Source organism: Notolepis coatsorum, assembly GCF_963971535.1.
Source record: "Notolepis coatsorum genome assembly, chromosome: 11".
Lineage (NCBI taxonomy): Eukaryota > Metazoa > Chordata > Actinopteri > Aulopiformes > Paralepididae > Notolepis > Notolepis coatsorum.
The window spans coordinates 42676153-42748241 of NC_140175.1; the positions used below are offsets into that span (position 1 = coordinate 42676153).

The 72089-nt window shown below is 42.6% G+C and overlaps 1 long non-coding RNA gene across 1 annotated transcript; it reads left to right on the forward strand.

Annotated features, from left to right (window-relative positions):
• Positions 1–27291: 27291 nt before the first annotated feature.
• Positions 27292–50450, forward strand: LOC311236857. The gene is made up of 3 exons (XR_014620255.1): positions 27292–30684; positions 47223–47272; positions 48385–50450. It is a non-coding gene; the product is annotated as an uncharacterized lncRNA (long non-coding RNA).
• Positions 50451–72089: the final 21639 nt, after the last annotated feature.

The following is a 72089-nucleotide window of genomic DNA, read 5'->3' on the forward strand; positions in this document are numbered from 1 at the left end:
TTCCTACGCTTACCGTTTGGACTCGCCTCTGCTCAGGATGAATTCCAACGGAAAATCGACGAGACATACAAGGGTTTAAACGGAGTAGCAGCTATAGTAGACGACATCCTCGTCTATGGCACGACCAGAGAGGAGCACGACAAGAATCTCCATGCAATGCTAGAGAGATCACGGGAGAGAGGCGTCCGGCTCAATGCAGACAAATGCACCATCGGAGCCACGGAAGTGAGCTACTTCGGGCACGTTCTTTCAGCTGACGGCATGAAGCCGGACCCAGGCAAGATAGCTGCCATCAAGGAGATGGAGGCGCCAAAGAGCCGTGCAGAGCTGGAGACCGTGCTAGGTATGGTCAACTACCTGGCAAAGTTCGCCCCAAGCCTCTCCGAGATCAACGCACCCATGAGACAGCTGCTGAAACAATCAAATGAGTTCCTGTGGGACGCACAGCACGACGCTGCATTCCAGAAAATGAAAGACATACTCACCAGTGAACCGGGGCCAGTTCTCATTTATTTCGACCCGGAAAAGGAGCTCAGCTTGCAGGTAGACGCATCGAAGTATGGGCTGGGTGCTGTGCTGATGCAGGAAGGAAGGCCCATTAGCTACGCATCCAGATCACTCACAGACAGCGAGGTCAACTACGCACAAATCGAAAAGGAGATGTACGCAGTCCTATATGGATTCAAACGTTTCCATCAATATGCATACGGTCGCCATGTTATGGTGCAATCTGACCACAAGCCCCTTGAGTTGATCATGAAGAAGCCTATCGCCACAGCCCCACCAAGGCTACAGAGGATGATACTACAGCTACACAAGTACAACTTCACGATCGTGCATCGCCCTGGGAAGGATATCCCAGTTGCCGACACGCTATCCAGGAAATCACTCGCCTCTCACGACGACGGACTCAGTGAAGGGATGGACCTTCAGGTACACATGGTGTACAACAGCCTACCTGTACACGACGACAGACTACAAGAGATCAGAGAAACAACAGACAATGACACACAGCTCAAGCTGCTTAGCCAGGCTATCATGGAGGGATGGCCTGAGGAAAGAAAACAATGCCCCCAGAACATCACTGAATACTGGAACCACCGAGATAAACTATCCAAAACGAATGGAATCATCTTCAAAGGGGAGAAAATAGTCATCCCTACCATCCTCAGAGGAGAGATGCTGATCAAGATCCATGCAGGCCACATGGGCATGGAAAAATGCAAACTGAGAGCACGAGACATCATGTTCTGGCCTGGAATGGGTAAGCATATAGAGCAAATCGTGGAAAAGTGCTCAATATGTCAAGAGTGCCGCCCATCAAACACCAAGGAGCCCATGATGCCTCATCGTATCCCAGACTGTCCCTGGCAGGTTGTAGGGACAGACCTCTTCAACTGGAACAACCAGGACTACATTGTGACCGTCGACTACTACAGCAGGTTCTTCGAACTAGACAGACTCCACAGCACCACATCAGCAGCTGTAGTCCACAAGCTAAAGGCAGCCTGTGCCAGGCATGGTGTCCCAGAGACCATTGTCTCAGACAATGGACCACAATATAAGTCTAAGGAGTTCGAGGCATTCGCCAAGTCGTGGGAGTTTACACACGTCACGTCAAGCCCACATTATCCGCAGAGCAACGGACTAGCGGAGAGAACCGTAAAGACAGCAAAATCACTCATGGACAAGGCTAAAGCAGATGGAAGAGACCCCTACCTAAGTCTCCTTGAATATCATAACACCCCAGTCGACAACTTCAAATCGCCGGCACAGCTGTTGATGAGCCGCAGGCTGCGCTCAACCCTCCCAAGCACCAACCAACAGCTGCAGCCAGGGGTAGTCAGCCCCAAAGATGGACATGACAAGCGAGTGCAGAGACAACAGCACCTAAAGAAATACTATGACAAGTCAGCTAGACCACTGCCCCCACTACACAGTGGAGAGTCTGTCAGACTCCAAGAGTATGGACGCTGGAGGCCAGCGGTAGTGATCCAGCCAGCCGACACTGCGCGGTCATACCACGTTCGCACCCAAGATGGACGCGAGTACCGCCGTAACCGCAGGCACCTAAGGGACACAAAAGAAGAACACTTCCCGGAAAGCGACGGTCTGCCAAGCACAGAAGGCGATCAACCACCTGATACCAACACCCCTGAACTGTCAGATGACTCAGAAGCGAACTCAGCTTCATACTACACCAGGTCAGGCCGAGCAGTAAAGCCTCGGGACATACTAGACCTGTGAATGTACAGGGTGTAGGCGGATCGCTGCCCTATTGAAAAATAAAAATAAAAAAAATAAAAAGAGAAATGTAACTTTAATACTAATGTTTACCCCATTGAAAAAAAAGAAGAAAAAAAAGGGAAATGTAACTTGAATATTAATGTCTACTGAAATGGATGACTTACTAATGTTTACTGAAATGGCTGACTTACTTACCCTGTTTACCTTGTCGAATATGTTCCAATATTTAACAGGTTGTTCTGTGAATAAGAGTTGCATACGGTAAGAACTGTGAGACAGAGTATACTTTAAGCTTTGATTACATACCTTATTCACTGTTGAATTGTTCAAATATTCAAGCAGGCTGTTCCATAATAAGAGTGCACACGGTACGAACTGTATATATACCTTTGATACAAGAATATATTTTTTTTATGTCTAACATATTAACACTTTGAGAGCCAGTCCGTGTTTTCCTTTTTACCCCCTTGAATGCCCAAATCCACTCCAATGTTAACGTTAATATCGCCTAATCTATGTTTTAAATTGTGTCTAATCTGCCCGTCGCTTATCAAAGACTCATTTTCCAGTCAACATTGGACGCTCGTGGACGCTCGTGCTGCGCGCTGATAATCGCTGCTCTTATTTCCTGATGGCTTTTACAGTCAAAACAGCTATATCACATATAGGGGAAACGCTTATATATCCGTGAAAACTAGTCTGATTATCCTAAGACTGATAACATAGATTCCTTACCTGAGATCAGATGGTATCCAAATGGATTATTCCAATTCCTGATCACCATTCGAAAAAATCGATCATTGTATTGATCAACCGTGTATACACAGTGGCGGCTCTGCCACTAGGGGCGCACGGGCGCCGACCCACCTGCTGTTAAATCAGAGAAGAAGAAAATAAAACTTTTTAGTTTTTTGTTTTATAGCCCTATAAATAATATAAACATGTTTAAAATGAATAATATTTACTCATTTTAAGTATGTTTGTATTTCCAATGCACAATATAACGTTATTATCTCAAATAAAAAACACTAGTTTTCCTGAGCAGGAAGTGACATCACGTTTTTTTTATTTTTTTTATTTTTTCGTATTTCTCGGCCCGGGCTAGACGCGATAGCGCTCTTGATTGCGCGTCACAGTTTGATCGCTGTATCCGTCACAGCCAATCAGTGCATAACGCGTTGTGCGTTGAAATATGACTATTATGTTGGAATCCGGGCGCGATTTGAAGCGGTCTAGCCAGTAGCGTCAAGAATTTCTGTAGCCGCATTTCGCGGAGACGCTCTCTGATTGGCCGACGCCAGTATTTTTTTCCGTAGCAGAATTTCACAGAGACGATCTCTGATTGGCCGAATCCAATTTCTAATGTTCCAATTCTAGGTTATTCCTAGGTTGGTCCGTTGGTGGAGATAGTTGTGTTGTTGTGAGAATGATACAGGCAGCTGTTTGTCTTAGAGCGTGCCGTGACTGCAAGTTCTTTAGACTGTTAAGCTTAGGCACTCTTTCAAAGTTGGTTAAGGTTAGAGTTTGTCTTAGAGCATGGCGATAGAACGCCAGGTAGTTTGCAGTCTGTTCGAGCGGAAATGGACAAAGGAATGTACTTGTGTTGTGCTAACAAGCTAACACTTGGCTAACAAGCTATATGGCGGATGCAGTCTGGAGACAGTGGACAGTGGTCTGGAATACATCAACAGTGGATTATACACGTTTATCAAGCTCTCCTGCCCTGGACGTTTCAACTAAACAGTGAGTCTCTCTCTCTCTCTCTCTCTCTCTCTCTCGCTCTCTCTCTCGCTATACACAGCTGTCTCCGCGAAATGCGGCTACGGAAAAAAGTATTGACTGTGCTTGCTGAGACGATAATTAATAGGCTAGCGATTCAAAACGCGCTGCTGTGTTGTGAACTATAACATTAATTTAGCTGCTGCTGATGCATAATGAATGAATGGTGAGTTGTTTAAAATGACAACATACATGTGTTAATTATTTGATTTGATTGATCCGAGAGACAGAGAGAGATTGCTCCAGAGCATCTCACAGCATTACATTTTCAACTCGACCTATTAACGTGAACTGCGACCCACAAGGCACCAGCGGCAGCGGCCGCCACTGTGTATACAGTAGAACACATAATCCTTTCTCCCATTCACTTTCATTGAGTCCAATCCAAAAGGGTGATTTACCATCTGGGAGACGATAGGGGGCGCTTTTTTCACATCTGAGCGCCGGGGGTGCCTGGAACTCCAACGGTAGGCTCGCTTGATGCAATATGATTTCAGATTGCTAATAAATTAAAAAAAACGAATAAAACTAATATTCTCGTGATGGGCCTTCAACCCGGGGGGTAATAACCCGAGAAAAGCTGTGAGTGGCATTCAAACTGTTAATGCTTACCTGTTTACATTGCCTGGCCCTGACACATAGTGTTAACACACATGGTTAATGTTTACAAAGAATGTCTTACAGAGTAATGCATAATCTTTCTTTACTTTCAGTCTCTGTTTATAGCTCATAAAGTTTTCTTTAAAAGAAGGAGGATGTAATATTCATGCCTTGAATATGTCATTTACGACAGGCGCGCTAGGTGCACCTTTCTGTTATGAGTACCTGCACACGGGGTCCCCTGATGACCAGTTGGCTGCTAGCCTAGGATAGAGTCACACTCATGTTGCTCACGTTGCAATAAATAAGTTCACGTAATCTCCTTGTCCCGAATGATTATTCTCTAAAGCAGGGGTGGCCAACCAGTCAGAGACTAAGAGCCACAAAAATTACTGTGGTACCACAAAGAGCCACACCATATACCAGCGTTTCTCAACCTTTTTTTTCAGTCACGGCGCCCTTCATGTGTTTATAGGTCTCACCCTCTGGCCTCTGAAGTTGCTAATGTCTTTTTTATTTGGGCCTCACAGGGTTAAAAGTACCCTGTGAGACCCATGGTTGCACAATTACAAAATCACTTTTAGCCATTTAAAAAAAGAATGTTTATTTAAAAAATGTTAAAGGGGAACTATTTTACTATTTCTTTCACTATTTGGGCACTTTTACACAATTCCTGTGAGTCTATGGAACACCTAGGTTTTTTTCAAAAAAATAAAATGCATTGTTTTGTATTTCTAATCAAGTACTCAAAAACGGCATTTTTCTACCTCAAGATCTTAAGCCGTTTTGAGGCTGGGCTCCAACCACTGTGTGGCCTGGTGCCAACTGCCACATCAACTGCCACATTATTATGCAGCTGAGACATTTCTGACATCACAGATATGCACATTTTCAGATGACTCAGTTCAGTGAGGGTGAATATTGTGAGAGGAGAATTGGAAGAATGCGCCAATATGAGAATTAGAGACATAGATCGCGGCGAGATGATTTTCAAAAAAAAAAAAAAATCAATTTTCTTTTTTCAGGCCACTGAACTTAGAAGCAGGCCAGGACAGTGTTTCTAGTTGTATTCTAAAATTCTATTCTATTGTATTCTAAAATGTGACTATATGGTTTTATATTAACTTAATAAATAAACAAAAACGAAAAATCTACTTATTTCAACGAACATTTCAAACTAAATAACAGATTATGCACATAAAATGCTGAAAACAACCGAAGCAACAATAGTATTTTAATGAGGCTATTATTATTATCATTATTATTTTGCAACAAGTTAGCCCTCTCATAAATAGCACATATAAATGAATAACTAACTTGAATTAACTTAATAGGATTGAAGTGATATTTGGCTTAAAAAATCGGTCGCCTGGCAAAAAAAATTTAAATAAAACCTGACGATGTGCATTGGGCCGCGGCTCTCTGACGCCTTATTTTCTGGGTCCCGGCCTGAAAAGTTTGGGAACCCCTGGTCTAAAGTACCGAAAAAAAGGTACCGTTGGGTACCGGTATCGATTCACAGGTACCGGTATCGGTTCAAATGTGAAAGGTACCCAACCCTAATACATATCTATTGCCCTCTGTATTTATATTGATTGAAATATGTATATATGTCTTCTTTATACTATTTGTGTATGAATATGCATGTGTGTTGGGTGGTCACCTCAGATGGGGGCCACTCGTGTGACGTCCTGGGGGGTTGTTCTCAGTAGAGGCATGGGAATAACCAGGGTTGGGGGTGGGTCTGAATAGGGTTCAGAATGGGCTACATCTTAACTCATGATAGTTGGTAAAACATTTTCAAGGATGGCGTTTATCAGTTTTTGCAAATTAACTCTTTTGTCCCAAGAGTAAATTAAAACAGAATTCAAAGAATCCGTCTACTTTTCATTGCGTAAAGCACTCTCACTAAAACAGCCCTCTCTGAAGTCTCTGACTGTTAAACGTTCAGTTATTTGGAGGTGTGATCATGCCTCTGGGGACTTCCTGATTTGAGGCCAAGCCATTTCCTCCTTAGAAATCCTTTGCAAGTGTCCCTCATACTCCAGGCACCAGTGCTACGACAACACGTGTACACGAGAGAGCAGCTCTGCAAGTTATTGACAATGACTCCAAGCATGGTAAGAGCTTCTTCGCTGTCATGTCCTGTTCACTTGGAACAGTTCTGTGATCAATCAACAGATTATACAGGATCTGGAGGAGTGTGTTTACAGCTTTGACCTGTTGACGGGTGGCCACTGGAACATGAAAATACAGGGCAGCATCTGGAGGTGGTGCAGTTTCTTCACGCCAGTCAATATTTAGCTGTGAAACCTGTGACAACAGCCTAGTGTTCATGACTGTGCAGGATACAGAAAGATTAATGACAGTGCATACCAAAAAAAACTAGTCAAACTTGTACAGCCGCACAATTAAACTGAATCTTGTTTTTCTTGTTGAACACAGACAAAAGTAAGTATGTAATGTTATTCCTACTCACGTGCCAGCCTCTTTGTTTGTGTTTTGTTCATCATATATCGTTTTTTCAATAGATTATCACTAGGTGGAAAGTAGTTTTTTGAGGTTTTGTGTAATAACTGCTACATTGCTCTCAATGCTAGACTCTTGTTTGGTATTATTGTCTGGTAGTTTGTGTGTTAGCGTCAGAACCTGCTGACACAGGTTGATTCATGCATGCTGTCCAAACTCTTATCAACATGCGCTACATACAGTAAATGCAGAGATACTTTGCTGTTACTGTGATGCCTAGCCTATTTGTTATCCATACATATGTCTATATTTGGTTGTTTATGTTGTGTTATATACAGGCTGTATCTATCGCTGTAATCTCTTGAAAAGCTTACAAAAGGACTTTAGACTCTATATAATATGCTCTTTATATGGTCATGTGGTCACATGGTTTAAAAAAAGATAATGAAGACTCTGAGCCTTATCAAGAGTATAAAGACCAAAGGTAGAGGAAGACAACACGGCAGACCTGCTCAGGAACTGACGGAAGCCATACAGTTGACAGGTTTGGTGAGATATATTTAGAATACATACCAAGGGAGAGGAAGGGGCTGCTGGAGGTGTTTGCGGTGGGGTAGGGGGAGTTGTCTGCGAACCGAACCAAGGTTGATGATTATACAATGTCAGTCGGGTTCAACATTTACAAAATGAGGTCCTTATTTTTTATTGTCCTGTGAAGTCAATGGGCTCTATTGTGTTCACACAGGTATGAATATGACAGCAGTGTAATAACAACTATTTATTTTTTGTGTCTGTGTTGAGTGTTATGTTAGTGTAAAGGGGAAGTAAGAACCACGCCTCTCTGAACAGAGGGGAGAAATGGGAGATTTCTCTGTTATCCTGCTTGAGAATGCAAATATCTCTAGACGGGAGTCGCGTTACTGGCGGCCAATCGCAGCATGGCATGTTTTAACAGGAAATGAAAAATGGAACATCGATATCAGCAGAGCTTTCTGAGAGTCTGTCAGATATCAATGCCAGCCTAACCTGTTGCCTTCCACCAGGACCATGCTCTGAATTAAGAAGAGTCACCATGGAGCCGCTTGGTTGTAAGAGAGGGATCTCGTCACCCGGCTCCTCACAGCCACCAAGAGCCCCGGTTCTGAAGAACTTCACTATTCCCAGAAAGACGCGTGGAGATGGAAAAGGTAGGACATAATTTGATAGAAAAGTCATTATTTCTAATAGAATTAGGGATGTGCATGACTGACCAAAATCATTTTCGAATATTCGAAAATTCGACACCCACCCCCAAAAATAATTACAATAAAAAAAATAATAATACAAAAAATAAAAATAATCTTTATTATATTCAAAATATATTATTTTCTGTTTCAGTTTAAATTCAGTTCAAATGTTCAGTGTCAGTTCAATTCAGTTATTCTTTTCAATAGAATGGATAATTAAAATCAGGGTATTGCACATAAATAGGCACTTCAGAATCTGAAGTTCAGATAATCCTTTGGAACGTTGATCGGCTCAGCTGACCGACAATAAATCGAAATGACACCATCGTAGCCTATAATTACAGCATTGCATTGGCCTATCAACCGGTTTTAATAAACAAACAAACAGTAGCATGTGCATCTTTTAAATCAATTAGGCTTTGAAAATTAGGCTGCCTCTAAATATAAAATTTTATTAAATAAGAATGGTTTGGAGCGGCTAGGTGGCACAGTGGGCAAGGTGCTCGCCACCAACGCAGGAGATGCTGGGTTCGAGCCCAGCTCTCGGCGTTGCTACCAGCTTGGCTGGTCGTTCATACTAATACAATTGGCAGTATTAGGGGGTGGGAAGCTGGTGGGTGGGGATCAGACGTTTTGGACAGCGACTCCTACAGGTCGGTTGGTGCGCCTGCGCAGTAGAATCAGGAAGCGACGAGGGCGGCGTGTCCCTCCCACGCAGACCCTCGCCGCTGAGAGATCGCGCTGTGCAGGTGAAAAGATGCGATGGCTGTCTCCTCGAGTACCGGAGGGGACACATGATGCAAGGCTTCGTCCACATTGCAGCCGGCTTGTGGGAGGCATGGCCAACAGCGCTCGAGACAGGGGAGGGTAGAATTGGACAATACGAAATTGGGGAAGGGAGAAAAATAGAAAAAATGGGAGAAAAAGTAGATAAAAAAAAGAATGGTTTGTTTCACACAAAAAAAGTATTTTATAATAAAAAATTTAAAAAAGATTTACATTGTAATTATATTTAAAAAGATCGACTCTGACATGAAAATTACAATGTGGAGACTGGCACGACTATTAGAAAATTAGAAAATTAGAACTAATCCCTAAATAGAATACAAGCTATGTTGAATAATATGCCGTTTCATCCATACCGTTTGTCATGACATGACATTAAGAATATGATGGACAGTATGGATGAAATCAATTACATGACATTAACATACCTGCCAACACTTTTAAACATTTGGTGACTCAAACAACACTATACGTATTAACATTATTATTTGCCACATAGGTTATTGGTGCTACATTGACTGACTACAAATGTATTGTAGTTCAGTGGTATCTCTCTCTATCTCTATCAGTATCTACCTGTTCCATTTTCATTTATTTTATATTGTACTATAAAATGCTACTACTAATAAACTACAGTTGTTATTACTATTTCACACTTACTGCTTTGGCAACATTGTAATGAATGCAGTCATGCCAATAAAGCATTATTGAATTGAATTGAACTGAACTGAACAAGAGAGAGAGGGAGCATGTGCATAAAATTTTGCACAAGTTTGTCTGTGTAAAATGTGTTGTAAAGTGTTTTTCTCAACTATTGTTTATATAAAATAATAATAATAATAAACTTTATTTGTATAGCACCTTTCATACAAACATTGCAGCTCAAATAGCTTCACAGCAGTAAAGAATTAGCACAAAATTGGCAGATCAATGCATAAAGTGCAGACATAAAACAAGCATAATAAAAATGGTAGCAAAATGGACAAGGTAAGGCAAATCACATCGTTTTTCACATTAGGATCTAACATCCCAATAGGCCTTTTTGTTTACGGTTTGATTCTATGGAAGATTTAACACTTTCAGTGCCAACGACGGGAAGCTCGTTAGTTCATGCCAACCGCTGAGTGCCAACGACGAGAAATCTCGTCGTTTAATCGTAATTTTTTTTATTAGCGATTTCCATTCACATTTCATCAATCTAGCCTCACGTTACCAGTGGGGATTTGTCTGAGCTCGAACAGGGAAAATACCGCCCCCTATTGTCTCTCCGGATGGTACTGCACCCCATTGGATTGGATTGAATGAAACGCATGGGGAAAAAAGATTCCGGAATCCACATTTTACTTGTCAGACAAGTAACCGGAGACGATCCCAGTCATTGCCCACCACCAAAACAGCGTGGAATATGTCTTTTGACCACCCAGCGTTGGATCAATAAACGCGATCAATATTTGGAATGGCGATCAGGAATTGGAATAATCTTTTTGGAGAACATCTGATCTGAGGTAAGGAATCTATTTGACCAGTATTGGGATAATCAGAGCTGTTTTCACCTATATATATATATGTAATTACCCCCTCCCTGACAGACAGCCCATTGTCCCCCAATATCCAAGTTCTGTCTAAACCTGTCTAACCTTCAACCCCCCCCCCGGAGCAGAACAAACCACACAACTCAACTCACCATTCCAGACAAACCACCTCAACATGTCACCCCCCCCCCCCCCCCCCCCCGGACCCGAAACCCCCCCACAGAACATACTGTACCAACCACTCAACTTTCCAGTCCAACCACTAACTACCCCAAGACAATAGACACACCTCTCACTTCTCCTGTATATAATATAAACAATATCATCGATCTAGAGCTCAGTTTGGATACACCCGGCCAGTGTCCACTCTGAGTCATCCAGCCGTAACTCTTTGATTTACCTGAACCTATTTTGGTGTATGACCATGCTCTGAATTAAGAAGAGTCACCATGGAGCCGCTTGGTTGTAAGAGAGGGATCTCGTCACCCGGCTCCTCGCAGCCACCAAGAGCCCCGGCTCTGAAGAACTTCACTATTCCCAGAAAGACGTGTGGAGATGGAAAAGGTAGGACATAATTTGATAGAAAAGTCATTATTTCTAATAGAATTAGGGATGTGCATGACTGACTAAAATCTTTTTCGAATCGTCTACTGTTCTTAAGACCGAATATTCGAAAATTCAACCCCCCCCCCCCCAAAAGAATTACAATTAATAATAATATATATGTCTTTATTATATAAAAAATATATTGTTATTTTCTGTTTCAGTTTAAATTCAGTTAAAATGTTCAGTTTAAGTTATTCTTTTCAATAGAACGGATAATTAAAATCAAAGGGTATTGCACATAAATAGGCACTTCAGAATCTGAAGTTCAGATAATCCTTTGGAACGTTGATCGGCTCAGCTGACTGACAATAAATCAAAATGACACCATTGTAGCCTATAATAACAGCATTGCATTGGCCTATCAACCGGTTTTAATAAACAAACAAACAGTAGCATGTGCATCTTTTAAATCAATTAGGCTTTGAAAATTAGGCTGCCTCTAAATATAAAAATGTATTAAATAAGAATGGTTTGTTTCACAAAAAAAAGATAAAAATTATAATAATAAAAAATTAAGATTTACATTGTAATTATATAAAAAAATCGACTCTGACATGAAAATCGAATGTGGAGACTGGCACGACTATTAGAAAATTCGAAAATTCGAACTCATCCCTAATAGCTATGTTGAATAATATGCCGTTTCATCCATACCGTTTGTCATGACATGACATTAAGAATATGACGGACAGTATGGATGAAATCAATTACATGACATTAACATACCTGCCAACACTTTTAAACATTTGGTGACTCAAACAACACTATACATATTAACATTATTATTTGCCACATAGGTTATTGGTGCTACATTGACTGACTACAAATGTATTGTAGTTCAGTGGTATCTCTCTCTATCTCTATCAGTATCTACCTGTTCCATTTTCATTTATTTTATATTGTACTATAAAATGCTACTACTAATAAACTACAGTTGTTATTACTATTTTACAGTTACTGCTTTGGCAACATTGTAATGAATGCAGTCATGCCAATAAAGCATTATTGAATTGAATTGAACTGAACTGAACAAGAGAGAGAGGGAGCATGTGCATATAATTTTGCACAAGTTTGTCTGTGTAAAATGTGTTGTAAAGCGTTTTTCTCAACTATTCTTGTTTATATAAAATAATAATAAACGTTATTTGTATAGCACCTTTCATACAAACATTGCAGCTCAAATTGCTTCACAGCAGTACAAAATTAGCACAAAATTGGCAGATAAATGCATAAAGTGCAGACATAAAACAAGCATAATAAAAATGGTAGCAAAATGGACAAGGTAAGGCAAATCACATCGTTTTTCACATTAGGATCTAACATCCCAATAGGCCTCTTTGTTTACGGTTTGATTCTATGGAACTTTTAAGATAGACAGTAATAAAAAGAGTAAAATGATGCAGTAGTGCAGTGCGATAAAATAGTTCAATAAAATAGCATTATTTACAATAATCACAGTGTTGATATAATGAGTCTAGGCGGCACGACAGAGCAGCACAACATCTCTTAACTCTTTCACGGCCATACCCGAGTATAGTCGGGTTATCTCGCCAACGGTTGAGCGCCAGAAACCCGAGTATACCTCAGGTTTTGATCCTTTGATATTTTCCTTTGATACGCGTTCTATACGGTCACCCGGAGCCCTCTGTGGTATAACTGTATTTCCCCCCGCCACCCCAAGTTGTAATTACCCCCTCCCTGACAGACAGCCCATTGTCCCCCAATATCCAGGTTCTGTCTAAACCTGTCTAACCTTCAACCCCCCCCCCCTTCACCACCCGAAGCCCCCCCCCCCCCCCCCACGGAGCAGAACAAACCACACAACTCACCATTCCAGACAAACCACCTCAAAACACGTCACCCCCCCCCTTCATGGACCCGAAACCCCCCCACAGAACAGACCAACCACTCACCTTTCCAGTCCAACCACTAACTACCCCAAGACAATAGACACACCTCTCACTTCTCCTGTATATAATATAACCAATATCATCGATCCATTTCATTCATTGCCTCTCCTGTACTTGCTGAAGCTTCTCTCTGTATAATTATTTTTTTTAGTTTAAATAATAACATTATCTGGCCATCCTCAGTAAATATCAAACTTTCCAAAGACCAGAGTTGGGACGGGCACGCGCGCGCACACACACACAGAAAGGGAGAATGGCTTATATGAGCTATCCAGTTCATATATCAACTTATATCAACTATCCAGTTAGTTTTTATAGTGTAACGTTACTTGAAGGAGAGAGAGAGAGAGAGAGAGAGAGAGAGAGAGAGAGAGAGAGAGAGAGACTGAGACTTGTTACGCGCGACGCTAGTCAGTCTCGGAATGGATTTGGTAGGTTTTTTCTGTGTCTCCGTAGCCCGTGCCGCACCACCGTTTTAAAGTCTTAGTGAAGATTGATTTATATGAAAACCGATGTATGTATAGTTTAGCTAGCTCGCCAACGTTACTGTGATTAAAGTAAACTTAAAAAATATATATATAATAAAAAAAAAATATATATATTTTATATAATTCTTTTTTTATTATAATTCTTTCAGGGGGGGCGGGGGGTCCCGTTAGGGGGGCGGGCAAGGCAATGGTAGGGGAAACACTGATAGGGATACAGGTCACAATACAGTCATGGACACAAGGACAGAGCACATCATGACATATTAAAAGACCCAGACATAGACAAATTCTAGTTCTACTTTCTTTTTTTTAAAGATTTATTTTAGCATTTTTACAGCTTTATTCTGGTCAGACATGACCGACAGAGAGCAGAGGAGAGGAAGAACGGGAGAAGATATGGGGGGAGGACATGCGGCAAGTCCGTCCGGGATCGGCAGACGAACCCGGGTCGACCGTGTAGGTCTGCAGCGCAGTAACGTGGTGCGCCACTTGGGCACCCCTAGTTCTACTTTCTTGTTGCTGTGTTTTTTTCAACATCCCATGGGGTAACTACTACCGCAGCCTAAATGCCCCAACTCCATTCAAATGAATGGGATAACTGTGTTATTCCCGCATTGTGTGAATTGATTTATGAGCCCTAACTAAATCGATGGTGGATATACATGTTGCCAGATCAAGGAATAACTATGCAATCCACACACAAATAAATAATAATAATAATTTAAGTAATTATTAAACAAACATTTCTTAAAGATCCCCTCCACTCTGTTTTTTATGGTTAACCTCTTAAACCTATTTTCTGAAAATTCGCCTAAAAATACATACCTAAGTAAATGGAAGATTACTCTACTTCTACAAGGTCCATTTGCATGTTATTGGTATCTAGGGACATCTATGGATCTCAGGGAATGTATTCCCAGTGTCAGAAATATTGTGTCTGTTACTAAACTTGAGTAAATTGTAATGAACCAAAGAATATACCTTTTTTCTTCTTTTTTTCCATCTTTGACGGTGAATAACACCATGCTAAAATTTACCAGACATGAAAAATGGCCACTGAGCTCATTCAGCACCTTCCTTAGATCATGTGTACAAAATATCTAAGCAAATGAATAAAGGGCAGATGATTAAACAGAAGGTTTTGTAGATACTGTACAGTACTGAATTCTGCCATCCGGACACATGCAATTTGAAATATGATTATAGAATATAGAATAATATCAAGCCTATAAATGACCGTATTATGGCCAAGTCGCACATCTATGGATCGGGCCAAATCTCCCCTTTCCAATGGCAGAGTTCAATCTGGATTTGGTATCACCAGGCATGCAGCAAAAACCGTGAATGAAATCTACTGTAAGTACAGTTACTTTTTTATAATGTCATGCCATCTTTCATCGGATTACAACGCAGTTTTTTGCTAGATGTTCACAGAAAGGTAGAGAAATAACTGCGTTCTAATTTATGGCAATAACGTTCAGGTTTGTTCCACCCGTGAGATATGATCCCGAAAATAAAGAGAAAAAAAACTGAAAAAGAAGTCAGATGATTGACGGGGCTGTTTTTTGTGTCGTTTTTTTTTTATTCCAAAGCCCATCGAAAGCCCTGGGTCTCTTCTCTCAAAAGACTACACTCAAGTTAGGTTGCGCCAAATGCCCGCAGTCAATACTTGCCTTTTTCTGACTCGATGCCCTGAGATTTCTATAAACTAATATTTCACTAATAACTAGGGATGCTCGATATTGGCTTTTTTACCGATACCGATATACCGATATTGTCCAACTCTTAATTTCCGATACCGATATCAACCGATACCGATATATGCAGGGTATCCCCCCCCAAAAAATGGAATAATTTCAGGTAATTAACATTACATATCTCTTGTTGTGGAATTAACACAACATTATGCATACTTTTGACAATAAATAAAATCAGAATTTGTTCTTACTTGCTTGCCTGGGTAAATAAAGTTTATAGAAATGTTAAAAAATTAAAATTAAAAATAATATATATATTTTTTTTAAACCGATACCGATATTTTCCGATATCGGTAGGCCGATAATATCGGACATCCCTACTAATAACACTTAAAATCATTGGTAAACAAACATAATGCTGGAAATATACACTTTGACTGCTGTTTTGACAGGGTTGGGGTCTTTACTCTTGGCTACATTTGAAAGAAAAAAAACGCAACATTAATTCATACATTCTGTAGCGATGGATTTATGGCGTGATGTCATTCTCGTACCGGGCCGCTCGGGTTTAAGAGGTAACTCTTCTTGGAGGCATGAATAAATATACAGATTGTTGTTTGTGCAGAACTTGTCACCAGAGCGCCATTTTCACATTCTTACTCTGGAGAGGGAGAGCTTCTATGTACTTGAAATATGAGCTGCATGTGTGATGTCACTAATAGATTGAACCTCCCATGGTCCAATATGTGGTAACTTGACACGTTTACCTTCAGCTACACAGAAAGCTGAGTAGGTTCTGACATGTCTTGAAATAATTTAAGCTGCTGACTCAGGCTGTGGTTGTACTGTGCAGTGCGTACTGGTTAACAGTGTCAGACTGTGGTTGTACTGGGCAGCTCCCAGGTGAGATTGTACTGTATGTAACTGTGTGAATGTGAAGCAGGGCGTTGCTGAAAAACAGCATCTGTGCTCAGCAAACCTACACTGGTGGTGAGAGCAGGCAACTGCACCTCCTCATCCATCACCCTCAACATAGGGGCCCCCCAGGGCTGTGTTCTGAGTCCCCTCCTCTACTCCCTGTAGTGTACACACATGACTGTGTGGCTCAGCGGAATAACAACACAATCATCAAATTTGCTGACGACACAGTAGTGGTGGGCCTGATCTCTGCAAACGACGAGAGGGCCTACCTGGAAGAGGTCAAGGTCCTGGCGGGATGGTGCCAGGAGAACAGCCTCTCCCTGAACGTCAGCAAAACAAAGGAGATGATTGTGGACTTTAGGAGGTCGGGGGTCAGAGACTACAGCCCCCTCAGCATCGACGGGGCACCAGTTGAGAGAGTGAACAGTTTTAAGTACCTCGGAGCCCACATATCCGAGGACTTGACATGGACCACACACGTTGTTGTGAAGAAGGCACAACAACGACTCTACTTCCTCAGGCGCCTAAGGAAGTTCCAAGTCAGTCAGAAGATCCTTAAGAACTTCTACTCATGTACAATAAAGAGCATCCGACTGGCAATATCACCTCCTGGTTTGGGAATAGCACTGCACAAGACCGAAGCAGACTACAGAGAGTGACACGTTCAGCCAAACGCACAATTGGAGGGGGGCTTCCCACCCTCCAGAACATTTACAACAAGCGGTGCAGGGGTAAGGCTAAGAGAATCATTAAGGACTCCAGCCACCCAAACAACTGCCTCTTTGAACTGCTGCGGTCAGGCAAGCGATACCGGAGTCTCATGGCAAGCACAGAAAGACTCAGAAGAAGCTTCTATCCCCAGGCCATCAGGCTGCTCAACGAACAATAAACACTATGCAACAACCATCAAATGCACACAGCACACACATCCACACGCACACACTCACTTTAAACAAACAACACACTGCAGCACCCACTCTCCACACTTTAAAACACCTAAACACACTTTGTATTTATTGGTAAAGGATTTGCACTACAACCCGTACACCTTACTGTAAATTGTACCTAAATTGTACCTCATCGCATTTCTGCTTTGCACTATATAGTATTGTATATTAGTACATTGCATAGTATATTGTATGGTAACTCAGTTACTTCTATTCTGCATCGAACATTGTACATATGTATATACTGAACACTGTGACTTCTATTTTTACTTCTATTTTTACATTTATTTCACACTTATCTTGTCTAGCACAGTCTCTGGAGCGTAACAGTAAGAAGCATTTTGTATAAAAGTATTCTGTACTTCTGTATGACAACTATTAAAGAAACTTGAAACTTGAACTGGATAAATAAAGGTTTAAAAATATAATAATAGAATAGAATAGAATAGAATAGAATAGAATAGAAATACCTTTATTATCCCGTGGGAAATTTGACACTGCAAATCGCTCAACATTTAAACATTTAGACAGGACAGGTCACGAATTAGAATAATAACACAAATCAAATAAAGTTGCCTAGGATAAGAGTAGAGTAAAATAGAATAAAAATGGAATAAAATATACAGTAAATAAATACAGTAAAAATATACTGAGCATGGGGGAAGGGGGGGGTACAGGTAGTAAAAACAACACAAGCGGTGTAAACAAATTGGTCAATATAATTAACTATCTAACTAACTGAAATATATTCACAGTATTCACAGTGTCACATAAGGTGCAGTATGCATCAGGTAGTGTTATTGTCCTCCTTGGGTTCCTATTAGTCCTAGGGTCAATGTCTGGCAGCAGTCGCTGCCCCCTGTTGTGGAGCCTGGAGGCCGCTAGTCGCCTGCCACTATGGAGCTGCCGCTCTGTGCTCAGTGATGCAGTGAGGCACAGTGATGCATTGTATAGTCTGATGGCTGTTAGAATGAAGGACTTCCTGTGCCGTTCAGTGCTGCATTTGGGTAGTGTGAGCCTAGCACTGAACACTGAATAATTTAAATAAAGAAAGTCTTGTGCTGATCAAAACCAAAAACATATTTGTGAATATTATTGTGACATCACAGATGTGCTTATCAATTATCCAGTAATCATTAATGACTAATAACTAATTCAGTATTGCCAAAAACGTCTGACCCCAACAACGATAACACAACCACTAAGAGGGGACACTCCTAATCAGCAGCTTATCTCTCATCTTGTCTTTTCTATGTTTTTATTATATTTGACATTATCTTTATCTCTATTTTCCAAGCACTTGTTGAGCCATGTCCCAAAGAGAGCCGTGACTACAGCTTCATTCAGAAGACGCTGAGTGAGTCGCGCCTGGACACCAGCAGGGACCTGCGGGCCACCTGGCAGTGTGACCACGTCAAGTTGATTCACAACAAGGAGCTACTGACACACTTCTCTGAAAAGAGGTAACAAGCTGCTACTGTCTGTGGTAACACAATTTTATTTTTATGTATTGCTTTATTGTTTGTTATTTCCGTTGTTGTTATTGTTGTTGTTGTTACTATGTCCTGTGAAGTCCTGTTGTTGTTGTTGTTGTTGTTGTTGTTGTTGTTGTTGTTGTTGTTGTTGTTGTTGTTGTTATTGTGTTGTCTTGTGTTAACTCAATCAGCGCCAGAGGGATATGTGTAATGTGTGGTTAAAAGGCCAGCGTTCTAAAGTATAGGAATACGTGGCAGTGTTTGCATGGGCTATAACTATATTCTATATTATAGCTATGGATACAATACTATGGCCCATTTGACATCGAGTATCTATCGTTCAATATGTGAAAAATAAAGAAAATGTTCATCCATACATTCCCATTTTATACCGTGGTGAATATAAGTATGGTTTTAGAGCGGTCTAGGGTAATTCCTGGGAGGCTGGTAATAGCCCGCAACGTGTATTATACTAAATGCATTGGTGTTCCGTCCCTACACACGCTACAATAAAAAAATTAAATGCATATGATAGGTATTATGTTCCATCATGGGGGGGGGGGGTATTATGTTCCATCATGGGGGGGGGGGGGGGGGGGGGGGGGGGGGCGTTTTTTTTATGCTTTGATCGTCACCAACGGAATACGTTATGGACTAGCGTTACACACATACGCTCGGATCGCAATGAAGGCATGCTTTGATCAACGCAAGATTGATATCATATAGCCCTTACCTTGACTAGGATGTGCCCCAAAAAGAATATTCCAATTATCTGATCGCGAGTCCCAGTATTGGTGTCGATCGTGTCGCCAACATAATCCGCCACACATCATCCATCTGGAGCATTTGACGCCTCAAGCCGATCTGGACGATCCCCTTGCCCGACATGGAAAAATCAGACCGGAGACTTTAGATCGACGCACAGCCCAAGACACAATGTTTCAAAGGGTGCTCGATACCGCCGCCTGGTAGGATGTGGCCGGTATTGCACTTTTGCGATCTCAGACTCATTCCCTATGATTACACCAGGCTCCCTGGATGGATAATGAATGGAAATATCGAATAAAAGAAATAACGATGAAAACCAGACTTTTCTCGGGTTTGGCGCTCAAGCGTTGGCGAGTTAACCCGACTTTATTCAGGTATGGCGTCCATTAAAAAATATATAAAAAAAAAAATATATATAATAATAATTTGACCAAAAAAAAACACTTCATACAATTCGAATATCAATTTTTATAATCGAATGTATGTTTTTTTTAACAATTCGATTATAAATTCGAATATAGAATATTCATTGACAGCCCTAAAGCTGCATGCTTTCAATCGTATTGATAATCACATCTGAAAAACCTGTATATTTAGCAGAAAAGCATGGACAAGTAGGAACCCCCCCTTTCTACACACAGACACACACACACACACTTTTCATCCATTATATACCATTTTGTTTGATTTCCAGGTCAGAACTTCGATCAAAGGAGAGACATGCCAGAGAACTGGAAGAGAGGTTCTGTTTCTTGGTTACGTCCCCCCAGAAAGCGAGCCAAATCTATCAACATGGCCTGACGGTTCAGTACACGACTCGACCATGTCTGGGAAAAGCATCACATGGCGTCTGTTTATACAGGCATGCTGACGTGGCCCTGAAGAGTGCCAGTGGCGGTGCACCTGACGGAGAAATCCTAATAGTTTTCAAGGTCAGCTGGAAAACTACCTTCTTAATGTGATAATTTAATGCTTTACACTCAGCAGTCGATATTAAGATTAAGATTAAGATTAAGATATTAATGTAATCTTCTCTCTCTGCACAAGGTCCTCCTTGGCAAAGTGAAAAAGGTGGTGCCAGTTTTTGGAGGCTCAAGTCAAGATCCGACGGTAAATTATGACTGTCATGTCGCCAAAGAATCAGCCAACCCACGAGAGAGCCTCTCTCAGCAGGTGACTGGCTCGTCCGTAAGTTCCCACACGCCTCTGGTACAAACATGCATCTCATCCGGGAGTGATGGTGAAGCGGCCATTTAAAAATATTCACACTCTTGATTCTAGTTATTTTTTTAACTGTGCTCCCCAGCATAGTACAGCTTGCTTCAGTTATGTTTAGACATGTGAATTATGAATAGGGCTGTCCTGATTACCATTTCTTGAGCTTCGAAACCTCAGTGGTAATTATCAACCAATATTCAAAGTTTCACTCTTAAGTTTCAATGCAGTGGAATCATGCCCTAGAAATAATGTTTTCTTTCTTTTCTTTTGTATTTGCAGGTGTTCCTGTTTGATTATAACAAAAAACAGGAGCTGAATATCAGACCAAGGCAATGTTTGCCATATGCAGCAGTTTCATTTATTCCCAGTAAAGAAGCCACACTGTCTGTACTAGCAACCATTCCCTCACCAAAGCCGAGGCCTATGGAACTCAAAGGTAAACTAGAAAGGTGCACTCAGTAGAGCGTAAATCTCCACCAGGCAGCAGCCACACATTTATTTTCTAGTAGCCTATTAGTTAGTTAGTAAGTGTAGGGTGCATTGGAAAACATAGACCAATGAAAGCAGATCTTGCTGCATTATTCCTAGTACACTATTAACAATATTAGACACTATTACATTAGCACACTATTACACAATGTTACACACGATTACATTATTATACACTATTACACACTATAACACTATTACACACTATTATACTATTACACTATGTTACACTATTACACTGTATTACAAACTATTACACTATTACACACTATTACATTATTGGATGGAATAAAGCTTTAAAACTTAAGTTCATTGACACCGCCCATAAGTCTCTATGACAAACAGTTCATAAGATATGAAAAGGGGTGGGGCTTATTTCAATGTACAATGATGGAAATTAATTCATAATTGTTTTTAATGCATATATCAACGGTTCACTATGGCATGTTATAAACAGGTGCCAGAGAGCTGATTACCAGCGAACCTGTGTTGCCCTCTTAGGTTCAAAAGGTGTAACTTCATACAGAATTATGTGAATTATGTATTTCAATGGACTTCAATGGAAAATGAGGGAAATTAATTCAAATAAAATACTAAATATTCCAGAGTCCAGGGCCCTTGCCTGCTGTCAGCCTGTGCAATCCAAATTGGCTCTGTAGTTTGCAAGATTAGCTGCAGACAGACAGACAGACACACACACACACACACACACACACACACACACACACACACACACACACACACACACACACACACACACACACACACACACACACACACACACACACACACACACACACACACACACACACACATACACAGATGCAACCGATTACATGATCTCCCCAGGCTTCCCCCTGGTGGAGATACTAAATGGGAGAATAGCACTTTTCAAACTGAATCAAAGCTGCTCAACTAATGAGATACATGCAGAGGTTAACGAGGCGTACTTGAAGGGGGTACCTAGACTCTTAACCTCTTCCGCCCGTGCGGTCCGGGGGCGGACCGCAAATGACATCACGTCATAAATCAAGTTCTACAGACTGTCTGACAAAATTATCGTTTAATTTTTCAAACATATTCAAGTATAAACATCATAACCATGTCACAGCAGCAGTTATAATGTATATTATCATCAATACGTTAGTTTACCAATAGGTTAAAGTGTTATTAGTTCGATTTTAGTTTTAGTTTTTCTGTTGTTGTGATCGCGAAAGTCTGCCATTTTGAAAAAGTGACCATCGATAATTGTAGTAATTTTTTTTTTATCCACTTTTTCTCCGTATTTTTATATATTTCTCCCATCCCAATTTTGTAATTCCAATTCTTCCCTCCCCTGTCTTGAACGTTGCTAGACTATGCCTCCCACTGGTTGGCTGTAGTGAGGATAGAAGCCTTGCATCACGTGTCCCCTCTGGTACACGAGGAGGCAGCCTGTCGCATCTTTTCACCAGACAGCTCGAACACTCAGTGGCGAGGAGCTGCCCCCGATACTTCCTGTTTCTGCTGTAGGCGTCATCCAACCGACCTGTAGGAGTCGCTGTCCACAACGTCCAATCCCCACCCACTGGCTTTCCCACCCTCTAACACTGCCAATTGTGTTAGTATGACGACCGGCCAAGCCGGTAGCAACGCTAAGAGCTGGGCTCGATACCAGTATATCCTGCGTTAGTGGCGAGTGCCTTGCCCACTGCGCCACTCAGCCACCTAATTGTAGTAATTTTGATGCCATTTTGAAGAGGACATCCAGAGCTTTCAATGAGCGTTGGATTTTTTTTTAAATACACTGCAGAGGCCTCTAGTAAAAAAAAATCTGGGTAACACTTTATAATAACACTCAGTTATAAGACCTTTATAAGGTATTTGTAGATAATGAACTAATCATGAACAAACCATTTATTACATTCGTAAATTATTATTATTAAATCATTTATAACTATATTTGTATAACATTTACAAATTAGTTCTACATTATTTATAACTCATTATCAACATTGTTTGTACTTGATTTGTTCATCATTAAATAATGTTGTTTAATGTGTAGTAACACATTTGTAGATGCTTTGAAAAATGGATATGAAAAAACTACTATACTGTACCTCCATTTATTTGTTCATGTTCAACAAATGATTTGTAAAACAATCTTAAAATATCTATAAATCATTTGCAGATGTTATTGTGTGGCCTAATCTAATGTGAAGACTATTCATCATTAACAAATGTCCAATAGTTTGTTTATTTGTGGACTTTGCTGAATACACACAAAGCAATTACCAGACTTGTCTTTTCATGTTTAACAAATTATTTGTTAAGACATTCATAAAACATCTATGAATTATTTGCAGATGTTATTGTGTGCCCTAATCTAAAGTGAAGACTATCATCATTAACAAATGTCTAATACAGTTAATTATTTGTTGACTTTTTCATCACGTAAACATTTTTGACAGCTTTCGGATCCACCCTTCTTTGTGACATCAAACAGTGACAGAATTAGGACTATAGATAAATGCAATTTATTATACAATACATGTGCACACATAATATATAGTGTAAACTGGGACACTAGGACCCAGGAGTACCCTGGCCAGGTATTGCCAGGGTATGTAGAGAAAGTATCACGTGAGTGAGACTTGACTTCACGTTTGTTCTTGTCTGTTTGAATGGAAGCTACATACACTTCTTAACAAATAATTTGTTAAACATGAAAAGACAAGTCTGGTAATTGCTTTGTGTGTATTCATAAACGTCTACAAATAAACAAACAAATAATCTTCAAAAATCTTCACTTTAGATTAGGGCACACAATCACATCTGCAAATGATTTATAGATATTTTAAGAATGTTTTACAAATCATTTGTTGAACATGAACAAATAAATGGAGGTATAGTTGTTTTTTCATATCCATTTTTCCAGCATCTACAAATGTGTTACTACACATTAAACAACATTATTTAATGATGAACAAATCAAGTACAAACAATGTTGATAATGAGTTATAAATAATGTATAACTAATTTGTAAATGTTATACAAATATAGTTATCAATTATTTAATAATCATTTACGAATGTATATAAATGGTTTGTTCATGATTAGTTCATTATCTACAAATACCTTATATATGTCTTATAACTGAGTGTTATTATAAAGTGTTACCAAATTCTGTATTAATTTTTCTAATATCTCTTATTACTCTGGATAATATACCACAAAACTGAACGTTATAGGCATATATTGGAGCGCAGTTAGTTTGTCTCCCCTATTTTGAGCATTTAGCAACAATCAGATTTGAAATCAGTTTAAAAATGGCGGCACTCTGGCAAGAATAAGAAACCTACTGTACATACAGTAGATTTCATTATCTGTTCTTATGCACGCCTGGTGATACTAAATCCAAATTGAACTCGGGCATTTGAAAGATAAGATTTGGCACAATCCATAAATGTGCGAATTGGCTATAAGCCTGCTATTCTATATTCTATAATAATATTTCAAATTGCATTGGTCCGGATGGGAGAATTCAGTACTGTATCTACAAAACCTTCTGTTTAATCATCTTCCCTTTATTAATTTAATTAATTAAAGATTCTTTTGTACACGTGATCTCAAGAAGGTACTGAACGAGCTCAGTGGCAGTTTTTCATGTCTGGTAATTTTTAGCATGGTGTTATTCACTGTCAAAGATGCAAAGAAAAATCATAATTCATATTCTCCGTTCTTTCATCACAATTTAAGCAAGCCTAGTAATAGACACAATATTTCTGACACTGGGAATACATTCACTGAGGTCCATAGATGTCCCTAGATACCAAGAACATGCAAATTGGTTAAATGAGGTGGCGTTCGAAAGGTGGCAAATTCAAGTTTCGAACAGTATATTACATGATCAGCGAAAAATGCAGCCCCGAGCCGGTAGACGCTCGCAAAGTGCAGCGACGTGTGTGCGTCCCGCGCACAAGCATGACCGAGCACTTATCATAATGTATATAAATAATGTTTCACACACACACACACACACACAAAGTTTGTTTTCTCGTTGAGACCAATGTGTGGGCTAGCAGCAAGCTAGCTGCTTAGTTTGTGCCCATTGGTACCTGTTTGTTAAATGGACACAAACTACTATACTAAGTCATTTTTAGAATAACAAATGGAAAAGAAAAGATGCCCCCCCCCCCCATAATATTACATAATATAAAATAATTTGCAGCCATGCCTACATAAGTCAGCTGGCTTTCCATGAAGCCACCGATCTGAAAGAAAATGTCCCAGTGATTACATTAAACCCTTTCTAATACACCTTTCTTTATCCTTCTCAGACTCCACAAAAACATGCACAATGGCGGAAAGACATGGATGGGGTCAGAATGCAAAACATGTTGGAACACAAGACATTCCCACACCTGGACATGCATCTGAAACCCCCACATTCCAGAGAAGTGAACAAACAATCACTCACTGTGGCACATCAGCCTCCGAAAAGGAACCAAACCAGTCCAATCAGAATGAGGTTTATCAGGTTCAAGCGCCATCTGATTCAAGGATCCCAAGGCAGATTCCTCCCTTCAACATTCCATTGACACGCGGTGGTTCAAAACCATTTATTGAGGGGTGTAACAATGCAGGACCTGTTCACCCACATATTCCTCAAATGAGTGGGGCAACTCAAAAGGACCTAAATACACAGCAGTCAAGCAGGCATTTTCGCAACATTCCAAACCTTTTGTCAGTGAAGGAGAACAACCAACAACAGCCAATGACCGCCTTACCCATGACAGGCATTACGGAGAAAGTGTCTTCGGTAGTTTACTGCTCCCGTGTGATCAAAGATCCTAGAATACATAGGCACTCATCGAGCAATACCTCATTTGATTCAGAGGGGAATCAGAAGGATTCAAATACCTCTAGGCATGAGTCAGTGGAGAAACCAGAGCTAAAGACTGTCACTGGTGGGTCAAATGAGGAGAACATGGTCGGAGGGAAGACTAAAGACAAACAAAGTGACCCTTTAGCAAACACTGCATATGGTACTGCTTTAAAACGTGTGCTAAAGAAACAGCCGCCGTACCAGATGCTCAAAATGAAATTTCGAAAATATGCGGCCTATTTACGTCTGTCAAAACAGAAGAGGAAGGAAAAGATACAGTCTCTACAGAATTTTTCATCTGATCAGAAATGCATGTTATCTGAGAGAATCAATTTCTATGACATCTACTTTCAAAAGTATAAAAAAGGTGAGCTTGTTCGAAACGAAAGCACAACGGTGGACCCCGCTGTATCTTGTAAAGCAGGGTCTGAACATATTTCCACCAGAGATGAGGCGCAAAGGGACACAATTCAGAGTCCAGTTGAAGTCAGTTGTTTGAACATGCAGGCCAGTGTGTTCAGTTCTCACAATGATATTCATTGTCATCAGAACTCAAATGTGTCGCCAAAGGTCTCTCACCATGAGACACTGTTTCATAACTGTCTCAGAGTCCAAGGAAATCCATCTTCACCGCTGGAGCAGAATTCAGAAAATAGTGAACTGAAAGACACACAGGATACCAACCAGAGGGATCAATGCCCCGTCACATTACATTTCACAGGAAGACACGGGCACCTTTCAAAAGATGTGATGAAATCAAGGCTGGAAAAGCAGGATTGCAACTTTGACCAGCTTCATGGAGATCAAAAGCTTTGCACCCGCTTTCCAGGAGAATCTGAGGATTCACTACACTCTGAACACCATGACACAGCCAAGATCCAAATACAGGAGACGGTTCAAAATGTCACCAGTCGGGATGGAAGAACGTTCTGTGAACAATCTTTGAGTGTCATTATGGCACAGGTACATACTGATAGTATCTCTCAGCAGCTGCCCTGTGGCAGTGGTGAACATTTGGGAAATAATAAAGTGACTCATGAAAAGATCCAGACAGTCAGTCCAACGGTAAACTCAGAGTCAGATCAGCAGAGTACAAATCAGTCTGAACTTGCCTTACTGATGGCTGAACATCCCATGGATATGATCCCAGAGGGAAATATGGGTCTGGAAGAAACTGGAACTGAAGTAATGGTGGCTGGCAATACAACATTCCAAGATGACATAGTTGTACATCATGGAGGAAATACCAAGGTGATTGATATGGAGCTTGATTCAGACACAGAGAAAAATGAAGACAGTATTTCTGGTTCATGTATAGCAACAGGAAATGAGATGCTATTGGATTCCGTTTGTTCCATGATCGTTCATGGGAGCACCGTTGATGCGATCGGAGCTTGTGAGGAGGTACACGCTATGCAGACATCTGAGAATACTGATAGCACTGTCGGTTCTTTGGTCTTGTTGAGCCGAGGCCAAAAAAGGGAAAAAGAATGCAACACAACTAATCAACCTCAAGAGGTGGATCCCAAAACATTGGACTCAATGGTCACAAAAAGTGACCATTCACAAATCAAAGATGCAATTTACATTGCCCTATGTAGCAGACTACAACTCAGTCATCTCTGTCCCTCAAATAATGAGAATAAATTGAATTTGGTGTCTGGAAAACATTACTTCAAACCCACAGACATCAACAGGCCCATGGACAGTGGTGCACCCCTGCCGCCATCATCCAGCTCAACTCAAATCATCAAAGACAAGCACCATCTATTTCCTGTCACTATACGTGCTGATGGAGATTATTCATCTGTAACAGAATTTCCATCTTTATCCAAGAGATTTGCTGTCTTTGGATCCTTTCAGGAAACCTACAATGCACTGCATAAAGAGAAAAAGTACAAGATGGCAAACTCACTCATTAAAGTTCTTCATTCAACCACAACCTTCAATGATGGATTGCACACAAAGAATTCTACCAATGCAAAATTCATCAAAATGTTGGCTGAGAAATATGACAAAGAAAATAGTTCATTTCACAAACTGACTCGCAAACCCCAGATGAGTCCTGAAGCTGAACATTCAATCTCCAAAACTGCCCACCCAGAAGGAACGCGAACATCTAACAAGACCAAAACAAGACACATTGAAATACCAAAGAAATACTCTAATTTAATAACTAAGAACAGGAACATGATCAACATCCCCACTTCCGAGAACAGAAGGAGAGGCACCACCAACAGAAGGAGCACCAGAGACAAAAATGCAAGCAACAACCTCAAATCGGCATCATCAGTTCACAGGATATCCAAGATGGATTCATCAAGGGTGGGAAAAACAGTTTCAATGAAACCTAGAAAATGTCTCATGAGGATGATGAAAGGTTTTAGGAGAAGCAATAGCTGGTGGACCTTTAGTCATAGGTTTAATTCTAATGGAATGCAATGCCAGGGCAAACAATCCAATGGTCCTGCAAGGTCAACTATTCAAGAGGAGATGCTCTCAGAGACTAAAGAACTTCTTGGCTGTGGCCATTCCAAAATTGAGGAACTAAAATTGAATAATTCTAATCATAGTTTTGAGTCAAACGAGTCTCCCATCAACTTGAGCAAACATAAGGACGATCTATCACCAGAAACAACAAAACAAGCTGATAAACATTCTCATGAAGAAGTGAAAGATAACGGTGGACCGGTTACAAGAACCATTGCTGGAGAGAGCGTTTCAGCTTCTGAGATAATGGAATATCCTTTAGATACTGCCATAGAAATCATCTGTGGCAGTGGGGTAGAATGTGGATCTACTGTGTCTTTGCCATATTCCGCAGACTATGATGTAATAGAGACAGAGAGATCAGTCATATCAGAGGGGTCAGGACCCTCTATCCCACTTGAGGCAGATGACAAAACCAGTATATCATCCAAGGAGCTGAAGCTCATTTCCAGACTAAGAGATTTCTTGTGTGAGACCACAGTGAAGACCGACAAGGCTATGGATTTGCATGCTGAGACCACAGGAGAGGATGAGTTTCACATTAATCAAGAAGCACATGGCATGGAGCAGCAGTCAGTTGAATTGGTGGTTCTTGACAGAGCAGAGTTGCCAAGCATGAGGCAGCCTGTCTGCAATCCCATGATGAAATCCTATGATAAGGAATTGGTCATTCCAAAGCTTCTTGAGCAACAGGTAGGAGATGAATCTAAGGAAGTAAATATTTCCAATATAAACTTAAGCAAAGTTGAAAACAGTGAAGTTAGTACCACAGACAAAGAAGATGAAAAGACAAGTGGTAACCCAAATAACAGGGACAGTATCTCTTGTATAAGCCCTGATAGTACTTCCATGTTAGTAACCCCTACAGTGTCACTATCTAAGATAATTTTAGACAAGAGTAAAACGGATGTATACTGCTCTGAAATCTCAACAAGTGTCCCTGATTGGGCTACTACCACTGTTGAAAACTCCAAAACATCTGGCTCTAGAGCAAAGCCAATTAGCAATGATCAAATTGGCCAATTGGACATAACAGAGATCCCCAAACCTAGCGACCTCTCTCAAAAGCAGGACACTTCATCTTTCCATAAAACCTTCACTGTAGCAGATATTTCAAAGATACTGAAAGAAGGAGACCAAGCAGACTCCATGGTTCAACTCAGCGCATTACGCACCGTCTGCAAAGTCATGTTGCACCACTTCATCTCAAACTTTGAGAGAAGACAGAATGTCCAAGCCAATAAAGTTGTTGCCACGAGAGACTTGATCCTAGAGCGATATTTGGAACTATGTCCAATACCGATAGATTTGAAATACGAAGCGCTAAATTCTTTCTTGGATTTGCAAATGATGTTGGAGGCCTGGCAATTCATTGATAACAAGATGAGATATATCAGTGGACATGCAACGTTCAGGAGTCTGCTGTGGTATGATCCCAGCCTGTATGGTGAACTCTTCAAAGGAAAAGTGGGATTTCAGCAGCAGTCCTCTTTGTATACATCATTTCAGCAAATCCTGACCCACAAAGGCACAAGTGCTTTACAGAGGTACCATTCAGCTGTTTGTATGTTACACCAACAACTCCAAAAGAACCACGAATTGTCTTACTACATGTATCTGAAAAGCAAAAGAGAGCGTCTCGAGGTGGAGGCTGTGTTAAGAAAACCTGCTGAAGTGGCAAGCTTCTTCCTCTCTGTGCCACTGTCCTGCATGATCAATTTGGGAGACAGTGTTGAGTCACTACAGAGGACGCTGAGTCTGGTGTCCACCTTCACAGAGACTCCGGCTGATAGATTGGAGGGCGTGTTCGATATTGGGAAGGCAGAGAACCTGGCCATGATGTGCCGATTTCTTCAAGAGAAAATCTCCTATTTGAAAACCTACGAAGACTCAGTGTTAAGTAAGATCTCGTGGTTCGGCATGGAACACCTCCTGTATGATGCTTCAAAGATCTTGGTTTGGAGAGATTCAAGAAAGCTTTCTGGACAAGCACTAACGGTGGATTTCCAGACTGAAAATCCTCAAATTGTTTATGGAAAAACAGAAGCGGGTGTCTCATTGTTGCATTCAGGATTGCAGAAGAGAAGTTCAGCGAAGATCTCGAGCCATAAGAGAGTGCACCCACCCATAGGTTGGACGATGCCCACAGAAAAGAAGCAGTGTGTGCAGGTTAGTTTACGGCATTTTAATAATTATATTACTGCTGTTGTGGGAAAACCTTGTATCTCCAAATGTGTCAACCTTTTTGGAATTAAGAAGAACTCCCTCATTAACTCCGCCAAGAATGTTGTTTGTTTTTGTTTGTGAACAAGATATCTCAGTAAGCAATGGCTGTATTAGCATAAAATATGCTGTGCACATTCATGACCCGAAGAGCAAGAAACTTGTTGATTTTGGTGAACCCATGACCTGTCCTATAGCACCACCATCAGGCCAAACTGAAAGGTTATTAACCTCTTAAACCCTACATACCTAAGGTCCATTTGCATGTTCTTGGTATCTAGGGACATCTATGGATCCCATGGAATGTATTCCCTGTGTCAGGAATATTGTGTCTATTACTAGGCTTGAGTAAATTGTAATGAACCAAAGGAGAATATCAATTTCTTTTTTTTTCTTTTCTTTTTTCATCTTTGACCGTGAATAACACCATGCAAACATTTACCAGACATGAAACATTTTGCTCATTCAGTACCTTCTTGAGATCACGTGTACAAAAATGTCAGCAAATGAATAAAGGGAAGATGATTAAACAGAAGGTTTTGCAGATACAGTACTGAATTCTGCCATCCGGACACATGCAATTTGAAATATGATTATAGATTATCAGGCTTATAAATGACCTTATTATGGCCAAGTCGCACATCTATGGATCGGACCAAATCTCCCCTTTCCAATGGCAGAGTTCAATCTGGATTTAGTACCACCAAGCGCCCCTGACAGTGTGTTTTGCTAGACGTTCACAGAAGGGTAGAGAAACTAACTGCATTCTAATTCATGGCAATAATGTTCAGGTTTCTTCCACCCGTGAGATATGATCCCGAAAATAAAGAGGAAAGAAATTACTGAAAAAGAAGTCTGATGATTGACAGGGGCTGGCGTGGGCTGGGAAGTGTAGTTAATTTTTTATTTGAAAGCCCATCGAAAGCCCTGGGTCTCTTCTCTCAAAAGACTACTCAAGTTAGGTTGCGTCAAATCCTTGCGTCAATCCTCACCTTTTTCCAACTTGATGCCCTGAGATTTCTATAAAGTCATATTTCACTAATAACACTTCAAATCATTGGTACACAAACGTGCTGAAAATATACACTTTGACTGCTGTTTTGACAGGGTTAGGGTCTTTACTCTTGGCTACATTTGAAAAAAAACGCAACATTAATTCATACATTCTGTAGAGATAGATTTATGGCGTGATGTCATTCTCGTACCGGTCCCAGACCGCTCGGGCTTAAGAGTAGAGCTGCCGCGGTTATCGCATTACCGCGGTATCGCTGTTACATCACGCCCACCGCAGAGTTTAGCTGAATACCGCATCACTGCTGTTTTTTATAATAATACTCTCAACCAAAGCAACGGAACAATTTTGATTGACAGTCGATTCTGCCAATTACGTCACACCGTTTGCACCCGCCTCTGCTGTTACCACCAATCGGCAAGCGCGTATTCGTTTTTTACTTCCTGAATGTCAGCCATTGATCAGAGCTCACAACAAGGCAGCTCCCCGCCGGAGTGGACTACCATCGCTCCTCAGGAGTACTAAACGAGGCATAATGATTTTACTGCAACGAATGTTATAATAAAAGCCCTTCGTTCTATACACTTGTCTGATTGAAAACTTTATTAACAGACCGCAGAATGGGCACAACTCAGCACGCTCTGAGCAAAGAAAGGAACTGAGATATGAATTGAGTAATGGTTGCCTTGCTATGGTCCGGTAAATACGCTGATGTTATTGAACGTGTAACTATATAACGTTAATGCCACAAAACGAATGCCTTTGTTAATCATAAGTAGTTACTTTATAATAAGAAGAAGAAGAAGAAGAAAGGGTCGGGGGGTAACCGCCGGGCGCTACCACCCCTGCCCGCGACACCGAGTGAATGGCGCACGACCAGAGGGGAGACTTCGAATCCGTGTTTCACTTTCAATAACAAATGCGTGCTTGCCGAATCCCAAACAATATTCATGCTGCAAAGTCATCCTCTAAAGATAGACATTTAGACTAGAGGCAGGCTATATGCTATAAAGAAGACTACAAAAAAAAAAAAAATGCATTCAAACCTTTTTTTTTCGGTAACCGCAGCGGTAGGAAATATTTCGCAAATTTGTGCGGTAAGGAAAACATCAATACCGCGGCAGCCCTACTTAAGAGGTTAACAGATTGTCATCAAATTTGCTGTGAACATTCATGATCCCTAGAGGAAGATTGATGCCCTAGTTTAACACTCCAAATTTTTTTCCAATATCCTATTTAGAATTTTAAAAATAATAATAATTTGCGCTATATGTTGGAAAAAAGCTTCCTGACTTGCAGTAACATTCCAGTGTCCCATCAATCCTTTTCCAAGTGCTGTATGGCTTATGCATCCTGTTAGATAATCATGTTTACAGCCTCCTCGTTGATTGTTATCACCTTCCGTGAAGTCTCTGCGTTGTGTTTGTTTGTTGTTTGTTGAGGCAATCGTTTTGTGGAATTCTGTCCTCCCACACACTTACATGGCTGTAACACTGTCCCCGTTAATGCATCCGGACAAAAGGTACTAGAGTCATCGTCTCATATCAGAAAGGAGGATTATTTATTTACATAAACCAAAGTTTGTGTACAGCGAAGTCTTCAGAGGTATAAGAAACTAGATTAATAGATTCTATCTCTCTCGATCGCTTGGTGGTTTTGCGGCCTGTATGTTAGCCGAGACCTGTCTCTTAGCCGCTAGCTATCTCTCTACCTTGAGGTCTTCCCTCCCCCCCAGCCTCAGAAGAGGCTGGAGCTCTCTGCTTGATGTGGTCCGTCTCGCTATCCAAAACTCTTCTGGCTCCCTACCGGAAGAACTAACAGCTTAAAGTCTCTCTGTCTGTCTCTCTCTCCCTCTCTCTCTCATGATGTTTCTCTTGAATCTAACTCTGTCTCGCTCTTGCGTTGTTTTAGCTATCTCGTCACCCTAGCAACGGCTTCTGACCCATATCATTACTAGCATTCTGCCAGGAATGCTGACCCTGAGCTCTGTGGCTGGCTCCTTATCTATGTTATGGTTCCGAAACTTCCGATATCTCTCACAGGCCCTGCTTCTACAGATAAATGTCTGTGTCATCAGTCTAGTACTGACTTTACCTTAATTAAAAGGTGTTTTACCTACGTACTTCTGTTATAACCATAATGAAAACCAGTGAAATCCTTCAATCCCCAAGATGTGCACACTTTTGAATGCTGGTGGCCATTTCGCAAATTGGATAGCTGTAGGGAACACTGTGCCATCACAAGTATATATTATGTGGTCCTTGGTTACTTGTGAACACTTTGGCCTGATTTGCACCAAACTTGACAAATGTGTTTGTCATATGACAGATTTTATTTGATTTTATTTGATTAGGGATCCCCATTAGCTGGTGCAGCAACCAGCTAGTCTTCCTGGGGTCCACACACAAAAAAACATACAAAAATAATCACTATTGCAAAAACAAAATTATTAAAAGTCAGTACACACAATGCATAATGAAACTACTGTAACAATTAAGATAGCTAAAATTACATTAGTGTAAAACAAAAACAAAAAATTACTTTACAGTGTTAAAAACAATTTAAAAACAATTTAAGATTCTTTTTAAAAGTGAATCTACTGTAAATGCAGCAGAGGTTCCGAGGCAGGCCATTCCAAAGAGTTAATGCTCGAAAAAGAAAAGATCTCCCCAAAGCGCTGGTTCTAGGACCTGGCAATTCAAGCTGCCCACTACTGGAACCTCTAGTGTAATGCTCGTGCACAGTATTACTAAAAACAATCTGATTATGTATAAAAACAGGGGTTTTACTGCTCATGACCAACTTGAACAGCACAAGTATATTAAAAGACAATCTATTTTCAACGTTAAGCCAAGAGAGGCGGGCATGCATACGGCTCACATTAGACCTTAGTGAGCAGCCCAGTACCAACCGTGCTGCCCTGTTCTGGACCACCTGGAGCTTCCTGAGGTCACCACTGGCAGCAGATGACCACATCGCAGAGCAATAGTCAAGATGACATAAAACTAAACTTTGCACTATCTGACATAAAAGGGGACGGGCAACAAAAGGAGCACATTTCCTGGAAATACCAATTGCTCTTCCCATTTTTAAAACAATATAATTAATATGCTGAGACCAAGACAGAGTGCAATCCAGCATCACTCCAAGGAGTTTAGTACTTTCAACTTGTTGAACTGCCGAATTACACAAGTTTAAATGAAGCTTTGGATTTGTAGATAACCTGCGCCTTGTTCCCAGCACAATACATTTAGTCTTGGAGATATTAAGGACAAGTCTATTACATACTACCCAGTCATGCACAACTTTAAGTTCTCTGCTCAAAACTTCATTAAGTACATTGCATGATGGTGCAGCGTAATACAATGTTGAATCATCTGCATAAAGAACTGTTGTAGCACATTTGGTAGCCCAAGATAGGTCATTAGTAAATACAGAGAAGAGCAAAGGTCCTAGGCAATTTCCTTGCGGAACGCCACACAGGGTGATAGGAGGTAGTAACACCATTGTTGAAACATAAAATATGAGTCTCAGTCTGTTGAAACTGGCAATATAAACTACTCTCGCTTCTGTCAACTACCGAATAAAATGTTGAGCATGAAAGTAACGTCAAAATGGGGATCGTTGAGCCTTGGCAGAGGTCTGCACTCGGGCTGAACGATTAATTGATTTTAAATCGAAATAGCGATTTAAAATTATGCGATTAGCGATTGGGATACGTTATACAGTGAGTCTGATTCAAGGTTTTTTTCTTACGTGTACCATGCTCACCAATCAGAAGTAGCCCAAGGTAGCTACATATAGGCCTGTGTGTGAACTGTGAAGACGTTACAGCAGGGCTCCAGAATGCGCCTATTTGGTTGCATTTTGCGGCCCGAAATAAGACCCTGCTTTTTTTTTTGCACTGTTTCTATGTGCAGTGAAAACTCCAATGGATCTAACAAGCTTTGCATCCTCGTCATTCCTGTATGCCCACGTCGTGGTAAAACCTAAACTAACGTTAGCTGCTAACACTAACTAAGCTTAGCTAACCTTGCTCACAGACAGAGAAAACAGCAGAGTTCCAATAGTGAGGAAAGGGGTGCGGCTAAGCCCGTCTCTCTCTCTCCCTCCCTCTCCCTACTGTATGTTCGATGAACGTTTAAGTAGCAAACCCGCGTCCCATATCTGGTCTTTGGAGGAGTTTGATAGGGGTCCTACTAATCACCCCAAAGTACCAGAAAATACCCTAAAGTACCCCAAAATACCCCAAAGTACCCCAAAATACCCCAAAGTACCCCAAAATACCCCAAAGTATACCCCAAAGTACCCCAAAATACCCCAAAGTATACCCCAAAATACCCCAAAGTACCCTAAAATACCCCAAGGTATACCCCAAAGTATACCCCAAAATACCCCCAAAGTACCCCAAAATACCCCAAAATACCCCCAAAGTATACCCCAAAGTACCCTAAAATACCCCAAAGTATACCCCAAAGTATACCCCAAAATACCCCAAAGTACCCCAAAATACCCCAAAATACCCCAAAGTATCCTAAAATACTAGCTCAGAGGTAGAGCAGGTCAACTAATGATCATATGGTCAATGGTTTGGTCATTGGTTTGAATCCCAGCTCCTTCTGTTCACATACCGAAGTTTACTTGGGCAAGGCACTGAACCCCAAATTGCTCCCAATGAGTCTGGCTGCCATTGCTCTGTGAGTGCATGTGTGAATTGGTGAGGGAGAGGCAAATATAAAGCTCTTTGTGCAGGTAGGAAAGCACTATATATGTGCAGTCCATTTCCCATTCCCAAAGTACCACATATTTTCAAAACAAATGTTTATTTTAATATATTATAGTCTCCAAATGTAATGACGGAAGAAAAGAGACAACATGTTGTACATGACAACATAACAGGACATTAACTGTCATTACATTACATTCTGTGTCATCTTAAAAAAAAATATATATATAAGGCTGTCAAATATATCGCGTTAATATCGCGTTAACTCCCGATTCTATTAATGCCACTAATTTTTTTAACTCAAGATTAACTAAAAAAAAAAAAATAAATAAAAATTGTATACTAGACTTCACTCAGGTGTATTATTGATGCTCTCATTGATACTACGTTTGTTTCTGAAGTGTGTGTGTGTGTGTGAGATATAGAGAGAGAGGGGGGTGAGAGAGATGAGGAAGGGGCAAAAGAGAAAAAGAGCTGGGAGAGTGTGTGTGTGAGGGAGAGAGGGGGGTGTGTGATTAATCAGCCCTTGTGTGTGTGAATGTAACAAGTTCCTAACGTTTTCTTTCCCCTATTATTTCATGCACACTTTTTTCATTGTTTTAAATTATTATTTTCTTTTAAGTTATTTTGTGCATCACTCTGTTTTGAATTTGATGCAAATTTGCAATGCATGAGGGTCATCCTTTTGTGTTAAATGGCTGCACAAAGCAAGCATTTGTTGACTCGCATGTTGATAAGAGTATTAAAACTTGGAACTTGAAAAAGATCTGTTTAAGGTAAAAAAATAATTTTTAAATAAAAATGCGATTAATTTGCGATTAATCGCGAGTTAACTATGGACAATCATGCGATTAATCGAGTTAAATATTTTAATCGTTTGACAGCACTAATATATATATATATATATATAGAAAAAAATTGAAAAAACGAAATCAAATCTCTTTTGAGCATGCATGAACATACCTTCACTATTCAGTGAAGAAGACTTTCCAAGGCTTCCAACCAGAAAATGTGCAAACACTGAAGACAACCATGACACAACTAAGACAACAATTAAAGTCAATGACAAAAGGAAGTGTGACCCTGACCTCCAAGACAACATGGTTAACTTAAACAATTCCAGACAAGATGATGCCAACAACTATGATTCACTATTCTCTGGAGACTTTCCCAGGCTTCCAAACAGAAATTATTGTTGAAAATTTAAAATAAAAAAGATTTGTTAAAAAAAATTGTATACTGTTCAGTGTTCAATACAGATGTTATTACATTTGGAGATTATAATATATTCAAATAAACATTTGTTTTGAAAATATGTGGTACTTTGGGAATGGGAAATGGACTGCACATATATAGTGCTTTCCTACCTGCACAAAGAGCTTTATAATTGCCTGTCCTTCACGAATTCACACATGCACTCACAGAGCAATGGCAGCCAGACTCATTGGGAGCAATTTGGGGTTCAGTGTCTTGCCCAAGGACACTTCGGCATGTGAACAGAAGGAGCTGGGATTCAAACCAATGACCAAACCATTGACCATATGATCATTAGTTGACCTGCTCTACCTCTGAGCCAGTATTTTGTGGTACATTGAGGTATACTTTGGGGAACTTTGAGGTTCTTTGGGGTATTTTGGGATACTTTTGGTATTTTAGGGTATACTTTGGGGTACTTTGGGGTATATTTTGGGGTACTTTGGGGTATTTTAGGGTACTTTGGGGTATTTTAGGGTACTTTGGGGTACTTTGGGGTATTTTGGGGTATACTTTGGGGTATTTTCTGGTACTTTGGGGTATTTTGGGGTATACTTCGGGGTATCTTGGGGTACTTTGGGGTATTTTAGGGTATTTTGGGGTACTTTGGGGTATACTTTGGGGTATTTTGGGGGTATTTTAGGGTACTTTGGGGGTATTTTGGGGTACTTTGGGGTATACTTTGGGGTACTTTTGGGTATTTGGGGGTATTTTGGTGTACTTTGGGGTATTTTAGGGTATTTTGGGGTACTTTGGGGTATTTTCTGGTACTTTGGGGTACTTTGGGGTATTTTCTGGTACTTTGGGGTATACTTTGGGGGTATTTTGGGGTACTTTGGGGTATTTTGGGGTACTTTGGGGTATTTTAGGGTATTTTGGGTCCATTAGGGGAAATGGACTGCACATATATAGTGCTTTCCTACCTGCACAAAGAGCTTTATAATTGCCTGTCCTTCACGAATTCACACATGCACTCACAGAGCAATGGCAGCCAGACTCATTGGGAGCAATTTGGGGTTCAGTGTCTTGCCCAAGGACACTTCGGCATGTGAACAGAAGGAGCTGGGATTCAAACCAATGACCAAACCATTGACCATATGATCATTAGTTGACCTGCTCTACCTCTGAGCCAGTATTTTGTGGTACATTGAGGTATACTTTGGGGAACTTTGAGGTTCTTTGGGGTATTTTGGGATACTTTTGGTATTTTAGGGTATACTTTGGGGTACTTTGGGGTATATTTTGGGGTACTTTGGGGTATTTTAGGGTACTTTGGGGTATTTTAGGGTACTTTGGGGTACTTTGGGGTATTTTGGGGTATACTTTGGGGTATTTTCTGGTACTTTGGGGTATTTTGGGGTATACTTCGGGGTATCTTGGGGTACTTTGGGGTATTTTAGGGTATTTTGGGGTACTTTGGGGTATACTTTGGGGTATTTTGGGGGTATTTTAGGGTACTTTGGGGGTATTTTGGGGTACTTTGGGGTATACTTTGGGGTACTTTTGGGTATTTGGGGGTATTTTGGTGTACTTTGGGGTATTTTAGGGTATTTTGGGGTACTTTGGGGTATTTTCTGGTACTTTGGGGTATACTTTGGGGGTATTTTGGGGTACTTTGGGGTATTTTGGGGTACTTTGGGGTATTTTAGGGTATTTTGGGGTACTTTGGGGTATTTTCTGGTACTTTGGGGTATACTTTGGGGTACTTTGGGGGTATTTTAGGGTACTTTGGGGTATTTTGTGGTACGTTGGGGGTATTTTGGGGTATACTTTGGGGTACTTTGGGGTATTTTGGGGTACTTTGTGGTATTTTGGGGTACTTTGGGGTATTTTCTGGTACTTTGGGGTATACTTTGGGGTATTTTGGGGTATACTTTGCGGTACTTTGGGGTATTTTGGGGTACTTTGGGGTATACTTTGGGGTATTCGGGGGTATTTTGGTGTACTTTGGGGTATTTTAGGGGTATTTTAGGGTACTTTGGGGTATTTTGGGGTATTTGCTGGTACTTTGGGGTATACTTTGGGGTATTTTCGGGTATTTTCGGGTATTTTGGGGTACTTTGGGGTATTTTCTGGTACTTTGGGGTATTTTGGGGTACGTTGGGGGTATTTTGGGGTATATTTTGGGGTACTTTGGGGTATTTTGGGGTACTTTAGGGTATTTTGGGGTACTTTAGGGTATTTTCTGGTACTTTGGGGTATACTTTGGGGTATTTGGGGTACTTTGGGGTATTTTAGGGTATTTTGGGGTACTTTGTGGTATTTTGGGGTACTTTGGGGTATTTTCTGGTACTTTGGGGTATACTTTGGGGTATTTTGGGGTATACTTTGCGGTACTTTGGGGTATTTTGGGGTACTTTGGGGTATACTTTGGGGTATTCGGGGGTATTTTGGTGTACTTTGGGGTATTTTAGGGGTATTTTAGGGTACTTTGGGGTATTTTGGGGTATTTGCTGGTACTTTGGGGTATACTTTGGGGTATTTTCGGGTATTTTTCGGGTATTTTGGGGTACTTTGGGGTATTTTCTGGTACTTTGGGGTATTTTGGGGTACGTTGGGGGTATTTTGGGGTATACTTTGGGGTACTTTGGGGTATTTTCGGGTATTTTCGGGTATTTTGGGGTACTTTGGGGTATTTTCTGGTACTTTGGGGTATTTTGGGGTACGTTGGGGGTATTTTGGGGTATATTTTGGGGTACTTTGGGGTATTTTGGGGTACTTTAGGGTATTTTGGGGTACTTTAGGGTATTTTCTGGTACTTTGGGGTATACTTTGGGGTATTTGGGGTACTTTGGGGTATTTTAGGGTATTTTGGGGTACTTTGTGGTATTTTGGGGTACTTTGGGGTATTTTCTGGTACTTTGGGGTATACTTTGGGGTATTTTGGGGTATACTTTGGGGTATTTTCGGGTATTTTTCAGGTATTTTGGGGTACTTTGGGGTATTTTCTGGTACTTTGGGGTATTTTGGGGTACGTTGGGGGTATTTTGGGGTATACTTTGGGGTACTTTGGGGTATTTTGGGGTACTTTAGGGTATTTTGGGGTACTTTAGGGTATTTTCTGGTACTTTGGGGTATACTTTGGGGTATTTGGGGTACTTTGGGGTATTTTTTGGTACTTTGGGTATACTTTGGGGTACTTTGGGGGTATTTTAGGGTACTTTGGGGTATTTTGGGGTACGTTGGGGGTATTTTGGGGTATACTTTGGGGTATTTTGGGGTATACTTTGCGGTACTTTGGGGTACTTTGGGGTATTTTGGTGTACTTTGGGGTATTTTAGGGGTATTTTAGGGTACTTTGGGGTATTTTGGGGTATTTGCTGGTACTTTGGGGTATACTTTGGGGTACTTTGGGGGTATTTTAGGGTATTTTGGGGTACTCTGGGGTATTTTGGGGTATTTTAGGGTACTTTATGGTATTTTGGGGTACTTTGGGGGTATTTTGGGGTATACTTTGGGGTACTTTAGGATATTTTTGGGTACTTTGGGGTATTTTGGGGTATACTTTGGGGTACTTTGGGGTATTTTCTTGTTGTAACTGAGGGGTACAATTCCCTGACTGTATTGAGAGTATGGTATCATTAAACCACTACTTAGTTATGTACTTTAATTACTGGCCATACAGTACACGGTATATCTGGTGAACACCCACACAAGAATACGGCTTGACAAAGAAAGTTCTAGTTAGAAGTATTTATTATTAGAGCAGCAACGGTAGGTTACAGATTGAGAATTATGATTGCGCTTGTAAGGCGAAGAACACTTAAGTAAGTCAAGAGCGTAAGTCCATGAGCATAGTAAGATGGGTATAACTGACGCCACCTGTAGCATAAGAATTACATAAGGCACACTCGTAGTCAGCTGGAGACACTAAGGGGTTCCCTCCGGTTGTAAGCCAGCAGGGTAGAGGAATGTTCGGGAGCAAAGTCTGGATCAACGCGGAATAACGAGGCTCCAGATACAGGAGCCAGTGCAGTAATCCCTTGGTCCGTAGACAAAGCAACAGCTATACTCCAGTATGCACGACAGCATGGATGAAAGCTAGCCAGCCTCTATGGTCCTAGAGGCGGGCTCGATGGTGCTCCTCACAGGGTAGATCCCACACAGCAGTGGGTAGACGGTTCTCTGCTCCAGCAGCCACAGTACCAAAGCAATATAATCCAGCCGGAAAAGGCTCTGCATTCGCCGGTGTAGGTTCTCCGGTGTACATATCCAACGGTTCTCGTCTAGGACTCCTCGGGTGGTGGCGCGAGTTTAGGCCGCCCAGCCTGGATAAGTGCACTAGCTAGAGTACGACGAACCGGTGGTAATGCTGGTCACTGTAGAACGGTAGCCGCACGATACACTATAAATAATAGACTATTACTTCACAATAGAATAAGTCGAACTCGACGATACAGCGTTAAACTCTGACACTTTAGCTATCTATTCGCACGCGGTTCTCAAGGCTATATTCAGGGGCAAAGAGGCCCACTTCACGGCACGTTGTATCGTGGTGAAGGCTTCAACGTTTAGGTACTCAACTACTGCTGTATCCACCTGCGACGTATTTATACGTAAGGTGAATAATCTAGTGCCAACCTCAGTTCTGTCTCGTATTACTGCGCAAACCTGGACATGTTGAGACATGCCTTGGCGGTGGCTTTGAACTTGCCATTGGGGGTATGGCCGTTGGCGCCTAGGGGTCGCTGTCCAATAGGATAACGAATATTATGGTCTGGCCTGTACCTAGGTAAAGGGATATTCCGTGTATATATACAAAGAATATACAAGGGATATCAGACGATATACAAATATTATACAAAGTATCTCAAGTAATAAATATATATATTCGGTTTAATCTGACCCTTTGTAACACTTGTACTTTGGGGTATACTTTGGGGTATTTTGGGGATATTTGGGGTATTTTAGGGTACTTTGGGGGTATTTTGGGGTACTTTGGGGTACTTTGGGGTATTTGGGGGTATTTTGGTGTACTTTGGGATATTTTAGGGGTATTTTAGGGTACTTTGGGGTACTTTGGGGTATTTTCTGGTACTTTGGGGTATACTTTGGGGTATTTTGGGGTACTTTGGGGTATTTTGGGGTACTTTGGGGTATTTTCGGGTACTTTGGGGTATTTTCTGGTACTTTGGGGTATACTTTGGGGTACTTTGGGGGTATTTTAGGGTACTTTCGGGTATTTTGGGGTACGTTGGGGGTATTTTGGGGTATACTTTGGGGTATTTTGGGGTACTTTGTAGTATTTTGGGGTACTTTGGGGTATTTTCTGGTACTTTGGGGTATACTTTGGGGTATTTTGGGGTACTTTGGGGTATTTTGGGGTATACTTTGTGGTACTTCGGGGTATTTTGGGGTATTTTGGGGTACTTTGGGGTATTTTAGGGTACTTTATGGTATTTTGGGGTACTTTGGGGGTATTTTGGGGTATACTTTGGGGTACTTTAGGATATTTTGGGGTACTTTGGGGTATTTTGGGGTATACTTTGGGGTACTTTGGGGTATTTTAGGGTATTTTGGGGTACTTTGGGGTATTTTCTGGTACTTTGGGGTATACTTTGGGGTACTTTGGGGTACGTTGGGGTATTTTGGGGTACTTTGGGGTATTTTGGGGTACTTTGGGGTATTTTCTGGTACTTTGGGGTATTTTGAGGTATACTTTGGGGTACTTTGGGGTACATTGGGGTATTTTCTGGTACTTTGGGGTATACTTCGGGGTATCTTGGGGTACTTTGGGGTATTTTGGGGTATTTTAGGGTACTTTGGGGTATTTTAGGGTACTTTGGGGTATTTTGGGGTATACTTTGGGGTACTTTGGGGTACTTTGGGGTATTTTGGGGATATTTGGGGTATTTAGGGTACTTTGGGGTATTTTCTGGTACTTTGGGGTATTTTGGGGTATTTTAGGGTACTTTGGGGTATTTTGGGGTATACTTTGGGGTACTTTGGGGTATTATCTGGTACTTTGGGGTATACTTTGGGGTACTTTGGGGGTATTTTAGGGTACTTTGGGGTATTTTGGGGTATACTTTGGGGTACTTTGGGGTATTTTGGGGTACTTTGTGGTATTTTGGGGTACTTTGGGGTATTTTCTGGTACTTTGGGCTATACTTTGGGGTATTTTGGGGTACTTTGGGGTATTTTGGGGTATACTTTGTGGTACTTTGGGGTATTTTGGGGTACTTTGGGGTATTCTGGGGTATACTTTGGGGTATCTTGGGGTATTTTGGGGTACTTTGGGTATTTTAGGGTACTTTGGGGTACTTTGGGGTATTTTAGGGTACTTTAGGGTATTTTGGGGTACTTTGGGGGTATTTTGGGGTATACTTTGGGGTACTTTGGGATATTTTGGAGTACTTTGGGGTATACTTTGGGGTACTTTGGGGTATTTTAGGGTATTTTGGGGTACTTTGGGGTATTTTCTGGTACTTTGGGGTATACTTTGGGGTATTTTGGGGTGTTTTAGGGTACTTTGGGGTATTTTGGGGTACTTTGGGGTAATTTAGGGTATTTTGAGGTATACTTTGGGGTACTTTGGGGTATTTTGGGGTACTTTGGGGTATTTTGGGGTACTTTGGGGTATTTTAGGGTACTTTGGGGTATACTTTGGGGTATTTTCTGGTACTTTGGGGTGTATTTTAGCGTACTTTGGGGTATTTTCTGGTACTTTGGGGTATTTTGGGTTATTTTAGTTGTAGGAACGGTTTGGGAGGGGTTTTAGGTTCCTGTGTTGTGATAACAATGTTGACATTGAGAAGTTTAGTCTTCCAGAGAGAGAGGGAGAAAGGGAGTAGCCTACCGAAAAAAGCCGTTGGGTACCGGTATCGATTCCGAGGTAAAAAGAAACATTCCCAGGCTCCATGTCCCGAGCAGACCCACCGCATAGGCCAGATGCAAGCCGCATTTTACAATAAACCTCTGTTGGGCTGCTCTAAAAAAATATATTGCAAATTTAATCGCAATATCTGTCAGAAAAATCACAATTAGATATTTTCCCCAAATTGTGCAGTCCTAATCTGCACTCTAATGATGGCATTCGTCTAGTTGTCAGATTGACATTCACGTTTTATTTAAGTTACACTTTGGATTTTGAAAGGGTTTCATTATCCTTAGGGTCAAGAACACAACATAGAAAACCACAACCCCAACTGTTTTCAGTTTCCATGAATATAAGATTATATATATAAGTCATTTTCATGCAGAGAATCCTGAAATCCAGGCTTCGGCAATCATAAATATTGGTTGCAAGAAAATGTATTACTATTGTGTGTGTGTGTGTGTGTGTGTGTGTGTGTGTGTGTGTGTGTGTGTGTGTGTGTGTGTGTGTGTGTGTGTGTGTGTGTGTGTGTACAGTAGATGTATGTGTGCCTGTTATGGTACAGTGTTATTTTGGGGTATTTTGGGGATATTTGGGGTATTTAGGGTACTTTGGGGTATTTTCTGGTACTTTGGGGTATTTTGGTGTACTTTGGGGTATTTTGGGGTATTTTAGGGTACTTTGGGGTATTTTGGGGTATTTTAGGGTACTTTGGGGTATTTTGGGGTATACTTTGGGGTACTTTGGGGTATTTTCTGGTACTTTGGGGTATACTTTGGGGTACTTTGGGGGTATTTTAGGGTACTTTGGGGTACTTTGGGGTATTTTGGGGTATACTTTGGGGTACTTTGGGGTATTTTGGGGTACTTTGGGGTATTTTGGGGTACTTTGGGGTATTTTCTGGTACTTTGGGCTATACTTTGGGGTATTTTGGGGTACTTTGGGGGTATTTTGGGGTATACTTTGCGGTACTTTGGGGTATTTTGGGGTACTTTGGGGTATTCTGGGGTATACTTTGGGGTATCTTGGGGTATTTTGGGGTACTTTGGGGTATTTTAGGGTACTTTGGGGTACTTTGGGGTATTTTAGGGTACTTTAGGGTATTTTGGGGTACTTTGGGGGTATACTTTGGGGTACTTTGGGATATTTTGGAGTACTTTGGGGTATACTTTGGGGTACTTTGGGGGTATTTTGGGGTACTTTGGGGTATTTTCTGGTACTTTGGGGTATACTTTGGGGTATTTTGGGGTGTTTTAGGGTACTTTGGGGTATTTTGGGGTACTTTGGGGTAATTTAGGGTATTTTGAGGTATACTTTGGGATACTTTGGGGTATTTTGGGGTACTTTGGGGTATTTTGGGGTACTTTGGGGTATTTTAGGGTACTTTGGGGTATACTTTGGGGTATTTTGGGGTATTTTCTGGTACTTTGGGGTATACTTTGGGGTATTTTGGGGTATTTTAGCGTACTTTGGGGTATTTTCTGGTACTTTGGGGTATTTTGGGGTACTTTGGGGTATTTTGGGTTATTTTAGTTGTAGGAACGGTTTGGGAGGGGTTTTAGGTTGCTGTGTTGTGATAACAATGTTGACATTGAGAAGTTTAGTCTTCCAGAGAGAGAGGGAGAAAGGGAGTAGCCTACCGAAAAAAGCCGTTGGGTACCGGTATCGATTCCGAGGTAAAAAGAAACATTCCCAGGCTCCATGTCCCGAGCAGACCCACCGCATAGGCCAGATGCAAGCCGCATTTTACAATAAACCTCTGTTGGGCTGCTCTAAAAAAATATATTGCAAATTTAATCGCAATATCTGTCAGAAAAATCTCAATTAGATATTTTCCCCAAATTGTGCAGTCCTAGTCTGCACTCTAATGATGGCATTCGTCTAGTTGTCAGATTGACATTCACGTTTTATTTAAGTTACACTTTGGATTTTGAAAGGGTTTCATTATCCTTAGGGTCAAGAACACAACATAGAAAACCACAACCCCAACTGTTTTCAGTTTCCATGAATATAAGATTATATATATAAGTCATTTTCATGCAGAGAATCCTGAAATCCAGGCTTCGGCAATCATAAATATTGGTTGCAAGAAAATGTATTACTATTGTGTGTGTGTGTGTGTGTGTGTGTGTGTGTGTGTGTGTGTGTGTGTGTGTGTGTGTGTGTGTGTGTGTGTGTGTGTGTGTGTGTGTGTGTGTGTGTGTGTGTGTGTGTGTGTGTGTGTGTGTGTGTGTGTGTGTGTGTGTGTGTGTGTGTGTGTGTGTGTGTGTGTGTGTGTGTGTGTGTGTGTGTGTGTGTGTGTGTGTGTGTGTGTGTGTGTGTGTGTGTGTGTGTGTGTGTGTGTGTGTGTGTGTGTGTGTGTGTGTGTGTGTGTGTGTGTGTGTGTGTGTGTGTGTGTGTGTGTGTGTGTGTGTGTGTGTACAGTAGATGTATGTGTGCCTGTTATGGTACAGTGTTATTTCATTTATACATGAATGTATGTCAAGTGAAGCCCAATCTTTTATTTTACAATGATTCATTGCTTGTTATTGTTTGTTTAATGGCAATAAAGTAAAAAATAAATTAAAATGTTGTCTATTAGCAGGGGGTATACAGCAGGCTCCTGTAAGCAATGCACAAAGCAATACCAAGTTGTGACCTAGTTGTGACCCTGACGCTCTGTTATTACTTTCTAGAACCAACCTTCTGAACACGGACCAGTGATTGATCTTACAAGGGAAAGGACGTGAGTAAATTATGTATTTCATCTGTTAATTAATTCATCATAACTAGGGATGTTCGATATTGGCTTTTTTACCGATATCCGATATTGTCCAACTCTTAATTTCCGATACCGATATCAACCGATACCGATATATGCGGGGGAGAACCCCCCCACCCCCCAGACATTTTATAATTTCAGGTAATTAACAGTACATATCTCTTGTCGTGGAATTAACACAACATTATGCATACTTTTGACAATAAATAAAATAAGAATTTGTTCTTACTTGCTTGCCTGGGTAAATTAAGGTTAAATAAATGAGAACCGATACCGATAATTTCCGATATTACATAGGGATGCTCGATATTGGCTTTTTTACCGATACCGATATACCGATATTGTCCAACTCTTAATTTCCGATACCGATATCAACCGATACCGATATATGCAGGGTTTCCCCCCCCAAAAAAACTGAATAATTTCAGGTAATTAACATTACATATCTCTTGTTGTGGAATTAACACAACTTTATGCATACTTTTGACAATAAATAAAATCTGAATTTGTTCTTACTTGCTTGCCTGGGTAAATAAAGGTTATAGAAATGTAAAAAAAAAAAAAAAAAAAAAAGATTTAACCGATATCGATATTTTCCGATATCACATTTTAATGCCAATAGCGGTAGGCTGATAATATCGGACATCCCTTTCTGCCTTAATGTAATCACAATGGGAGTCCGCTCACTGCTTCCAAAACAAAAATGGAAGCAGTGAGTGCTATTTAATTCACCATTATATGCAATTATAAAGCTGTAACTTAGGGGCTCAACAGTGCAGTTGTTTACATTTATAAACCAGGACTTAATATGCTAATGTCCAGCTGATTGCCACAAGTCGAGGAAATCGACAAAGTGCCAAAATGGTGGCACATACATACACACAGTTACAGTTACTAATATCGGACATCCCTAATTTTAATGCCAATATCGGCCGATAATATCGGACATCCCTAATCATAACGTATCTGAAATCAAAAGAGTGATTTGAAGAGTTGAAGTGAAATTCCCTTGTTCCTCAGACTGACTGACACAACTGAACAGAACCTGAGAATTTTCTATTTGTTTCCTTTTTCAGCTCAGCCGGTCCCGCTGTGAGCTTGAGCAAGGGGAGATCAGGCGTGTATCCCTTCGCCAGACCTCCGAACAACATTGCGCCTAATCATCAGCCTATAGTTCGGTGGATTGATCTCTCAAAAAGCCAGAGCGCCGACCACGTTGACAAGTCACTAGGTGTAGGAGAACTGAACAAGGACCACCTTGAACCTCCGCCTCCTTATCCTGAAGCCCCGCCATTTCCTGAAATTAGGTCATGTCTGATGGCAAAAGAAGGTACTAAGGCACAGAACCGGTTACCTACGGTGAGAGAATCAGAAGGTCAGCCACACTTTCAGCAGCAGTGGCCACCCAACAACACCACAGGCTTTAGTCTGAGGCTACCGCCCACCCCCTGGTCTGACCCGGTCAGGGACAAAGGTCTTTCCTCCAGAAAACAAAGTCTCCCCACCTTTCCTCCTCTGCCTCCATTCCTTCAACAGCCTCCCTTGATATCGCTGCTTGGGAATCCGTCTCAGCAACCGCTCTGTTCCCTCCAGAGAACCGCAAATAAACTCCTTCCTCTCCCTGACCCCATCCGTCCAAACCACCCCTTTTTCCTCAACGGTCAGATTTATTCCACCATGCGTCCTGCATTACCCACAACTTCCCATGCAGGAAGAAGATTTCATCCATACCCAACATGATAATATGTTTGCCAATATGACAGACAATTATGTATTGAAAGCATATTTTTTCAATTTGCAAGCCAAATGAGAAGGATAAAGTGACGACACTTAAAGGGGCACTTCACCGAAAAACAACGCTGAGAACTGAACTGGTCTAGTAGTAAGGCCATTATGTCCAGTACCATTAGCTCAATGTGAGAACTGAACTGGTCTAGTAGTAAGGCCATTATGTTCAGTACCATTAGCTCAATGTGAGAACTGAACTGTTCTAGTAGTAAGGCCATTATGTACAGTACCATTAGCTCAATGTGAGAACTGAACTGTTCTATTAGTAAGGCCATTCTGTACAGTACCATTAGCTCAATGGGAGAACTGTACTGTTCTAGTAGTAAGGCCATTCTGTACAGTACCATTAGCTCAATGTGAGAACTGAGCTGTTCTAGTAGTAAGGCCATTATGTCCAGTACCATTAGCTCAATGTGAGAACTGAACTGTTCAAAGCTTTCTTATCAATCATGTCCACCAATCCCCAACTCTTGCATAATCTCAGTCTAAAGGTGACTGCATTACATTATGTATTTATCCAAGTTATTGTCCTGCTCTCTACTATGTGTTGTATGACTTGTGCTATCCAGAGAAAAGCAGTGGGTTATACATGTTAATAATACAAGCACTGACAGAAACATAACTATGAATGTAGAAATCACAACACCCTTTAATGATCAAACTCAACACAGTTGCATGAGTGTTGGGTGGGTCACAGTAATAATAGTACTGTAATGATCTGTAATCTATCCAAACTGCGCGTGGGTCTGTGTTGTAAGAGTCCAATGTCAAAAGGCTTGGCTCTGTGTTGTAAGAGAGTCAATAAAGTTGTCTGAATCTGAATCTAATGCTGCAGGGGGGAAAAGCTGCAGATTTTCCTTTACTTTGAAAGCAATTCTGGGGGTGTAACGGAAGTAATGTATAAGGTAACAAATTACTGGTCCCAGTAATAAGTAAAGTAATGTTACTTTTTAAATTAGTAACATATTACTTGACGCTGAGCACAGAAAGAGATGACAAATCAATCAGGATGTGCATTGCCTTTCCAGTAATTTGTTAATATTTTTTTTTGTACAATGACATGTTTACCTGTATATATCACTGCTGTCCACCCTGAGCTTGAGTTTGTCAAGAGGGAACTATTTCAGGAGCTCAGGTGTGTTAACAATTAGCCCAAAGGAATTTTCTATTGTATTTATAGTACTTATAATTTATTACATTTGTCTCTGTGAATATACAGCACATTTTAATTGCAGTATTACATTTACAGTACTTAACTGTGTTTGCTGTTTCATATGGTATTATCATGACACCTCTGCTTGAGGTTATTTTGTTTTTGATATCAAATGTTTTCAGAAGTGAAATAAAAATTTTGGTTACATTTTGGAGTGAATTAAATTATCCCCAAATCAATTCTGAATGTTGCAAAACATAAAACCGAATCCATTCATACTGAGAGATATCGGTGTTTTCAATGTATGTAATTATATTGGGGGAGATGACAGCAGCTGGAGGGGCCGGGTCAGAGAGGTCGAAATGTGCATGGTTTAGCAGAGGGTGGTGGAAGCAGTCAGTGTGAGCAGCACACTGAGCAGCGAGCAGGGTGTTTACATTCCATCAAGAACATCAACAAGCTGATAAGAACAGCAGCCAGCACAGGAGCGAGGGAGAGAGGTTTGCCATCATTAGAAACAGCGTTTTTGGGGCGGTTAGGTGGCCGAGCGGAGATTGCGTTCGTCACCAGCCCCGGAGCTGTGAGCTCGATTCGCCTGTTCGAATCCAGCTCACAGCTCCGGGGTTGTCACCAGCTTGGCTGGCCGTCTGCACTGATACAATTGGCTGTATCAGAGGGTGGGAGAAGCTGGCGGGGTGGGTCCGGGTCGTTGTAAACAGCGACTCCTACAGTTCGGTCGGGGCGCCTGCTAAGCGCGGATTGGACGTGAGGGGGATAGTGTGGTCCTCCCACACGCTACGCCCTCTCAATGAGAATCCGCGCTGCCAGGTGAAAAGAAGCGGTGATTGGCTGGACGTGTGTCGGAGGAAGCACGTGGTAGCCTCCACTCTCCCAGATGATCTGACTGTGGGGGGTAAGTGCGCAGCGATCAGGAAGGGACTGGGAATTGGCATACGACTAACATTGGGATGGGAGAAAAATCGGAGGAAAATGGAGGGGGAAAAAGACAAAAAAAAAAAAAAAAAAAACAGCGTTTTTGTTATGGTTTGTAACCGACCCCAATCGCACAACACAAGACGGGTATGAGAGTAAGCCAAGAACTGGGCATTTATTGAAAACAACAGAAAACGGCACTGTCCCTTTAAGGGAGAACACAAATTACAGGAAAACATGAACTTGGGAAAATAGGCACAGTGCCTTTAAGAGGCGAGCTGGCTAAGGGGAAGGCTAAGGGAAGGCTAACGGACTGGGCCAGGGCAAGGGACAAGGCAGGAACAGGGAGGACTAGGAGGACTGGACAGGGAGGACTAGGAGGACTGGACAAGGAGGACTAGAAGGACTGGACAGGGAGGACTAGGAGGACTAGAGAGGGGAAACAGGGACAGAGGCCCGCGGAGGCGGGCTGGGGACAGGGAGGACTAGGAGGACTAGAAGGACTGGACAGGGAGGACTAGGAGGACTAGAATGGGGAAACAGGGACAGAGGCCCGCGGAGGCGGGCTGGGGACAGGGAGGACTAGGAGGACAGGACAGGGATGACTAGGAGGACTAGGAGGAACTGGACAGGGACAGAGAGAAACAGAGTCAAGGCCTTGGACAGGGCGAGGGCTGGAGCTGCTTACAGGGAGGAGTAGGAGGGCGCAGGCTCGGAGAGCGCATCTGGCGCGGAGGTCTGAGTGGTGCGCGTCTGCTTGGAGTACGCGCCGGTACGGAGGGCGCATCTGGCGCGGAGGTCTGAGTGGTGCGCGTCTGCTTGGAGTACGCGCCGGTACGGAGAGCGCATCTGGCGCGGAGTCTGGATGCGCGTCTGGAGTGCGTCTGGATGCGCGTCTGGGGTGAAGAGCGCGTCAGGCTCGGAGGTCTGGATGCGCGTCTGGATGCGCGTCTGAAGTGAAGAGCGCGTCTGGCTCGGAGGTCTGGATGCGCGTCTGGATGCGCGTCTGAAGTGAAGAGCGCGTCTGGCTCGGAGGTCTGGATGCGCGTCTGGATGCGCGTCTGGAGTGAAGAGCGCGTCTGGCTCGGAGGTCTGGATGCGCGTCTGGATGCGCGTCTGGAGTGAAGAGCGCGTCTGGCTCGGAGGTCTGGATGCACGTCTGCTGCGCGGAGGTCTGAAGTGGAACACTGGAATACCTCCCGTAGAGGATTAGAGAGCGCAGTACAATGTCTCCCTCCAGGCAAACGGCGACAGGTGGCCAAAGCTTGCACCTCGTCTCACGCCGGAGATAAAACAGCATACAGACAGAAACAGAAACTCCCGTAGGAGCCTACAGACAGAGAACCTCCCGAAGGAGCTTGGTGATAGAGATATGATACGGAACGATCCGACAAGGACAGAGGGGAAGAGCGAGGTACTTAAAGCCCACAGGCGCGCTAATTAGAATACACATCAGGTGCGTGATGGTAATTGATAATAGAACTAGAAGTGTGTGTTCGGCACCAGACCAATCAAACACATAATGACAGGTAGTCCAAGGGTGTGGCTGCTGAAGAGCAAACGAGAGTAAACGAACGCGAGGGTGGGGGCTAGTGAGGTGAGGAGACAGGGAATTAAAGGTCAAGGGAAAGGCGAACCTCACAGTTTTAATGTGTGTTATTAGCAGTTGCTATGACAGCGCGGCACATACTGTAGTAACCAGGAGAGGGGCGAGGCCGTCGTTGCTATGACAAAGATCCTATAAATCCGACAGTGTTTCCGGGTGTAAGGCAGACTAGACTGAGACTAGGGCAGACCAAAGAAATGAATCCCACGGGAGAGAAGACACCATCAGAGACTTTGAGACGGCTCCCTCCTCTCATCACAGAGAGGGGGGGGGGGGGGGCGGGGTGGAAATGCCACATCATCATTAGCTTCGGCTAACACGAGGAGGGTTTTGGCTCACGACAAAGCCTGAGCCACTATTGGACTGAATAGATAGCAATGACAATACGATTTGATAACATCTGATTATGAGGTTCTGTTTATTTAATAAACAACGCTCTTCCAAGAAAGGTATCATGCTGTCAAGGTGTCGAATTCTTACGAAGGTGGTGAATTATGGTTGCGGATTGCATTAACGGGGAATGATTATTTTTTTGATCCACTTATTCTCCCATTTTCTATATTTTCTCCCATCCCAATTTCGTGTCATCCAATTCAACCCTCCCCTGTCACGAACGCTGTTTCTTGCCTCCCACAAGCCGGCTGCAATGTGGACTAAGTCCAGGGGTGCAGTGGTAATATGGGAACTGGTAACACGCGCTGGTAACACGCGCTGGTAGCGCGCGGGTACGTGCATGCGCACAGAACAGATTTTTTTTTTATAAATAGCGAAGCTGAAAAAGGTAGCAGGATGTAGCCTTCAATATATAAAGAAATTATATTGTCAACAGATATGGTTAAAAGACAATGACACTGTCACTAATGGCCTCTATGGATGGAATGGCATTCCATGGCAATCACAGACACAGCCCATCGTTCACACCAAACTTGATGAGGGGGCAGGGAATCAGGGATTCAATGTGGAACGCTCTACCCAAAGCTATAAAGGAATGTGAATCACTACCCACTTTCAAAAACACTCAAAAAACAAGTTACATTTCTTTGTAAGAATATATCTGCATTTTGTCAGTACAAGATTAATCAGTGATCACATTGAATTAAAACATGATTATTTCCAGTGCCACGATTATTTATTTCAAGAGAAACAAACAGGCAAATAGCCTACCTTAGTCAATCTGGACAAATACATTATGGCTAGAAAAAAAGAAAAGCTGTTTTAAATGCGGTTACTTGCCTTGTTGTGGAGTGGCAGGACAGCTGTCTCTGTTGTGGGGGCCGCGGGCGTTGGAGGTTGTGCAGGTATAGCGAAACTAAGTTTGCTTTGGATAAGCTGATTCTTCTGAAGATTCTTCAGGTAGGAACATGATACTGTTGTCAATTGATCTGTTTATATCTGTTTGTATTTGCGGGCGGGGGCGTGGTTGAAGACGCGCTTTTGTTATGGGTGGCCGGGTACTTAGCGCACAACAAATGGATAGAGCGCAGACTGCGCGTACACGCGAGTACACATCCGTGCGCGATCGCGCGTACTTCTGCCTCAGTGATCTAGTAACACGGCGTGTAACCGCGTGTGTGCACGACTGCACCCCTGACTAAGTCATACATAGCACAAGTCCCCTCCGGTACTTGAGGTAACAGCAGTCGCATCTTTTCACCTGCGCAGCTCGATCTCTCAGTGGCGAGGAGTAACGTGTGGGAGGCTCACGCTGCCCCCGACACTTCCTGATTCTACTGCGCAGGCGCACCAACCGACCTGTAGGAGTCGCTGTCCACAACGCCCGATCCCCACCCATTAGTTTCCCACCCCCTAATACGGCCAATGTGTATTAGTACGGACGACCAGCTAAACTGAAAGCAAATGTGGAGCGCTGGGCTCGAACAGCCGAGCCCAGCGTCTCCAGATTTCGTGGCGAGCGCCTTGCTCACTACGCCACGTAGCCGCGCATTAACGGGGAATGATAAGGATTCTACAGCCAGTATGAGAAGACGTCGGAGAGAAACAAACACAACGCAGAGGTCAGTGGATGGAGAGGATAACACAAGCCAAACAGACAAAGACGTGATACTGGCTGATTGATCAGAATCCAACAATACGCAGGCGAGGACAATTCTTTATAAACATTTTCATACATACTGTACCTTTTCTTGAAAAGTATTTGCTTTTGACGTTGGACAAATAAAGTCCAAAAAAAGGGGGTGGGGACCAGTGGCGTCGTTAGCCCTGGGCTTCCGGGGCTTTAGCCCCGGATGTTTTTCTCCTAGCCCCGGACCTAAAAAAAAAAAAAAAAAAAAAAGAAAATTTTTTATTTATTTTTTTTATTTTTTTTATGTCAGCATCCCCATTGTCTGTGCTGAATGTTTGTTAGTGTTTGGTATTTTTTGTTGGTTTTTAGTACTTTTAAACATTTTTAGTAAGTAGTTTTCATTTGATCCTATAATTCTTTCATTCACCGATTTGTGGACTTTTTTTTTAGTGTCCTGAAAGGCGCCTTATAAATCAAATGCATTATTATTATTATTATTATTATTATTATTATTATTATTATTATTATTATTATTATTATTATTATTATTATTATTATTATTATTATTATTATTATTATTATTATTATTATTATTATCATCCAGGAGGGAAAAGACACTTTGGATAGTAGGGACTGCATCTCTGCCTGTCCTGACCAGGAAACACTTTGCAACTGTGATCTCCTCTGGCAATAGTTGGATATTGTAATGTGTGGCGAGGGGTTGCAGCAATTCCACTGAGAGAAACTGGTCTGAGGCTGGATAACATGCCTGTATGCCTCTCATAAGTTGTTATCCAACTCATGAGAACCTGCTCTCAAGCTCTTGCAGCATTCTGTCGACGACTGGATAGAACAGTCTCTGTCTCAGCTGATCTCCTGAGCTGAGGTCTGAGCTTGTGCCACAAGATGACTCAACTACATACTCGTCCATCCTTTTCTGCTTCCTCCTTTGGCTGGTAGTATGTTCCTCAATCCAAAGGCCATTACATATGGCCTTTGTCCTGTCATACATGTCCACTGCCATCTCTGAGGTGCGATAACCTTTGAGTGTGTCCTGCACTGTGCTTTTAAATAGTACAGATATTGAAGATGTGCACTTTAACGCAGCAGCACCTGGAGCCATCCATACCCATGTCCAGTGTCCTATAATAAGCTTTAATCGAACCTCGGATAGTCCGGTTGGTTTGGGGTGGTGTGAAAGCTCATTCACTCTTGCAAGTGAACCCTCATATGTGTGGTAATTTGACATTCTGTGTCTAATGTAATGCAAGTGTGTTTAGTGTTTTGCAAATCACTGTGTGTATTGTTTTGCAAAAAGTGAGGCTGACATTGTAGGGGTGCAAATCTGGGCCTATATTTTGCTCCTTGAGTGTAAGGTTTTGATAATTGTGTAATACTTTTGATTTGAGTATTTATGCAATTGAAGAAAACTGTAAAGACTAGAGATGAACTGTTTATTTATTTTGTACATAGGCTGTGCATATGTTTGTTTGTTTGTTTATTTGCTTATGTGTATGATTCTTAACTGTGTTTTTATTTAGTTATTGGTGTATATTGTATGTATGTACAGTATATGTATATATATTATATATATATGTATATATATGTGTATATATGTATATTTGTACTCCTGTTGGGGCTTCTTGGACCAGATCAATGTTTTATCTGGCTAAATAAATAAATAAGAAACTGATGATTTGGTCCTGTTAACTTTGAATTTTCTATGGGGACTGCCCAGATCCCTCTCATGGACCTGGACCTCACTTTGAGAACCTCTAATGATTCTAGTTATTCAGTATTCATCTCTAATTACTCTAAAATTGCGTATTTCTGTGCTGAAGCCCCCAATGTTTTCTAACCCTAAAAACGCCCCTGGTGGGGACGGTGGATGGAAACAAGCTCTTCCTGTGTGGTTGTAATACAACTAGAAAGGTGTGTTCAGTAGTGTGCAAATCTCCACCAGGCCGCAGCCACACATTTATTCTCTCTCTCTCACAGGAAACAATATTTATCTCTCACAGGAAACACGCCTACAATATTTAACAAATGCAGACTATTACACATTACTCACTATCCCACTAATACACAGTATTACACAGATCAGGACACACTCATTTGAGTATTTTGGCCTGATAGTGGCGCTAAAGGAAAGGTCATCGGGTCACCAACTTAAATAGGTTTCTTCATCTTGTGGTCATGAATGTGCAATGCAAATTGGAAAACATTTGGATGAAAGGTACTCTATATACACTAATCTGAAAATTGAACATTTGGCCTAGGTCATGAATGTGCACCGTAAATATGAAAATATTCAAATGAAAGGTATCCGAGATTCTAAAATTGCAGGTTTGACCTGATGGTGGCACTAGTATGACACTATTACATTACATGGTAAGGCAAATATATTTGTCAAGTTTGGTGGAAACGTATTGAACGTTTGGCCTGCTGATGGCAAGGTCATGGGGTCACTTAACATCAATAGGGTTCTTCCTCTTGGGTTCACGAATGTGCATTGCAACTTTAAACATTTGGATGAAAGATGTTACAGATATATTAATGCTAATGACTTGTTTTATTAGGTATTATAGTAGTAAGTCCTACTGTAGAACAGGACATATTACAATGACATTACTAAATGAGATGTCATAATAATAATTCATTTGATTTATATAGCGCTTTTTAATAACCCAAAGATGCTGAATGCTAATATGTCCTGTTCTACAGTAGGACTTACTACTATAATACCTAATAAAACAAGCCATTAGAATAATAGAAGCCTACTTTGCTGGAACGATTCATTTCGCATGTATACAGTATGTGTGCTTGTGCTCTGAGGCTGCCTCACTAAGCCGTTTCTCCACGCATTTATTTAGTTCTAGCAATAAGCATAAATCCAACCAACAATAAATAGTATAATGGAGAAGACAGTATATGGCATATTAATACAGTATATTCCACTATACAGTAGCTAAATCCGCGGCGATCGGTTTAGTTCTTATTTATTTAATAATAATAATGGCTTGAATTTATATAGTGCCTTTCACATACCCAAGGTAGTACGTTTTAATTTTAGTTTGCAGTGTGTGTGTAATGCTCACGATGCCTCATTGAGTTAGGACTATAAATGCAAAACGTAATTGTTAATAATAATAATAATAATAATAATAATAATAATAATAATAATAATAATAATAATAATAATAATAATAATAATATTAAACGTTATTTGTATAGCACCTTTCATACAGAAACTGCAGCTCAAAGTGCTTCACAACAGAAAAAAGACAGGCATGAAATGAGCACATAAAGTGCTGCTGACATAAAATCACAGTTTTTCACATCAGGATCTAACATCCCAACAGGCCACCTTGTTTATGGTTTGATTCAGTTTTAAATAGACAATAATGTAGTAAGATAAAAGTAAGATAAAAAATAGACAGAGTAAAATAGTGCAATAGTGCAGTGCAATAACATTATAGAATAGATTAAAAATATATATTTGTTACAGTGCAATAAAATAGTTCTGGATTACTGTTCAACAGTTCACCTTTACCTTCTCTGTTTGGTAAATATCCACAGTTTAAAACTTGACAGTCTTCCCTCCTGTTTTATACCCACTTTGACCCTCCGAACCTCCCACCCAGGGCAAACCTCCCTCTCAGGGCGCAGTTCCCTCTCTCAGGGTGCAGTTCTAGGCCTGGGTCCTACACAGTTTTAAAGCCTGACAGTCTCTTGTTTGATACCCACACAGTTTAATACCTGACAGTTTTGAACCTGTAATAAAAAGCAATAGACAGAGTAAAATAATACAGTGCAATAATAGAATAGTAGAATAGAATAGATAGTAAAATTATGCAATAGAATGGACAGAGTAAAATAGTGCTACAGTACAATCAACAGCGGAGTGTATTAGAAGGCTATGGTGAAGAGGTACGTTTTTAGCTTATTTTTTTAAATATTAAGAGATCTAGCTTCCCTAATGTCCATAGGTAGTGTGTTCCATAACTTTGGTGCATAGTTTGCAAAGGCTGCATCCCCGATTTTCCTTAGACTGTGGCTTGGAACCTTCAATAGACCAGTAGTAGATGATCGCAATGTTCTAGGAGGCACATAGTTGACTAGAGAATTTGCAATATAGCTTGGTCCTGTTCCATTTAGTGCTTTGTATATAAGGAGGAGGACCTTGAAATCAATTCTAAATGTTACCGGAAGCCAGTGTAGGTTAGCTAATACTGGACTGATGTGGTCTCTCCTCTTGGTTCTAGTTAGTAGCCTAGCTGCCGAGTTTTGAATGAGTTGGAGTCGTTCTGTGTTTTTTTTTTGGGAGGCCAGTGAGGAGTGCGTTACAGTAGTCAAGTCGGCTTGAGATAAAGGCATGGATCAGTTTTTCAGTGTCTTTTTTAATGATACAAATAGTTGTATTTATTATCATTGTAATTATTTAATTCCACGGATGTCTAGTATCGGCAATCCCCAATGACTTCTCCCAGAGAAAGCTGTTGAAGACATGGGCGCACACTGGTCTGTCCGACTTACGACTGCCTTTTCGAGTTTGTAAATCCTACAACGAATTTACAATACGAAGCCGTTCGAGAATGCCGAATAAGTACGTAAATTGAGTTACGAAGGAATTCCTTGGTAACTTTTACATATGTCTGTTCGAGAATGAGGACCAATGTTGTATGGATAATCTTCATTGAGGATGTAATGTTGGGCTTTTTGTTGTAACGTGTAGTCTATACATAGCCGTATACATTGCAACAGGCCAATTATGGCAACAAAGATTTTATTCAGTCACATTTTTTTCTTTCCATGGGGTTCATCTCTTGGGGTAAAGCAGCCTGATGTCTTGCTTCAAAACGAACTAGTGTGATTGACAATAGTTTCAGTGATACAAATGAGACCCAACTCTGCTGGGAGTTATAGGTAGAATCTGTAATGCCATCAAACGAGAGATCAAACAGTGACCTCTAGGCAAAATGGGTTACTATTGCTGGCCACACCTAATGATTCATTCTTACCCAAAGCAACCAAGTCTAGCAGCGCGGCTGCTTTCAATTAATTTCCAATGTAGAGGAAAAGCCACAAGGTACTTACGCTCCTCTACATTGGAAATAAATTTAATGCACCTGCACTGCTATAGACTTCGCTGGAGGCGATCAAAACGGCCCTTGAGGCTCTGCAACAGTGTAAATAATATACTAAAATAAACAATAATAACAATAAACCAGTGTATTGCATAGTTTAATTATTGTGTAGCAGAGTGAAGTGGTTATGCTAGTATCATGGACAGAAACTGGTATCTTTTATCTTAAATATGTGGGTCAAAACAGAAACACTCTTATTTTGAAGGAACAAAAGTGGATCAACGTGGACCAACGTGCACCGAGTCCATTCTAGGTTTTGGAGGGGTGTCTGGTTTACTACTGTATATTAATTCCCTCACATTGAGTTACCAATTCCACAAACGAAATACCGTTTGGGTCCTTTATAATGGGTTTAGAGAAGATAAGATATCTTTCCATTGAACAATTGTTGTATTGTAAATACGTTCAACTAATGTATAAAATGGTTTCGCCGGTTTGTCGACGAGAGACACGCCGGTGGGAGGTGCTCGCTCTCTTTGTGTATGTGCAGCATGAGAGCCAGAGGTATGAGCGTTCGTTTATTTAATATGGGATTTAAATGCTTTGTATAACTTGTTTTGCTATTGAAATACCTTGTTGTGCAATGACATTAATTCGCCTGTGTAAAACCGCAACAGTACGTTTGTGTACTAAACTCGGCATTCTGTTTGACAATATCAGGTGGAGTGCACGCTGATAATGGCCAATAACGCCGTCGTGTCTTGTGTGCGTGCTGTTGTGATTAACAGGTATGAACCGCTGTTTTTGTATTTACTTTGGTTTAACTAATGTTTACACACTGTCTTTTATTTCATGTTGTTTCATATGTTGTTATTGAAGCTAGCTTGCACGGAGCAAATGTATATAATGGTTGTAACTGTAGCCGGCGCGCTGTTCTAAATGTGCGCGTGCGGCTCTCTCTTTGTGTATGTGCAGCATGAGAGCCAGAGGTGGAGTGCACGCTGATAATGGCCAATAACGCCGTCGTGTCTTGTGTGCGTGCTGTTGTGATTAACAGGCAATAAACATCATCAACTAAACCATCACGCTACAACTGGTGCCGAGACAACCGGATCAACGGGTCAGCAGAGGCCGACCACCGGTGTAGCTGGGGAGACGTGGAGGCTTCAGGTGCGGCCTAGACGCGTGGTGCTGCTGGCGCGACCTAGCCACGGGGACGCTGCATTCGCCGCCGAGTCCTGAGGTCTGTTCCTGAGGGGGCTGGAGAGCACTGAATCCTTTAAAAAAAAGTCTCTAATCAAGTTTATTTATTTCAAGTGTGTTACCCAGAACACACTGAAGAGTAAAAAGGTGAAAGCACCATTTGAAGATTGAAAATGACTTTGAATGAAGGAAACACTCCTACAAGGGACTTGAATGTGGGGAGAGGGAGAGGGGCTCTCGACTACACACCGGTTATGCAGTCTACCCCGGGGAGTCAAAATGGTTCAGGCTCCTCTAGCCCTGAAAGGAGGAGGGAAGAGGGTCACGTAGAGGGAACTGCCCAACAGTTACTTTTCACGCCGGTTGTTCCCTCAACTAGTGAAATCAACAACACTAGTGTTGAGACATCCCCCAGTCAAATGGCCAATTTGATAAGATCCATTGGGTCCGAAATAGGGGAAGCTATTAGAGTGACGTTAATGCAGAACACAATTACGGGGATTTCACCTGTTTTAGCTTCTCAAAATCTCCGACAGACGTTCCTACCTGACCAAGGTGGGAATACTGTGATTGATGCATCCAAAATGAATCTCGTGTTACGTTCAGATGCAAATGCCCCACCCTATTTTAGAGGTGATAGCACAGATAAGTACTCTGTTTTTGAGTGGGAGGAACTCATGAGGACGTATCTCAGAAAGAAAAATAACTGTACTGGAGCTGAACAAGTTGAAGAGGTTATGAACAAGCTAATGGGGAGGGCCCGGGACGTTACCAAAGTATGGCTGCGTAGCAACTCAACTGACAATGAAGTGGGTGTTATCTTTAGCATTTTGAGACAACATTTTGGTGATATTATTCATTCAGAACTTCCATTAGCTGACTTTTATGCAGTCAAACCATATGCAAGCGAGAATCCTCTTGACTATTGGATTAGGCTTAACAAAGCAGCAGAAGCCACAGAGCAGTGTCTTCTTAGCACGGGGGAATCCCAGACTAGCCTGAGCAAGCATCTAGTTCTCATGTTCATCCGTCACTGCCCCGATAAGGAGCTGTCCTTAGTGTTCAAAAGTAAGCCATCTCGTGAGTGGACAGCAGGTGAGGTGCAGGGACATTTGGATGAATACTTGAGAGAACATAGAGCGAGTCGAGGTCGGTTGACACAACAAGTGGTCGCCATTGAGTCATCACAGGAGAGGGTGGTTGTTAATCACGAACAAAGCGCGCCCCCAGTGGCTGTCAGTAGCCCAGAGCTAGAGCAGCTGACGCCTGTAGCTGAGAATAACACAATGGAGAGGGTGCTGAGAGTGTTAGAAATGGCGTTAGGCAACAACACTCAGTCTGTACAAAATGGTACTTACGTACCAAATGGTCCTTATGTACAAAATGGCCCCCGGAGACAGTTCCCCAGACCTTCTCAACAATGTCAGGTTTGTGGCAGTTCGGAGCACGATACTAGGACGCATTGTAGGACGGACAGGCTGTGTTTCAAGTGTCTGAGTCCAGGGCATATTGGTATCTATTGTGGGCAGACCACTCCTAGACAGCCCCCTGGTCAGAGACAGGCTGGTCCTTCTCAGGAAAACTAGCCGGCCCTCGTTCAAAGGAGGACAATGTGGGCCCCTCTGGTTTTTCCTCCAATGGCAATGATGATATCCAGTCTGTATATACGTCTGTTTGTGAAGCAGCACCCAAGGACAAGACAGTAATTATGCAGAATGTGACCAGAACATCCCAAAGTGACAGGTTATTTTTCACCACTGTATTGACGGGAGACAAGGTTGAGTTACAGGGGATGTTAGATAGTGGATCCATGGCTACGTCTCTGCGCGCTGATGTGGTTCCTCGGCTGAGGGAGGCAGGGGTAGTGACGGGTGATCTAATCTCGACTACCAATGTTGTTCTTGTAGGGTGTGGTGGGAAACAAACTAGCCCGGTGGGAACGTGTGAGCTGAAACTTAAGCTTTACGGGTTTGAATACATAGTACCAGTATTGATAGTGGAGGGTCAGGTAGATGAGCTCATTATAGGCACCAATGTAATGAAGCCCTTAATTAGACAATTCAAATCCACGGGAGCCTACTGGCGCATATTGGGAAAAGCTGAGTCACCATGTCCGGACGAAAACAGTCAGTTTATCAGGTTCATGGCCAATCTTGAGAGATGGAGGGGGGAGGAAATTCCTGACAAAGTGGGAACAGTCAAGTTGAAACAGGCCGTAACTCTTGAGCCGATGAGTGAGCATGTAGTGTGGGGTCGTCTCCCACCCAAGACAAAACTGTCTATGGGAAGTACTGTTATTGTTGAGCCCAGCGCCGCTCGTTGTGTACACCGTAACATACTAGTTGGCAGGGTAGTTACACCTCTCTGGGGGGATGGGTGGCTTCCTGTCAAGATTATAAACCCGACTAACAAGGCTATCACCTTGAGAAGAAATGCAAAAGTGGCTGACGTATATCCATGCATTGCATTAGAAGATTTTGACAATGATACGGACACGTCAGTACACCAGAATGCCGGTAGAGTGAGTAGTGACAGCTCTCTCGGCAGTCTGACAGCTAGGAGTTGTGATAGCAACAATGTAGCTAGGGGGAACGATAGACTGGCTAGTCTAGGGCTCCAGAACCTGTCAGTTGATGACTGTCAGGTTTCACCAGTCTGGAAAGATAGACTGACTGATCTGATTGAGAACTATGAAGATGTGTTTTCTAGACACCGGTTGGATTGTGGGGAGGCTGGTGGCTTCTGTCACCGTATCCGACTGACAGACGATCGGCCCTTTCGGTTACCCTACCGGAGGCTCTCCCCCGCCCATTACCAAAAGTTGAGAGAGACTCTGAACGAGATGGAGGACAGGGAGATAATTAGGAAGTCGAGTAGCGAGTATGCATCTCCCCTTGTTCTCTGTTGGAAAAAGAATGGGGAATTGAGACTGTGCACAGATTTCAGGTGGTTAAACGCTCGTACTGTGAAAGATGCACATCCATTACCCCATCAAGCAGATGTACTTGCAGCGCTGGGAGGTAATGCCTTTTTCAGTTCCATGGATTTGACATCCGGGTATTACAATGTCCCACTGCATGAGGATGATAAGAAATACACTGCGTTTTCCTCTCCTCTCGGTTTACATGAATATAACCGTATGCCCCAGGGGCTGTGTAACAGTCCAGCTACGTTCATGAGAATGATGCTCACAATCTTTGGTGATCAGAACTCGCTGAGTCTTCTTTGTTACTTAGATGACCTTCTGGTCTTTGGCAAGTCGGAGGAAGAGAGCTTGCAGAGGCTGGAGATGGTATTCCAGCGTTTACGAGAACACAACCTGAAGTTGTCTCCATCTAAGTGTCAGTTTCTGAGAAAGTCACTGAAGTTTTTGGGACACATTGTTTCTCGGGAGGGGATAGCCACAGACCCCGATAAGGTGCAGGCGATAGTGGGTGTGACGGAGAGCGATATTATGGAGTCGGATGGGGTCACCCCGTCTGCCAATAAGATCCGGTCATTTTTAGGAATGATGGTGTATTATCAGCATTACATTGAGAACTGCTCTGTAGTTGCAAGACCACTGTTTCAGTTGACCACGGGTGTGAAGAAGCCACGGAGAGGCAAAGTAAAAAGCAAGAGAGCTGCCCCCCTTCGTAGGCTTAGTGCAGCAGACTGGACTGTGGAGTGTAGGGAGGCCTTTGAGGCGTTAAAAGCCGCATTGGTGGGACAAACTCTGTTGGCTCACCCTGACTTTTCTCAGCCATTTTTATTGTCTGTAGATGCATCCACTAGTGGACTGGGAGCTGTGCTTTCACAAGTGCAGGAAGGGCGTAGCACAGCCAGGCCCATAGCTTTTGCTAGTAAATCTTTGAATCATGCTCAGTCTAAATATCCCGCTCATAGGCTTGAGTTTCTCGCCATGAAATGGGCTATACACGACAAGTTTAGCCATTGGCTGCGAGGACATAAATTTACAGTGTGGACAGACAATAATCCCCTTAAGTACATCCTCACAAAGCCAAAACTCGATGCATGCGAGCAGAGATGGGTGGCTAAGCTGGCACCTTTTGATTTTGACATTCAGTACATCCCTGGGCCTAAGAATACAGTAGCTGATGCACTGAGCAGGGAGCCGTTTGCTAAACCTAGAGTGATGCACAGGCTGACAAGGACCTCGTATGATGTCTTGTTGAGGGAGGCTAGAGGTTTAGAAGTGGATGACGTGCAGAACATGTTCCGTCTTACCTGTGAGGAACCAGAGGTGAGGAGGAAGGGTCTAGGACTGTCAACTCAGAGTTCCTTTAAGGCCAGTGGTGAGGTGGGTAGTGACAGTGGGAGCATATCTCGTGAAGAGGTATCTGCTGTGCTCCACACACATCGCTGTTGGGAGGATGGCGCAGCTATGAGAGCAGTCTCTCACGTGCAGCAGTTAGAGAGGTTGGTGTCCATGGGACAGAGCCCATTGCCTGTTCTCACTCATGAGGAATTGTACGACAAACAGTGCCAGGACCCTGTTACTGGTAGAGTCAAATTCTTTGTAGATAGAGGCCGCCGCCCATCTCGAAGAGAGAGAGTTCATGAGTCGAAAGAAACAAACCGCACATTGAGACAGTGGGGAAAACTCACAACAAAATTGGGAGTGTTGTACCGTGTTTCAAAACACGTTGTGAGTGGGAAGAAGGTCTTTCAATATGTTGTACCGAGCGCTCTGAGAGGACAGGTGCTAAAAGGGGTACATGACGAGGCTGGGCACCAGGGCCAGCAGCGCACATTGTGGCTCACTAGACAACGTTTCTATTGGGACTCCATGGAAAAGGATGTCAAAGAATATGTGAGTCATTGTAAGAGGTGTGTACTGAGCAAAGCACCTGAGCCGGAGGCTAAGGCTCCGCTGGTATCTATAGTCACCACTGCACCACTGGAGTTGGTGTGTATTGACTTTTGGTCGGCTGAGGATGCCAATAATAAGTCCATTGATGTGCTTGTTATAACTGACCATTTTACCAAACTAGCGTGTGCTTATCCGTGTCCCAATCAAACTGCAAAGACGGTGGCCAGAGTGCTCTGGAATAACTTTTTTTCTGTTTATGGTTTTGCAGCCTGCATTCATAGCGACAGAGGAGCTAATTTTGAGAGTGCACTCATAGCAGAAATGCTTCAGATGGCAGGGGTTGAAAAATCCCATACCACGCCATACCATCCTATGGGAAATGGACAAGTAGAACGTCTAAACCGCACTTTAGGTAGTATGATCCGTGCTTTGCCACCTCGTTCCAAGGTGAAATGGCCTCAGATGTTGAACACTTTGACGTTTGCTTATAATTGCACAGTGCATGAGACCACGGGGGTCCCACCCTTCTTTTTGATGTTTGGCCGCACTCCAAGATTACCTGTCGATGTCATGTTTCAGAGTGTCCTTTTAGATGGAGATACGGTGGATGTGGATAAGTATGTCCAGTCACTGGGAAAGGATCTAAGGGAAGCGATGGCACTTGCTCAAAAGCATGCGGAGAAGCAACAGACCAGGCAAGCTGAGGTGTATAACAGACAGTTAAAGGGACATGCGGTAGAGAAGGGGGATCGGGTCTTACTGGCAAATAAGGGGGAGCGAGGCAAGAAAAAGCTAGCTGACCGCTGGGAGAGTGCCGTCTATACTGTAGTGTGTAAGAACAGTGGGCTGAATGTATACAGTATCCGTCATCCTGTCACAGGGAGGATTAAGACTGTTCATAGGAACTTGATTATGCCCGTCAATTTCCTGCCTCTGCCGTCATGGGACGAGCCAGAGATTGAGGTGTCTATTCCTGGCACTGCTCCGAGTGAGGAAATGACAGATGATTCTGATCAGGATGAGCTGAGAACTGCCCGATGGGTTGCTCATCTTCCTGAGTCCAGTGTGGAGGGGGTAGTAGATACCACGACACCAATGGGTGTATCAGAGCAGGCAGGGAGCATGAGTAGTGATCAACATCATAGAATTACACTTGAGACACATAGTGGTGAGGAGCAGGAGTGTAAACTGAAGAAACCACGCCACTTCTGGATGGAGGGACCAGATGCAGATGTTGAATCAGAGGAGTCATACTCTGTAATTGTTTATCAGGATAGTGATCAGTCGTCAGACACGACAACTGTGGAATCATTTACTGGAGACATGATTGCTTCGGAGGAGGCCCCTTGTAATGCATCCTTATTGGTACCAGTGAGTGAACCTGAATCGGCCATTGTCGATGTCACACCAAGTGTAGTTGAGCCACCTCAAGGGGTTTACACTAGGCGGGGGAGACTAATCAGGCCAGTTAACAGGCTCATTCAGACGATGGCAGTACAAGTCAGGGCTCTGCTGTCATCCTAGAAGATGATACAATTTTTTTGTTTTCTTTTGAGTAATTATTTTTATTACTGGAATTTTTTTTCTTTTCTTTCATTGATTTTGCTGTTTGATTTTCTTTGAGTCATACTGGTAGTTACGGTTGTCTATTGCACTAGACATGATTTGGTAATTTTGGTGTATTCCGTGGTATAAATATGTACATGGCATGTTTTTTTGCCTGTGGTTGGATAAGGGATTAGCTACCCTTTATTTTTCCTGATCCTTTATCGGATAGCTTTTGAGCTGGTCGACCTATTTTCTAGGTCTGGAATGAAGGGAATACATTGAGTTACGGGTGACACGTTGACTTGCTGTAATTTTTTATTTTATTTTCTGTTTCTTTGGTTTATACTTACGCTGTTGAGCTGATTGAAGGGAACACTGTCCATGATCTGGCATAAGTCAGTGGGGGAGTATGTAGCAGAGTGAAGTGGTTATGCTAGTATCATGGACAGAAACTGGTATCTTTTATCTTAAATATGTGGGTCAAAACAGAAACACTCTTATTTTGAAGGAACAAAAGTGGATCAACGTGGACCAACGTGCACCGAGTCTGTTGTGAAGGGCCAGATTAAACCGAATATATATATTTATTTATATATATATATTTAATTGTATTTGTATATTCTCTAATATTCCCTGATATCCCTTGTATATTCCTTGTACAATATGCATTGAATATCCATTCTAGCCTACTGAACATCCCACAGTGGTCTCCATTCTACTGTTGGTCGGGACCTTGGTGCCAGGCTGCCATGCCCCTCAGACCCAGTTCAGACGTGCCGCTCCACATGTACGAACGGGTCCTAGTTCCGCGTAGGAATCTGGCTACCGCACCACTAATGGGACTATTTGTTCATGGTGCGTATATATACTGCGCTACTAGAGTAGGACTTTCTTTTCAGTCCAGTTTCTTACCCTCCAATAGAGTCACAGACGTAAAGCCTCCCCGCGACGCCACGTGTGGGAGTAAGGCCAAGTTCGCCTACCATCGGTATTGAGACATCGTGTATATTAATATTTGAATAGTCATATTTGGCACTATATCGTCGAGTTGGACGTTGTCTATTAAGCTAATAATAGTCTGTTAATATATAGTGCTTCGTGCGGTGAGAATACTACCGTAGTCAGTACCCCATCGTTTCGGGCAGAGAACTGGCCGCTTACCCAGGGTGGTTGACCCCATGTGAAGCTGCACCCGAGGAGCCCCAGAGCCGACGAGCGAGTGGACCTGTATACCGGATTATTCTACCGACGACAGCCCGCCTTCCCAGGCACGGATTATGCTTTGTATACTTTGATTATTCCATGGATAAAGACCCCCGACACTGCCGTGTGTTGGAACCCCCCCCCCTGGAGAGGACGCAAGGTGAGGAGACGCTCTGCAAGACGAGGTCGCTTCACGTCTCTCCCCCGTGGACCGGAGAGAGCCGGCCCACAAAGAGTCCACCTGCTTTCATCTGTGGTCCAAGGATCGCCGGCGCATTGAACGGCACTACAGTGGGTTCACCTGGGATACCCTTGGCCGGACGAGGCAGCCGGATTCTACCCCCCCCCCCCCTCCTACTCCTGTCGGCTTACAAGCGACCGGATTAACCCCCTCTAGTGTATCTAGTATATAATCATTAAAGTATCATTGCTGTTATTCCTTAACTATTCCAGGTCGTATATTTACCACCTGCGCCTTCAGAGATTGGACATTCTCTATTGATATACCGACGAATACTCTTTGCCATAAAAGTGCATACTATTTCAATTCATAAATGTAATTAAGTGATTAAGTGCTTATTCTACACACCATCGCTGTGTAGAAATAAAGACCTGTTTCGACTTCGTACATTTGTGTTGGATCCGTTTCATCTACGTGAGAGTGTTTATGATAATATATTTATGCCGTGTACTGGGTGGCCGAATATTAAGTACAAAGGTAGTGGTAGTAAGTATCATATCTAGTAATACAGTCAGGGAATTGTACCCCTCAGTTACAATTGGTCCTTCGAGCCGGATGGTAATCAGTGTAATATTAATATAGTGTTATTAATATTGAAATGGCCTATGATGAACACTCCACGAAACGATCCTCCTAACCAACGCCCGCAGCGCGAACGACGGCTCCCTCAGTACTTAGAGGCTTACGCTGTCAGTCAACAACCTAGTCTTCTACTAACAGTAAACGCGGTAAAACTAGAAAGTAAAAGTATGTCTAACCCCAACGCCCAGACTACCCCGACCATAGAGGCCCCTACGGGCTCTAATGTAACTGACCAAGTTCACGGTGGGGACCAGTGGGAACCAGACATGACTTCACACCCCGCCAGTACTGAAGAAGTAGTCCCCGATGAGTCCCGGGAGGAATACAACGCTACCGAGAGAGAACTCGGCACGGAAGAAGACGGGGAGAGCACCGTGGAGATAGAGCTCCAAGGCTCCGCAAGGAGTACCCCGAGGGAAGGCTCCCCTATACAACCGCCTTCTCCCAGCGAGGCAGAGAGGACCCTACAGCAGGCCTTCCTCATCAGCCTGAACGCCGCTGCTGAACGCGACCGACTGCAGATCCAGCAGCGAAGCGAACACGAGCAGATACGTCTAGAAATAAGACGCATTCAGATGGAAGAGAATGTGGCCCGAGAACGAGCCGGTGCTCAACGGGACGCAGCGCGCGACAGACAGCAGTCGCAACTAATAGAACAGCTGATCAGACGGACAACACCCTCTCCCTCCGCCAGAGGCTCCAGGAACTCGTCTAGACACACCTCCAGGGCGGCATCCCCTAGCCGAGTATACAACCCTGAACTTGACCAACAGACGAGGTCTATACCCCCCACAGACCACCTCCCCCCACCGGTCCAAGCGAGACCTAGCAACCGGGAAGGAGCAGCATATCCTGTGGAGAGGCTAAACCAGAGACTACAAGCACTGGATGACCTAACTGAAAACGAAGAGGAAGAGGAGGAGAACCACGCCCGAAGACAGCACAGTACTCTACCGGACCAGGAGGCCCGGTACAGCCCAGGCTATACTCCCGCGGAGCTGCGCTACAGACCCCCGACTCTATACACGGGTGAGCACGACGCACGACCCGCACCGAGGAACAGCACCTGGACAAGCGGGCCATGGTACACTGCCGGTACCAGCCCATACCAAGGAGCGGGAGGAGACTCGCCTAGGAGGCCTCTCCCCCAACGCTCGCCGATGTATCCACAGTCAGCGTCATACATTGGCACGCCTATGGTACCCGACTTCACCCAAGAGAACCGGGCCCAGTATACAGAACTCCGCATGTGTCTGGAGACCATGTTGGTGGATGTATTGGATGAACGCCACAAATACGCCATCCTACTGAAGCACTTAAAGGTACCCCGCGCACATAATATAGCGCTCGCCTACGCGACTTCCACCACCCCATACACAGCAGCGCTGGTAGCATTGGACCAGAGGTATGGGCGCATATGGGATTACGTGATCCAGGAGATCCGACACATCGACCGCTTACCCCCAGCAATAGACAATCGAGCACTGGACGACCTGTCCATCAGAGTGCAGTCCCTGGTAGGGATGTTGGGAGCGCAAAGAGAGAAGGGGAGGCATGAACTTTACGCCAACTCAAATGTGGAAAGGATCCTGGAGAAGCTGCCGCCCGCTCGTCAGGAGCGCTTTAGGCGGCAGAGGGACCACAGAGACCCGAATGGCCCCGAACCGAACCTCCTCGATCTAGCAGACTTCCTGGCGAGAGAAGTCAGCAGCCTACGGCTAGATACATTCGGACGGAGCACCCCTGGCTCCAGAGAAGGAACCAGACGACTAAATGATGGAAGAAGATCGGTGACTGTGATGCACCAATCGGAGTCAGTACCGAGCAGCAGGAGCCACAGTACCCCCTCCAGAACGGAGAAGTGGAAGATAGTGTGCCCCTACTGTGAGAAAGAACACTGGCTAGCGCAATGTGACTCCTTCCCCAAGCTGAACGCGGAGGAAGCAGGTCAATGGATAAAGTCCAACAAGCGCTGTTTTCGCTGTGCGCGCTCACACATGGCAGCCGAATGCCGCTTAAAGAAAAGGTGCACCAAGTGCGATGGAGCCCATCTGGACATACTTCACGACAGTAACAGACGGCGCCCTTCACCTGCACCATCCAGCCGCAAAGCGAGCGTCATGTACATCGATCCCGCCAGCAGCAGTGGAGCCCGAGTACTCCTAAAAGTAGTGCGTGTGACACTAAGCTACCAGAATAAAGTCCTGGACACTTACGGCGTCCTCGATGACGGGTCAGAGAAGACCCTGCTGCTCGCCTCCGCTGCGGCCCAGCTAGGGCTGCGGGGAAGCGAAACCCAAATGACAATTCGGACAATAAGACGAGATTTGAAGACGATAAAGGGCGAGAATGTCTCATTCTCTATCGCAGCAAGCGGCCAGCCTGAGCGACGGTACCAGATTGCAGACGCTTTCACCAGCCAAGAAATAGGACTGTCGCGGTACACATACCCCGTCGCCAAGCTGATGGAGAAATATGCACATCTGCGCAAGTTACCGATCCCGCTCATAGACAATGCTATGCCGACCCTGTTGATAGGCTCCGACCATGCAGACCTCATTGTCCCGATAGACCGGGTTCATACCGGACCCCGAGGCTGTC